Source organism: Chenopodium quinoa, unplaced genomic scaffold (assembly GCF_001683475.1).
Source record: "Chenopodium quinoa cultivar QQ74 unplaced genomic scaffold, ASM168347v1, whole genome shotgun sequence".
NCBI classification, from domain to species: domain Eukaryota; kingdom Viridiplantae; phylum Streptophyta; class Magnoliopsida; order Caryophyllales; family Amaranthaceae; genus Chenopodium; species Chenopodium quinoa.
Window position 1 is genome coordinate 3,867,993 of NW_018743946.1, and position 72,089 is coordinate 3,940,081.

Genomic DNA, 72,089 nt, shown 5'->3' on the forward strand with positions numbered 1-72,089 from the left:
AAGGGAAGGGTCCCATGAAGTCAATGCCCCACACATCAAAGATCTCAAGTTCAAGTATGGGTTTTTGAGGCATTTCATTCTTCTTAGAAATGTTTCCACTCCGTTGGCAAGCATCGCAAGTCTTCACAAATGCCCACGCGTCCCTAAAGATATGGGGCCACCATAGCCCACATTGAAAAACCTTTTGGGCTGTCTTATTAGCCCCCATGTGACCTCCGCAAGGGTCGAAGTGGCACATTTTCAGCACACTATGAACTTCTTCCTCCGGAACGCACCTTCTTAGGAGACCATCTACACCTCTCTTGAACAAAATTGGATCATCCCATATGTAATGCCTTGCATCTCTCCTAATCTTCTTCCGTTGGTTCTTGGAGTAATCGGGGGGAAACTCCTCACAAGCCAAGTAGTTTACCAAATCCGCAAACCATGGTAGAATCTTCTCCTTGAGGAGGTATAAAACATCATCCTTCAACTCATCACAAATGGGCAGCCCATCATCTTCTTGTTGCTCCCTCTCCATGCGCGAAAGGTGATCCGCAACCACATTCTCGGCTCCCTTCTTGTCCCGGATCTCCACATGAAATTGTTGTAAAGAGAGGACCCATCGGAGGAGGCGTGGTTCGGATTCCTTCTTCGAAATTAGGTACTTGATGGCAGCATGGTCGGTATAAACAATCGTTTTGGAACCAATGAGGTAGTCCCAAAATTTCTCAAATGCATGAACAATGGCTAGGAACTCTTTCTCTGTAGTGGTGTAGTTCCTTTGTGCTTCATTTAAGGTCTTGGACATGTAATAGATCACGTGAACCCTCTTCTCAACTCGTTGCCCAAGAACACCTCCAATATCCGTATCACTAGCATCGCACATCAACTCAAAAGGTAGATCCCACCGTGGTCCTTGCACAATCGGTGCCGAAATCAAAGCTTTCTTAAGTGTGTTAAAAGCTTGTAGGCACTCTTTGTCGAACTTGAAGTCGACTTCCTTTTGCAATAAGGCAGTCAAAGGCTTGGCTATAAGAGAGAAATCTTTTATGAATCGCCGGTAGAACCCCGCATGCCCTAGGAATTGTCTTACCCCTTTTGCATTGACCGGTGGTGGTAGCTTTGCTATAACTTCAACCTTTGCTTTGTCCACCTCTATGCCTGCATTTGAGATCTTGTGACCGAGGACAATACCTTCTTCAACCATGAAGTGACACTTCTCCCAGTTCAGGACTAAATTCACTCTCTCACACCGTTGTAGGCACTTCCCCAAGTTCACTAGGCAATCATCAAAGGAGGCTCCTCCAACAGAAAAATCGTCCATGAAAACCTCCATCTCGGCCTCCAACATGTCCCCAAAAATGCTCATCATACACCGTTGAAAGGTGCCCGGTGCATTGCAAAGTCCAAAAGGCATTCTCCTGTAGGCAAAAGTACCATATGGACAAGTAAAAGTCGTCTTCTCTTGGTCATCCGGGTTTATAGGTATTTGGAAAAACCCCGAATAACCGTCAAGAAAGCAATAATACTTGTGCCTAGCTAGTCTTTCGAGCATTTGATCAATAAAAGGGAGGGGAAAATGGTCCTTTTTGGTAGATGCGTTTAGACGTCTATAGTCTATGCACATCCGCCAACCGGTCACCGTTCTAGTTGAGATGAGCTCACCATTCTCATTCTCAACTACAGTCATTCCCCCCTTCTTAGGGACAACATGCACAGGGGAAACCCATTTAGAGCTTGAAATGGGGAAGATGATACCTGCATCAAGAAGTTTGGTGATCTCTTTCTTCACCACCTCCCCCATTTGAGGATTGAGTTTCCTCTGCCTCTCAATAGAAGGCCTCGCACCATCCTCGAGAGTTATGTGATGCATACATATAGCGGGGCTAATACCCTTGAGGTTATCAATGGTATAGCCTATGGCACTTTGATGCTCTCTCAATACATCACACAACTTCCGAGTTTGATCCGCATCTAAAGAAGAATTCACAATGACAGGATAAGTTGAATCAGGGCCAAGAAATTCGTACCTTAGATGTGATGGTAGAGGTTTCAATTCTACCTTAGGGGCCTCGTTTACCTCTTTTGTGGTGGCCTTAGCAAGTGCATACATGGGTGTAATTTCCTTGAAACCGTTATCACCATCATCTTCCTCTAGCATTTGCTCCTCTATGTACCTGCTCTCATCGGTATCACTTGGCTCAAGATCATGGTTAGTAGAAAGCAATAGTGTATGCATACTAGAGACAATCGAATCAATAGTGTCAATCATCATGCTGTTTTCGGAAGTAGACAAAGGATATTGCATGCTTTTGTTCAGATCAAATTCAAGGACCTCCTCTCCTACCTTTAAAGAAATCTTGGCACTCTTCACATCAATAAGAGCACCAGAGGTAGCTAGGAAAGGTCGCCCAAGAATAATAGGTATATGATTATCTTCATCCATTTCCAAAACTACAAAATCCACAGGTATCACAAATTTCCCAACTCGTAGGGGAACATCTTCTACCTTACCCTTAGGAAATTTGATCGAACGATCAGCTAACTGTAGGGTAATGTTGGTAGGAAGAAGTTCTCCTACCCCTAATCTTTGATATACAGAATATGGCATAAGACTAACACTAGCCCCAAGATCACATAATGCATTATCAATTTTCATTTTATTAATAGCACAAGGGATTGAGAAATTACCTGGGTCTCCCAATTTGGGAGGCATCTTGTTCATGATGATTGCACTACAATTCGCGGTGAGGTTAACAGTTTCCACCCCATCACAATTCCTCCTGCCACTCAAAATATCTTTCAAAAACCTAGCATAGTTAGGCATTTGTTTTATAGCGTCGGTGAATGGTATGGAAAGGTGAATTTGCTTCAAAGTATCTAAAAACTTACCGAATTGAACATCCAACTTATGTCTCACAAACTTATGGGGGTAAGGAAGTTTTTGCAATAGATTGGGTTCTTTGACTTGTGTTACTTCCTTTTCATTTAAGACCTCTACAGTTTTATCATTCTCTCCGGTCCTCTCCTCCTCACTCTCTATAACAGTATCAGTGGTAGGTGTAGTCACAGATTGACTCCTAGGGGGTACTACTTCATCGCTCCCCCTCAATGTCTTTCCACTCCTAGTGGTGATAGCATTTACAGAGTTTTTAGGGTCAATACCTTGAGGTGGGAGTTTTGACACTCCAACCCCATCCTTTATAGCACTAGCCAACTGAGAAATCTGGGTTTCAAGCATTTTATTATGTGTCATCACTTCATTAAACTTTTTGTCACTGGTGGCCATGAAAGTGTTGAACATTTTGGTCTGTGCTTCCATCATCTCCTCCAAACTAGTCCTTTGCGATGGTCCTTGAGCATTGTAGTTGTCATTAGAGGCTCGGGAGCCACGCGCATTAGACTGTTGGGGATTTTGATTTTGGAAGTTGTTCCTGTTACCATTGTTATTCCAATTTCCCCTGTTATTGGCATTCATGTTCTGATTGTATTGCCCTTGATTACCTGCATTTTGTTGGTAATTATTCTGATTACCAAAATTACCATGTTGATTATAAGACCCTTGGGGATTTTGGTCCCTTTGGTTCCTGTTTCCCCACTGGTTTTGCTGTTGGTAGTCAGAATTATTACCCTGTTGATTATAATTGTTCCCTCTTTATTAGGTGGTAAATATCTGTTATTGTCATTCCTAGGTCTATTATCATAAGACAAGGCATTGACTTGTTCATTATCACACTCATTACCATCATTATAGTTGGATTGAAATTGGGAATCTACGTTACAGGCAGAGGTATCATGGTCATAAGACCCACAGTTTTCACAGAATATACATCCAGCAGGAATATTATTAGAGTTAGAGTGCATACCTGCTCCCTTAGAATAGGATGGAATATTTTGATGCGGTGGAGCGTTGAGCTTCTCTTTGATAATTGACATTTCCTTACCTAGATTTACAATTTGCGATGTCAAATTCCCGATTGCATTAAGATGGTCTACCGAATAGACCGCTCCTCCACTCTTGCTCGTGGCCTCTCGCTCTCCATCTTGCCAATCCATGTGGTGTCGTACCACATCTTCTATGATATCAATGACTTCTTCTTCGGTTTTGTTCATAATGGGGCCACCTGCTCCCGCATCCAAATTGGTCTTCCCTTGAGGACTCAATCCTCCATAGAAAATCTGTAAAACTTTATATGTTGGGATTCCGTGGTGTGGGCACTCTCTTTGATACTCCTTGTACCTTTCCCATGCTTCGTAGATTGACTCCCCACTCCTTTGCCGAAATCCCTAGATCAAAGCTCTAGCATCGGCCGTCTTCTTTTGGGAATAAAATCTTCCCAAGAATGCTGTCGTGACATCATCCCAAGTGTGTAGAGAGTTCGGCTTCACCTCCTTCTCTAACCATTCGAGAGCTCTCCCAATAAGTGAAAAGGGGAAAAGCTTCAATCTCACGAACTCTTGATTCACCTCATTAACCTTGATGGTATTGCAGTACTTCTCAAATTCGTTCAAATGAGCCAAAGGGCTCTCATGCTTGGCACCACTAAAATGCCTTCTCTCGATGAGGGTGATCATAGCCGGCCGGATCTCGAAATCATTGGCCTCAGTAGTGGGTGGAGCAATCCCACTTGAAGCTCTATACGCCCCAGGAGTTCCCAACTCCTTAAGGGGTCGTGGTGCTGGCCGATTGGGTTGGCGCGGTATGTCTTCCATTGGAACCTGTTGTGTGTTGTGTTCCTTTCCTTGAGAGTTTGATGACGTCAATCGAGATTTACGATTGCTCTTCAAAGTTTTTTTCGATTTCTGGATCGAAGGGTATTAATTCTCTCTGTTTAGACCTGCGCATACACACTAACCAAACCAATTAAATAGCAGGGCTACAAGTGTAGCCAAAAGGGAAAAATCTTTTTGTGCTTTTTTTATGATGAACTAGACTCAAGAAATCAAAAAGCAATTAACAAACACCGTTCCCCGGCAACGGCGCCATTTTGACAAGGGTTAAATCGGTCGCTACAATCTAACTCTCAATCAAACAATACTTATACGAACACCCTATAACCAAGTACAATGGAAAATAAAGGTTTGGTCCACGAGGAACGAGAGTAATTGCAAATCAATCTTAAACCTAAGCTAGTTCGAAATCAATGGAAAATGGTGTTCTAAAATACTACTAATAAGATGGAATAAATCAATAAACTAAGACACTAGGGAGAACGGGAATCCGCCTAAACATTGGTAACTAAGCAACAAGGAATCACAGAGACAAACGGGATATGCAAAGACTATAAGTCTGATCAATATCATGTGATAGGAAGACAACGGGCAATACTAAGCTTGGATTTCTCATGCACTTAACATTACTCGATACATAATCAAACCACATTCAATAATGAAATACTCAATTCACAATCTCTTGTTCAAATCAAGAATATCATGCAATCAAATTCAAGATTCTAGGTTAGCTACTCCTATTATAATGAATTAACATGCAATCGCATATAATCAATTTAATCACAATCCGTTAATCAAAATCAACCCTCAATTACATAGATTACCTAGGCCGGGTTTCATCCCGAAACCCTAGCTAGGAGACTACTCACACATATTCATAATCAAAGCAATAATGAATTCCAAAAGCATAATAGATATAAACATGAATTCTGATTAAGGAATAATAAAGCTTGATTAATAAACAAGAATGAATAATACCAATTGTATTGATGCGAATCAATGGAAAAGTTCAGAACTTTGACATCCGTCGTCAATGAATAATACAAAGAATCTTCGCAAATCTTGCTTCAAATCAATCCAAGAAAACTAAAATCTCTAGAAATATCTCTAAGAAAACTAATGAATCTCTAATACTAAGAACGTTCTCCAATAAATCTCTACAAAGGCTCTCAAAACTATCTCTAAAAAACTGTCTCTGGAATCCTCTTAAAGTCGGGCCTTATATACGTCTTCTAATTCGGAGAAGTCAAGCGCGCAGTTAACCCTGGATCAGCACGGCCGTGCTGAATTTGGCACGGCCGTGCTAGCTTGTCAGTAGGTAAACCGGATTTCTTCTTCAATTTGGCACGACCGTGCTATATATGGCACAGCCGTGCAGCTTCCTGGCACGACCGTGCTAAAAATGACACGGCCGTGCTGAATATGCTCTAGCACGGGGCTCATACTGAAGCTGACACGGGCATGGGAAACATCTGGCACGGCCGTGCTAATGGCCTGCACGGCCGTGCTGCTGCGTGGATACTGACACGGCCGTGCTATTGGCTTGCACGGCCGTGCTGCCTTGCCTGGGGTTGCTTGCTTATAGGCCAGCACGGGTGTGCCTATGGTAACACGGCCGAGCTGCCTGTGCCATGTAATCAATGCACGGCACTTGAACTTCCTTAACTCCTCGGACTTCGGTCAAGGCTAGCTCGGTTACGCATCAAGGGCTCAGGATCCGATTAAACTCGGTTGATATTACCTGAAAACACATAAAAAACAAACCGAAAACCCGTGAAGCACGTAATATGGGGAACGTAAGCATAACAAGGTAATAATCGGCCAAAACGGCCCCAAATACATCCAAAATCATCCTAAAATATGCTCTAAAGCGCGCCCTAAAGTGTGCTTGTCAGCAGACACGGATTATAACGTCTGGGAACTGGCTCACAGTTACGCCGAGTATGTTGTGTACCTGAGAGATAGAGGTGAGCCAGAGCCTGAGTCCTTTGATGCCTGGATCAACTCCAACAATGATCCCCCCGCGCCTGAGCTACCTGGTTCGGGTGTAGCAGAAGAGATTCCCTCAGATGATGAGGAAGAGGACCAGGAGGCACCGTTTGTAGGCCAGAAGTGATTTTTCAGCGGCAGTATGCCAATCTTTGTTTTTATTTTTTCTTTATTTCTGCGGCAGTATGCCAAAACTTACTTTTCCGGCCTGCTTGCCGAGTATTTTTGTATTTACCGGCTGTGAAGCCGGGTTAATTAACAATTTCTCTTTTCTCCCGGATGGGGTCCGGTTAACATTTGATCCACTACAACCATTTTGTTGGGTGGACTTTTATGGAATGCACCGACTGAGTCGGTTTTAATCATTCTGCGTTTTCGTTTGAATTTCAATTTTTGTATTTTTTGCCTAACATATCAAAAGCATGCGACGATTTTTTACCGAGCTTATCAAAAGCCTGACTGTCCTTACCCCTGGACGGCTGTGTGGTTGGTTTCAAATGGAGTTGGTTGATTGACTTGGGAACGTCTGATGCTGCAATGAGCATGATACGTTTGTAAGTCAATCAATCACAGTAGTGATTGCCCCAAACCAAGTGCACAGCCGTACACCAACATGCATTCCAATTACTAACCAGACGAAGTTTGTCTGTCTTGGTAGAGATTACATAGACATTGCACAACTCTTTTGCCCCAATTGGGATAGAAAGTGCAGCTTTGGGATAAATAGACTGTAGAACTTCATCCGGTGACCAACTGATGCCTAAGGGCATCCGGTAATCGGTAACTTGGTCGTTCTTTACAGATCATTCTGGTCAAACGGCTATGAGTTGACCAATGTGGTCGTTCAATTTTTGTCGTCTGCATAGGTACGTAGAACCGACAGAGTCTGTTCTCCGCGACGATTACACCCGGAGGGGTGTCATCGGACGCCTGTCCAGATTGGGACAGGTGGTTTTATAAAATAAGCAACCATCCGGCCATTTAAGCCTTTGGTCTTGTTTGAGACCGGTTGTATAGCTACTAAGAGTTTTTGTGCTTAGTTTTTAATCGGATTGTTACGACATTAAATTTACACTAAGTGTCAAACTTAGTTATTTTAAACAAATAAGCTCGTCTGGGTATTACCCAGACGGACAGACAATTATCAATTCATACCAGGTATCAAACCTAGTCAAATCAACAAAGGATCCATCTGAGTATTACCTAGGCGGAGAAACGAAAATGATTTTGCAAACAGTCTGAATTCTCATTAATTGACTCACTGTTTACAAAAAATTGGTTCTCAGAAGTAGTATTTTTTCAAATTGTCTACATTCCAAGTTCTAGGCAGGCGCCTGCCGTCTGGAGTTTCCAGGCGGTAGGTGCCGCCTCTTACTTCTTCATAGATCCTGTAGGGGCCTTCCCAATTTGGAGTTAGCTTTCCCAGCTCATTGGTCCTACCGGTTGCCTCCATTTTTTGTAACACTAAGTCGTCAACTTTCAAGGGACGCTTATGTACTTTCTTGTTGTAGGCTCTGGTCATTCTCAGACAGTAAATCTCATGATGCAAGGCGGCATTGCCCCTGCGTTCTGGGAGTGAATCCAATGCCAGGCGCATTGCTTCCCAGTTTGCCTCTTCTTCATATAGCATGACTCTGAGAGTCGGCTCGTAATGTTCGATGGGCAAGATGGCTTCAGCACCGTAAACCATGAGAAATGGGGTTTCACCGGTTGCCCCATTTCCTGTTGTCCGGATGGCCCATAGGACATGGATTAACTCCTCTGCCCACAAGCCGCCGGCTCTTTCAATTTTCTTCTTAATGCCGTCTGAGATGAGTTTGTTGAAGGCTTTAACTTGACCGTTTGCTTGGGGCCGGCCGACAGATGTAAAACAGCTCGAGATCCCCTGATCTCCCAACCAAGTTTTTAGCTGAGGCGTCTCAAACTGAGGACCATTATCAAACACCATAGACATAGGTACCCCATACCGGGTGTTAATGTTTTTCCAGATGAAGGAAATTACGTCTGAGGTCTTGATGTTTTTAATCGCCTCAGCCTCCACCCACTTGGTGAAATAATCCACAGCCACCAAGATGTAGCGCTTTCCGCCTGGAGCTGGCGTGTAAGGACCTAGAATGTCCATGCCCCATTTTGCAAACGGGATAGGGATGTGGATGGCCGTCAGATCAATAGCCGAACGGTGAATAAGTCTACCAAATTTTTGGCACTTGTCACATTTCTTTACCAACTCCTTGGCGTCTGCCTCAAGAGTAGGCCAAAAATATGTCATCTGGCTCTGACGGTTAGGGACCTGCCGCCTATGTGGGAGGCGCAGAATCCCGAGTGTAGGTCTTCGAGAACTTCCTTCCCCTTTTCTGGGGTGACACACTTCAACAGGGGCTTAAGAAACCCCGCCTTGAAGAGTTCTCCATTTTTCAACTCGAAGCTTGCAGCTCGCTACTTCAGGACGGCTGCCTCCTATGGCGAATCAGGAAGTGTATCGTCTGAAAGATAGGCCCGGATGCCATCCATCCAGGTAGAGCTTCGGTCCAGAATTCCAATGGGATCTTCATAGATGCTTCTCTTTTCAAGACTTCCCAAAAGACTGACCGAGGCGTATCATGGCAGGAGAAAGATGCCAGTATTGACAACGCATCCGCCTGGTTATTTTCCGACCTAGGCACTTGATTCAGACGAAATTCCTCAAGTGCCCCAGCCTATTCTTTGACTGCCTGAAGATATTTGATCATGGCCGGATGAGTTGCTTCATATTTTCCCTCATACTGGCTAACGACCAATTGTTAATCAGAGTAGGCGTCAATTTTCATGGCCCCTGCCGCCTTACACATACGGATGCCGGCTAGCAGGGCTTCATATTCTGCCTCATTATTAGAGGCCTGAAACTTGAAGCGTAGTGCATACTCAAATCTGTCTCCTTCAGGAGACTCGTAGATTACGCCTGCACCACAGCCGTTCTTTGTAAAGCTCCCGTCTACATACACTTTCCAAACCTGATCAAGATTATCCGGAGCCACCGGACGGGTCATTTCAACAATGAAGTCGGCAAACGCCTGACCTTTCACTGCCTTTCTTGGTTCGTAAGTGATTTCAAGACTTTGCATTTCAATATCCCATTTCAACATTCTCCCGGATGACTCCAAGGTAGACATTGGCCGCTTGAGTGGCTGGTCGGTGTAAATCACCACTTGATGTACCAAAAAGTAAGGCTTCAACTTTTTGAATGCCATATACAAAGCAAGGCCAAATTTTTCAACCATGGGGTACCGGAGTTCAGCCTTTTTGAGAACATGGCTAATGAAGTAAACCGGGAGCTGCACGATGTCTCGCTCAGTAAGGAGAACGACAATGAGGGCATGATCTGAGACGGCTAAATACATGTACAACGTCTCCCTAGGCAAAGGACTGACCAACCTAGGTAGAGAATGTAAATGCTCTTTCAACTTCTGGAATGCCGCCTCAGCATCATCCCCCCATTCAAACCTGGTCTTCTTCCTGATTGCTTGGAAGAAGTAAAGGCATTTGTCGCTTGACCGACTGAGGAATCTCCCCAAGGCGTCCATGCAACCGGTGAGTCTCTGAACTTCCTTGACAGAACGGGGTGACTTCATATCAATCACCGCCTGTATCTTTTCGGGGTTAGCCTCTATCCCCCTTTGATAAATCAAGAATCCGAGAAACTTCCCAGACTCAACCCCAAAGACGCATTTCTTTGGATTTAACATGACCTTATGCCGCCTGAGGGTGGTGAATGTTTCTCGGAGATCAGCATAGTGATCCATCTGTAGCTTGGATTTGACTATCATGTCATCAATGTACGCCTCCACATTCCTCCCAATTTGATTAATGAAGACCGTATTAATCATCCGTTGGAAAGTGGAAAGTGCATTTTTCAAGCCAAACGACATCACGGTATAACTGAATAACCCCTGATCAGTGACGAAGGCCGTCTTCTCTTGATCCTTTTTCCAGAGGGGTATCTGATGGAAGCCGGAGTAGGCATCCATAAAGCTCTTCAAGGCGTGACCGGCTGTAGAGTCGACCAGACTGTCGATCTTTGTAAGCCCGGTAACTGTCCATTGGACACGCCTTGTTGAGGTCTGTGTAATCAACACACATGCGCCAGGTCCCATTCGGTTTCTTAACAAGGACCACATTGGCCACCCAGTCGGGAAAGTTACAAGATTGAATGAACCTGACGTCTAGCAGCTTTTTGACTTCGGCAGCTGCCGCCTGACTTCTTTCCTCGCCGTGGTTTCTTTTCTTTTGCCGGATGGGCTTCTTTTTGGGGTCCACGGCGAGTTTGTGGACAGCGAGATCCGGGCTGACGCCTGGCATCTCTTCCACTTCAAAGGCAAAAATGTCTTTGAATTCTTTCAGCAGAAGGTGCAAGCTTGCACCCAAGGTAGCATGAGCAACCGTCCCAACCTTTACAGTACACTCTGGACGGCTGTCATCCAGAGCGAGATCAATGTTTTCACAAGCCGGTTGGGGACGGAGCTCGTCTGACCGTTCACCGGTCAGTGATTGCTATTTTTTCTCTTTCTTCACCTCCACCAGTAGAGGTGCCTTTCTTTTCTTCCCGGCTGCTGGTGGGACAGGTGCTGGGTCGGCATCCTTGACATTGTCAAGGTCTATTGGTTCCTGGTCGCCTGGGGCCACAGTATCTTTGACAGCTGAGAGATAGCACTCCCGGGCCGTCTTTTGATCCCCATTCAAGGAACCAACAGAGCCGTCATCCCTCTCATACTTGATGAGCATGAGAGACGGGATGATTACCGCCTTGGCTTCGTTGAGAGTTGGCCGACCAAGGATAATGTTGTAGGCGGTCAACTCCTCAACGACTAAGAATCTGACGACAATATGTCATCCCTGGCCTTTCTCTCCCAGCCGGATGGGTAAGTCAATTCTCCCGGCTGGGTAGACCATTCCGCCCCCAAAACCAACCAGGGGGTGGTTGACCGGATGCATGTTGCTGACATTGCATTTCAGCTTTTGCAGGCACCAGAGGCTGATGATGTCTGATAAGCTGCCGGTGTCTATAAGGATTCTTCCAACCAGCTGGTTGGCAACCTTACATTCAATGACGACCGGGTCATCATGCGGACGGCGGACGCTGCCCCTGTCCTTATCAGTGATCAAAACGTCTTGGAAGGGGGTGCTTGTAGACGCCTGCTCATCATCATCCTTGTCCATCTTTCGAAGATGGCTCTTGGTGCCCCGGATGGTAAGGCCACCACAGGAAAACCCGCATGCTATTGTGTAGACCGGCTCCTTGTCGGTATCCGAGCTACTAGCAGGCTGGGGGGTAGTCTTAGAGGACTGACCCTTATTCTTCTTCTTTGCCCCAACTGGGGACCTATAAATGTAGGACTTCAGCATTCCCTTGTCAGCCAGACGGTCCAACGCCCGTTGAAGACTGAAGCAGTCGTTGGTGTCATGGACAACCTCCTCATGGAACTGGCAGAATTTATTTTTGTTCCGTGACTGAACATAACTCTTCATTGGTTTCGGCTTTTCAATGGACAGCCGGTCCTTAATTTCCATGAGGATGGAATTGCAGTCCTTGTTAAACTCGTACTTAGGGACGTGCGGTTTAAACTCCTTCTTTTTCTTCTGGGACGGCTGGTCAGAGTCATTAACCGCCCAGATTTCTTTTCTTTTCTTTCTCTCTTCTTTATTTTTGGCCGGCTGAGCAGACCGGATGACTTTCTGCTTGTCGGACTTGGAGTCCGACTGGTTACCAGATGAGCAGAGGTCAGTAGCTTGAATGTAGTTTTCCGCCTCCCTCAGGGCCGCCTGTAAGGTGAAAGCCCCTTTTCTGACTAGGTCGAACTTAAAGGTCGACCCGTCTCTCAGACCCTTGAAGAAGTCTGTAAAAGCTACCTCATCAGACAGTTCTTGAATCTGAATTTTGATCAGATTGAACCGCCTGACATATGAACGCAACCCTTCTCTCTCCCCCTGCTTAACAGTGTTCAAATCAAGGCTTGTTTTCTTAGCAGAGATGTTCATTGAGAAGTTGGAAGCAAACAGGAAGGCGAGCTTCCTGAAATTGTCAATGGACCCGGCTGGCAAGTTGCCAAACCATTGTAGGGCAATGCCCTTCAATGTAGCCGGGAAGCATCGACACCAGGTGGCGTCATCCAACCCCTGTAGGTACATGAGGTTGGTGTATGCCATAAGGTGATCTTCCGGGTTGGTGGTACCATCATAGGTACATACTAATACATTCTTAACCTTGGCTGGCTGTGCCGCCTCGGTTATCTCCTGGGTGAACGCAGAAGGTTGTTCACCCAGGCGTAGCAGACGGAGCTGCCAATCTAGTGGCTGGACATTTTGATATGTTGCCTGACCCCCGAAGAGGGTCGGCTGCATGAAGTGAGGGGGATACTGACCGTAAACCTGAGTAGGTACATACGGCACAGTTCCAATCATCTGGGGCCAGAATGGACGGTATTACCACCCGTCTGGATCTCATGTAGGGAGAGAGCATTCTCTACAGAAGTATTGTTGAACCTGTCAGGGAAGTTCAACGTTGAAGCCGACTCAGACAGCTGTTGATTTCTCTTCCGGTTGATTATTTCCTGGGCATCAAGAGATGACTTTTTACTTCCCACCGGCTGTTGAGTCCGGCGGGTATTATTGTTATTCCTCTTAGGAAGAAGAATCTTGGACCAATCAATGGTCCCGGCTGCCTTCTCCTTTGGATGGGGAGTTGGCTGCCGATCTTTGACTGACTTCCCCTTTTCCAGAGGAGCCTTCTTGGCCGACTGACCTGTACTTGGGCCAGCCCGGCTCTGGGTGATCAACTCTTTAATTTCACCCTTGAAACTTGTCATGAACCTCATGAGTTCGTCTCGGGTGACCGGTGCTGATCCTGTGGCCGTATGGGTTTCCCCTTCCGGCTGCTCAGGTGGTCGACTTGCACCCGCCTGGGAGGCACCCCGCTCCAGAGTCTCTCTGGGCCGGATGCGCTTGATTCTGAGAGAGCCGTCATCGGCTGTAAAGGTTTCGACCTGGGGATCTTCATCCTCCTGGTCTGTAAAGACTTCTTGGTCTTCGCCCAGACGGTTAAGGGGTACAGACTCTTGAACCATCTTCGAGGTACTCTCCCCACAGACGGCGCCAAATGTTTTGGGTGTTTTTGTCCCTCGGGAGAGTTACAACACGAAAACTAATCCGGCGGGAGCTGTACCTGCAAAAACAAACGGAGACACCGGTTGGGTGGTGCTCCGCCTCCGACGCACAAGTTAGAAACTTGTAGAATGAGAAAACGATGCGGAAATTTAGGTGGGTATCTGCTCGGATTCCAAGCTCAGATGTCTCTATCACAGGGACTGTTTGTAATAAATGGTAAAAACCTCCTCTCAAAAAGAGGGACATCTCCCTATTCATAAGGTCTTTGGGATTTGTGCCCCTGATTAGGTCACTGAGCCCTAATCATTGGTGGGCTGCGCTGCTTTGCAGCTTTCTCGGGATTTGGGCCTGAAGGCCGCCTTTTTCCCCCTAATTTCTGGAGTGACACGTGTCAAACAGAGATTGGTCCACTTTGGGCCAACCTGAAGCTGACACGTGTCGTCCTCTGGTTGGACCACGTGGCGGGGTAAAATTACCCTAAACACTTTTCATCTCCTAAATTAAAATAAAGTAATAGTAAAAAAAAAAGTTGAGCTAATTAGTTCACGTTTTATATATATATATATATATATATATATATATATATATATATATATTTCACGTTATATCTATTTCACGTTATATCTATATATATAGTGTGGATTTCTAAAGAAATGGGCATATGAAAACGAAAATTGGATATAGTTTAGGGGAAAAAAAAAAAAAAAAAACTTGAAAAGTTTCTGAAACAATTCCTCCATTTTTCCTTCAACCCCATCAACAATGGTGGAAGAAACCCACCTCTCAGCAGCTCGGCTCCACCACCATACGACCTCATAATCCTCAAAACAATCCCTCGCATTCCTCAACTCTTGTTGTTCCCCTCTCAATTAGGTCGAAACCCCACAAAACTCGCTCAATCTCTTGGACAATTGTGAGGAGCCTGAGTTTGATTCGGTTGATAAGGGTTGTTTGGTGGTTTCTGCTTGTGGGTTTAATTCGGTTACGGATGAATTGGGGTTGTTGTTTAATTCTCACCAATGGGTTTCGCCTTTGGCGCCGAATACTATTTAGGCTTACTTGAGCTTGGAGAGTAAAGGATTTTGGGTAATTTTGCTGTTCTTGATGTTGCAAATGCTGATTCTTTAGACAGCTTCGGTCTCGGCTCGCCCTCAGGTTGATTTTTTTATTTTATTTTATTCTATTTTTCGTATGATTTAATTATAATATGGGAGTTTTGTTGCTCTTGTTATTTGATTATATGAGTATAAGAATTGACTAATTTAGCATGTTTATAGGACGAGGAAGCGAATGTGGTTCAATTTTGTTGTTATTTAATGCCATTATTGATTACTTTTCCGCTCTCTTTTAATCGCAACGGGGGATGCATATTATTTGTGGGAAGGGACCCATGTGTTGAAGAGAGATTGAGATAATCATTGGCCAAATAAAGTATTGTTAACTTTCCATAAAGAAGTGCGTTGTGATTAAAAAAAATGGGAGGAAGTATTTGCTTTTGTAGGGATGTGATTTTTTTTATTGGATTTTGACATAATGTATTGTATGCTCCTGCCTTTTGTACCACATGATTATTGTTGGGTATGATCAACAAATGTATAGGAATGTAGGTTGTCTTGTTGTATCTGGACAATATGAAAGTGTTTTATGTGAATCCTTTAGGCTGTGCTTTCATGGGATAAACTTTTCTAGTTTTTTGAATGTGTTTCCTAATTTGGTGTTTTGGGCATCGTCGATCTTAGTTTATGGTTGATTCTTCAATTGAGTCAATTTTTTGACAGTAGTATGGCTTGAACAGATTAATTATGTGGATTGAGTGACTGATATATTTATCCAACAAGAGCAGCTAGCGCTGCAATTTATTATGGTTCTTAAAAACTACTTGGGGAAGTTTAGATCCTATTCTGTCAATCTATGCTAAGATTATCGAATGAGCGGGGTTTGTGATGGCATAGATTATTTTAAAGTTTATTTCTTGCACGCTTATTCATTAACACCTGGCCTTGATTATGTCTATTGAGTAAGATGTGTCTAGAGGCGTAAACAAGAGTTTTATTGCAGTGGTTGGTGAAATGAAGTTTGAATTTCTTAGCCCTGATAACGTGCACAATTAATTAGGGAAACTATGATATCTTGTTGGACAATAGTGGCTGTTAAGGTACTGAGTTGTTGACTGTAGGCTTGCTTTGGTTACTTTAGGAGTACGTAGTAGTGTTAACATTAATATTGGGGACATGGAGAGGTTGTTAGAAGTATAATTTAGTGGGTCATGTATCTACCATAAATAAGGGAAATAGTGTAAGTTTTCAATATTAAAAAAGGGTAAGGAATATATATTTAATTTGAAAACACCTTGATTTAAGTATTAAGAAATGCCTTGTTTTACGTGCTTCATTTGTGAGCCGCAATTAATGGTTTTGGGTATCATTTTGGCTCTTATTGCCAACATTTGTGTCGAAATTGGTAAAAAAAAATATTGAATTGCATATAAGAAAAATGCTTCTAAGTGAGGTGTAACAAAATTGCAAAAAAAAAAAAAAAGTAGTTCAATTTGCGTGCAAGAAAATGCCAATGTTTGTGAGATGCAAACGTGTAGTAGTTGGTGGGGGCAGGTATTCTTTCCATATGTCATAGACTCATAGCATCATACAAATTAAACAAATCACTTAAAGAAAATAAAAACTAACTAATCACAAAACAATCCCTCCATTTTTTCCTTCAAAGTTCAAGTTCAAACCCATAAAAAATGGCGGCAGAAACCCACCTCTCAACCCCACCACCATACGACATCATCATCCTCGGTGCGTCAGGCTTCACTGGCAAATACGTCCTCAAAGAATCCCTCAAATTCCTCAACTCTTCTTCTTCTTCTTCCCCTCTCAAATCCCTCGCAATCGCAAGTCGAAACCCCACAAAACTAGCTCAATCTCTTTCATGGGCATCCCACCCAAACCCACCTCCCAACATCACAATCCTCACTGCACATACTTTGAACTTCGATTCGCTCCTTCACATCGCTTCCTTAACTAAACTCATCCTAAATTGTGTAGGACCCTTCCGCCTTCATGGCGATCCAGTGGTTCGAGCTTGCCTCGAGACTCGCACCGATTACTTGGACATTTGTGGGGAACCTGAGTTTATGGAGAAGATGGAGGTTCAATATCATGATCAGGCGTTTGATAAGGGTTGTTTGGTGGTTTCTGCTTGTGGGTTTGATTCGGTTCCGGCTGAATTGGGGTTGTTGTTTAATTCTCGCCAATGGGTTTCACCTTCGGCGCCGAATACTGTTGAGGCTTACTTGAGCTTGGAGAGTGATAAAAGGATTGTGGGTAATTTTGCTACTTATGAGTCTGCTGTTCTTGGTGTTGCTAATGCTGATTCTCTTAGACTGTTGAGGCGGTCTCGTCCCAAGAAGGCTCGTCCTCAGGTTGATTTATTTTGGTGTTTTTCGTATGATTTAATTATAATTTGGGAGTTTTATTGCTTGATTTGATTATAGTAGTATAAGAATTGACTAAACTAGCATGATTATAGAACGAGGAAGCAAATGTGATTACTTGATGCAATTATTGATTACATTCCCCACTCTCTTTTAATTGCAATGTGGGAATGCACATTTTGTGAGAAAGGACTGGGAGATAAAAAGGGACTTGTGTGATGAGGTATGAATACTTAGCAATTCGAAAACAAAAACCCTTTCGAAGAGCTTCAACAGTCCAACTGTTATCATTTTTATTCATGCTTACCTCCTTTAAGCGTACCATCTGAGAAGAAGTACATATTCTCTGATTTTGCAAGCTACTACAGACATATTACAGCTTGTGCTAGATAGTTAAATACTCCATACAGTTTTCTGTCATTATTTGTTGTTATGGAATTATGGAGTACCAATATTGCCTATATGTGTCATACTGAGTAGTGTTAATGTTACATTTCCGTTCTTTACTATGGGTCACATTTCTAATTTAGTGCTTCTGCTTCTCAAAATTGAGACAACAGTAGTTTGAACACATAGAACTTCAAATTACGAACTAGAATTATGTTACGTAGTCTAGCTTAATTACCCCCACTCACATGTGGTCGATTATTGAGAAGAGGCAGTATTAGATCTAAAATGAGCTGATTTTCCCGATTGAGAAAGATGTATAACATAAATTTAATTATTTTCAAATTCTCCTATAAACCAAGACTTGAAAACCTTATCCCTTCCCCTCTTCTTTCAAGTATCTCCATAATTGCTACCGTGAGAGATAGACACTTACCATTATTAGCATTACCCAACCTCGTGGTCTAAGTTCAATGGGTCTGGGTCTGGGTCTGGGTCTGGGTCTATTTTTTCTGTATGTTTTTCCTAATTTAGTTGTTTGGGCTCCATTGAATTCTTATTTGGAAGAAACTTTTCTGTATGTTTTTCCTGATTTAGTTGTTTGGGCTCCATTGATTTCTTAGTTGGGAGAAACTTTTCTGTATGTTTTTCCTAGTTTAGTTGTTTGAGCTCCATTGATTTCTCAGTTTAATTTCGTGAATTGAGTTGCTGATATATTTATCCAACATGGGCAGCTAGTGCTGCAATTTGTTAACTACTTTTGCAAGTTTACGTCTTTTTTTTTCAATCTGCAAATATTATCCGGGTTGAAGGGGTTGTGGTGGAAAGGGTTGTTTTTGAAGTTTTATTTCATATACTTGATGTTGCGTATTGCTTTCTTGGGTAGAATGTTTGTGGAGGAGCAAGAAGGTTTGTACTCCGTAGTGGATTATTACGTGGAAAGATCTTTGAATTTCTTAGCCCTTGTCACAAGCTAAGTCATTTTATAGGTATATATGTGCACAAAGAAATTATGGTTTTCTGTCAGACAATATACAAAGTAATTCATATAGTTTTTGTTAGGGTGCTGAGTTGTTGACATGCTCTGGTTACTTCAAGAGTACATAACAGTTAATTGCTGCTCTTATTAGTATATGGGACATGAGATATATAGAGATAATCCAATTAAGTGAAGATATTCCTTAAGTCTGTTTTTGCATGGCAATTGAAATATTAGTATATTGTAAATTTGGTGTTAGCAGGAGGTCAAAGAACTGACTGAATGAGTCTAATTATATGTTGCATAAAATAAAAGTATATAATCCTTATAAATACTTTAGTAGTATTCATTAGTTTTGTAGTTTCTGGTACATGCTTCAGTCTTACTTCAAATTAAGAGTGTATCTGGTGTAAACCCTGGAGCTTTTTGAAATTGAAATGAAATTAATTCTCTCTACTCGTAAAGCACTGTTCAGACGTGAACCTTGTAAAGCATATATTTTGTACTCATTTGACTATTTCTAATTTTAATGATGGGGAACAATAGTTTTTGGTTTTGCTCTCTTATCCTTGCTTTCATGTGCCTTTTGTTGAGAACATTTTTGTAAAAGGGAAAATGTTTACTTTATTTAATCTGAAAGGGGAGGAGGAATTGATGGTTGGTGGGCGGTTGAATTACTCTTTCTGTTTCAGAGTTTCTACAAGACTAAGAGCTAACTCATTCTTATTCTCGCAGATTACAGGTCCTCCTCCTAGAGGATCGACAATTGAACAACAAAAAGAGGTTGGCCTTTGGGCTGTGAGGCTACCTTCAGCAGATTCTGCCGTTGTACAAAGAACCCTTGCCATACTGACTCAAAATCCCAGTGGACTTCGTGGGGTGAATGAGAGTGCTGATAAAATAGCTGAGAGAGAGACATTTTGGTCAACTGTGAAGCCAGCGCATTTCGGGGTGAAGATTGGCACCAAATCATTGCTAGGCATCTCGAAATTTATCACTGTGGGTGTGTTCATTGGGCTCTTGGGTAAATTTTCCTTTGGAAGGTGGCTGCTTCTAAAATTTCCCTCAGTTTTCAGTCTTGGGGGGTTCAGGAAGCAGGGCCCCACTGAAGCCGAGGTTAGTAATGCAAGCTTCAAAATGTGGTTTGTTGGTCACGGCTTTAGTGACAGCAGTACTGCATCCCTGGAAAACAAAAAACCTGACACTGAAATAATCACTACAGTTATGGGACCAGAGATTGGTTACGTAACCACCCCAATTATTTTGGTTCAGTGTGCTCTTATTACCCTTAATCAGAGACAAAATCTGCCAAAAGGAGGCGTTCTTACCCCTGGAATTGTTTTTGGACCAACTGATCTTCAAGAACGGCTTCAACAGAATGGAATATCATTTAATCTGATATCCAAACGTGCTTTGTCTTTGTAAGTGGTACTCATTTCCTTCCCACTTTAATTTTTAGATTTCATATCTGCTTTTAAATAAGATGTTGTGTGAAAGTAGATAATAGCTCATAACTGTAACAGAACACATTGAACTTTCGAGATTCAGAATTAATGCTTTCTATATTCAGAACACAGTGAACTTTTACTTGAAATATTGGAAACTTGTGACGATAAAATTGTGGAACATGTTAACATAATAGGATAGTTTAGAGAAAAATCTGTTTTAAGAAGATTTCGTTATTGTTGGGACTATCCTTAATTAATAGATAGGCCATATAGTTGAGACCTTTTTTATAATTTTTTTTTATTTTTTATTATTTTCTGATCACTGCCTTTGTCTCAAGTAGTCCAGCTTAAGAAGAAAGAAATACAACTGCAAGACAATTTATTAGGAAGGACCCTCCACCCATATAACACTTAAAAACTCAAGCATAACATAATACTAGATAAGCAGTTGTTAAAGGAACTTATAAACACACAGCCTACTGGCTTTTATCTCCAATAATAGTCTCAAACATTTTTCTTGAGCTTCCATTCTTTTCCCAAGCTTTCGTAGCTTCATCCCCAACTTTTGTTGCACTGCTCCTTAGCTTCTCACTCGTCATAATCTCTTGTATTTTCACTGCAATCTCTTCCCCTTTCACCAATCTTACTCCACTCCAACCCCAGCTTCTTTCCCATATTCCTAATCCTGCCTTCTCCACAACTCCAGCATTGACCCTTTGATCACCATGTAGGGGCCAAGCAAGCAAAGGTACTCCTCTTTGAGCAGCTTCCATGACCGAGTTCCATCCACAGTGAGTTAAGAACCCTCCTATGGCCGGATGTGCAAGGATCTCCTCTTGATTCACCCATTTTCTTAAAATTAACCCTCTTTCCTTAGTGTTCTCAAAAAATGTTTCACTTAGCAAGTCTCTGAGCTCTTCTTTATCTTCTTTGTCAACTACTGTTGTCTTGATCACCCATAAAAATCTCAACCCACTCCTCTCAAGCCCATCCCCTATTTCTCTTATCTGGTCTTTGCTCATTGCTGTTCTGCTTCCAAAGGAGACATACACAACAGATTTTGATGGTTGGTTGTCCAGCCATGGTATGTTATTGCCTGTACAAATTACGGGTGTACAATAATATTTCAATTAGCTATTCATATTATAATCTTGATCACCCTATTTACTAATATATAGTGGTAAATGTCATGATTTTAATTGTTATTAGTTTAATCTCAATGTATATTATTAAATTATCAAACTTTAATATTTTTAATACTATATAATAATCTTTCAAAAAAAAAAAAAAAAAAACTATATAATAAAAGATGTAGAAGGCCAAAATAAGTTTATAAACAATGTAAAGTTAAAATGATGCATCTATGACAAACAGAAATAGCATTAAATTTTTTTTCCCCGTGGGTATATATTACTAGTATTTGACAACAACCGGTAAGTACTTATTCTCACAATGTGGGGGGGGGGGGGCATTTTATTTTTAGAATAAGTCCATAATACGGACTTTTAAATATATAGTACATTTTTTTTTTCATTTCTTTGTTTTGAAATTTAGAACAAGTCTGTAATGCTTAAAAAAATCATTTATTTAAATTAAATAACACAACTATTACTAATGCATGGGTGAAATTTGCAATTAATAAGTCAACAAATGTGCTCTAATCCTCTCAAAGAATATTTAATAGTACTTCTTATGTCAAATTGATAGGGTTTTTTTTTTTTTTTTTTTTTTTTTTTTTTTTGATACTTATGTATCTAAATCAACAATTTATATATCAAATTATCAATGTGATTAGGTGGTTCATTTATTTATTTATCATAAGTCAACAAAATATGGCTAATCAGAGTTCAATCATGTATTGAATAATATAATAAATGTTTTTGATAGAAAATTCTTCAGCAAAATTTTACTTACCATTTATTGACCCATTTGGAATGAATGCTCCAACTGGGAAAACTGACGGTAGACTTGGAAGAACCTTGCCATTTTGAAGGGCTGAGATTGATTCAGGTTCAAATAAGTCAAAGCTGTTGGGTACAATACCCTTAGCATCTTGAAGATACCTACAACTTGTCTCTATGAGTCGAGTGAACATATGGTCTGTATTAGAAAATATAGGTGGAATGTCGTCTCCTGCTAGTGGAGCTAAACCCGGTATCACAACATCATCACCCCTTGTTACTCGAAGATGAGTAAGACTAGTCATGAAAGAGAAGAACCTAGCAGAAGAGGTAATGACATTTTAGTTTGGGATGCCGAGGTCATAGATTGGCTTGTTGATACCTGATGCGAACATCAGGTCAGAGAATAAAGCTGAGGGTGGAGGAGAGAGTGTGGAGATGTGGCGAACGAGGAGGTGTGCAGAACGGGAGACTGCATCATATTGGAGGAAAAAAGGGTCTTGGACGTTGGAGTTTGAAGATGGTTCACAAGGAAGGATGTGGAATTCTGAGGCGGTAATGTGAGGGTGTGTGGATAAGAAGGTGTTGATTTGGTTGGCTTCAGCAAATGATAGAGTGGGGCGGATGATGACAAGGGTGACACTACATGAGTTAGAGGTTAACATGGATGCTAGTCGTAGAAACGGTGTTAAGTGTCCGATGCCTGCGCTTGGGCATACGGCTACATGTGCCGGTCGAGTGGGTGTCAAATCCATTGGGGTTGAGAAGCTGTGGCTTTGGTAGGATTTTTTTCAAGCAGATTACTCTGTTTGCCTTAGCTTAATATACTTGGGATGAGTAGGTAGTGAATTCAACGTTAGACTTGGAAGAAGTTTGCCTTAGTTTATTACTTAAAGAGTTAGGTGGTGTGGCAAATTTGCTGGGTATTGAGGCGGACGTGCATGTATTTAAGTATGGTGGATTGTTTTTTTTTATAAAGTACAGTACAAATCTTGGACCTATGACTTCTGAAATTAATGTATTGTCAGCAAATTATAGGAAATGGAGTGCTTTATTGAAGAATTCTTGGACTCTAATTGTTAGAGTCATTTGGGGATAATTGTACATTCACTTTTACCGCACTTGAAAAAAAAATAACGTCATAATACATGCTGGTATTTCATTGTACTGTAGATAGTATCTCCATGATACCAACCACCTTATTCAGTGATACCAACGAACGTAAAAATGTTTTGTTGATATCAATATGATTTGTAGTTGGTATCATGTGAAATACCAACATGTGCTCTTAGAGTCATTAACAATTAGAGTCCAAGAATTCCTCCACCTTATTATTGTTAATATCTTGTCAGTAGGCTTGTAGGTAAGAATTCCTCAGTTTTTAAAATATTATACTCCATACTATGAACATTGAAGAATTATATTGGAAAATTCTAAATGTCGCCTTCAAGATTGGAAAATTTTATGTGGTGGAAAAAAACTTTGGCCATAATTTCTGGTGACTCAAGATTTGATTAATTTTATGTAGTGTCCTTATTTCATTAAATGTGATCAACCAATGGAGACCAATGTGTCTGAGTTGACTTTTGAATTTGATCCTTATTATGCATATAATCGTCTATTTGGAATAATTATGCTCCAATTATGCTGAATTTATTATTGTGTGTATGTTAATTAGGGTCCAAAATTCTAAATTAGGAATCTAAATTTAATTAAGTTAAATTCCTTCTAAATTTAATTAAGTTAAACTCTAATTTTCCCCTAAAAATTTACGAGTAGGAAAGTTAAATTCAAATTTCACCACCAAATTTCTTGAGCTTCAAATAAATTTGATGTCCATTGATGTCCCTTTCACTATAAGGATTTGATTGCTACATGATATAATTTTTAAAATTGTCATTTGTCAATTTTTGAAGGGACAACATTTACTTTTTAGATTTTTGTTAATAATGTTTTATTTGACTTCATGTATTTATTGATTTGACTTCATGCCATTTCCCTTATTGTAATTGACACCGGAATCATGATAAACTTATTGATCAGTGTTTATAATTTTTTTGGTGGCAAGGATACATAGGCCTCAAAATGAAATTTTAGCCTCCAATCTTTGAAGAAATTGGCACCAATGATCCAAGCAACGGAATTGTATTCATTTTCGGAGGCTCCGTTTAGTTTGGTTGAAAACATGCATGATGGGAGTAATTACATTCATTTCAACAAATGTATTGGTCAAAATAATACATTAAAAACAAATAACAGAGGATAACATCATTACTCTCCCTTTTTTTTAAGTTCTCGTTTTATTTATACTACAAGCTAAGAGACGCACACAATACGTGCGTGTGCAATATAAGTAAAATACCAAGCTTGATTTTGTTTTTCCACTATATTATCTCCTTAATTCTAATTAAAAAAATATTAGTGAATTTAAAAATTGTTAATAAAATATGATAAAAAAAAAATATGATGATGATACGTAAGGAAAATATATAATTTGATTTTCCTCAAAAAAAAAGTTAAAAAAAGAAAAGATGGTAGAATTTTTATTTTTAAGTTTTTTTTTTTTTTTTTTTTTTTTTTTTTTTTTTTTTTTTTTTTTTAAAAAAAAAAAAGAAGCTAAAAGGTGTATTTTGGAAAAGTGAAATTTATCACCCAAAACCCCCCTTTCACTTTATATATAGGATATTTGCCAATAAACATCTTAGATAATTATTTTGAGTTATGTAAAAATTATTTAAATTTGATAATTTTAGCATGAGACAAATTTAACAAGACTCCATGTAATTATTTTATTTCTTATGTATTGGGACTAATTAAAAATGTTTCACACATCATAAAATCATAAATAGTTACAAGAACATCAAAAGCAATGGGAGCGAGTTTTATTTTATTTTTTTATTGAGCTCAAATTCCAAATTTACTAATCCAACACCATAATAAGAAAAAAACCTCGATTTGTGTGAACATACAAAACGAGGCATTTCTGATCATTTTTTGTCAATTTTGACCTCAAATTGGTCTCGTAGAACTAAAGTGTCCCCCTAAACCTATGAAAAACATCTTTTGCGCACAAAATTCGGAGGAATTTTTTTTAAACCGTTAGATTTAACAGTTTTCTTGACGTTTGGTGGTAAAAAACAATTTTTAGAAAATTTTTTTGGTGGTAAAATGAAAGTTTTAGAAGTTTTGGTGGTAAAAAAACAATTTTTTGATTTTTTTTGGTGGTAAAAGTCAAAATTTCCTAAAAATATAAATTATTTCAAGATATGAGAGGAAATCAATAGCCTATTTAGACTAAATTTACAAATTCTTTCAAGATAAGAATCGAATCAATAGCCTCTTTAGACTAAAATTATAAATTCAATAAAGATAGGGATCAAATCAATAGCCTCTTTTAGGTGTGAAACAATTTATTGAACAATGGTGATCAAATTAACAACTTTCTCTTTCATATAAACTCTTTTCTTCAAACCATAAAACTCTATGTATGGCTGTAAGCTTTGTTTTCATTAATGTGTATTAAGTTGTCGTTTAGAAAAATATTTTCCATTCAAACTTTAACTATGTAATAGTGATCCAATCCAAACTTGACTCAACCAAGTAGTGATTTGATTTGTATTTTTTTCAACTTGAGTTTGACTTGATCATGAGATTGACCCAACTTGAAGTTTATCACACATTATAACTTTCAGCCCAAAATTTATCCCGCATCTAAAAGGCATTAAATTCAAAATAAAACTTCTATCAAATGTTTCAAAGCAAAATTCAACTTAAATCAAACCCATCCAATGGTAAAACATCCTAACATGACTTGAACCAAATTTGCCTCAACCTGAATGCGATCCCGAAATAAGGACAACTTGACCCAACATAACTCGATCTAAACATGTAATAATGATCCAAAAGTGATAATTGTATTAAGAATTGACCATATTAGTAATAAAAAAAGACCCTTAGCAATAAATTGGTAAAAAAAAAAAAAAAACTCAAGCGACAATTTGATTAAAAAAAAAAAAACCTAACCCTAAGCGACAATTTGGTAAAAAAAAAAAAAAAAAAAAAACTAACCCTAAGCGACAATTTGGTAAATAATATAAACTCAGGCAACAATTAACCCAAAAAATACAAAATTTTCCGATAAATTACTCGCGAATGCTTAACTTAGTTTGTTTTTCGTGATTTTTTTTACCAATCCTTTTTATGAAAATAACAATTTCAATAAAAAAAAATATTAGTATAAATTTTCATTTAAGTTTCATACCCTTATTAACGATTTTTTTTTAAAAAAAGGGGTTGGAAATAAATTTGATATCGAAATCTAGCAAAATATAAAGGGGGTGACATATTAATTCAAAATTTTGAATAGGAAAAATAAATTTTAAAACAAAAAAACAAATTATATTAGGATTTTTAAAGAGTTTGTCGGAAAAAATTAGATTTTTTTGGTCTTAATGTCGCCAAATTTATTGTTTTTATCAAATTTTCGCATATGATTAACTTTTTTTACCAAATTGTTGCCGGAGTATTTTTACCAAATTGTCGTTATGGGTCTTCTTTATGAGAAAATATATGTGGCATATTAACAGGTTTCGTTTATATGAGGGTTAAGGTGTCCTTTCCGCCTACTTAGAAAGGGTAAAGTTGTCAAGATGCACGAAGTCCATCTAACAGAGTAGCAACAAACTACCGACCGACATCTCCGTCAAGTCTCCACAACTCACCATTAACAAGATCTCAAATCTCAAACAATGATTAACACCTACCAATTAGGGTTGATTATGCCCTTATTTAATGTAATTTTCTTAGGGTTTTTCGTTAAATTCGGCGGCTTAACACCTACCAATTAGGGTTGAGCATGGCTTAGCAATTTAAGATCTTGCCATCAGCGAAGCTGGGAAGATGGTGTTGCTAGGTTGAGCATGGTTGAGCACTTAACACTGACGAAGGAGAAGAGGAAAAAGAAGACAACAGAATAAAAAAAATAAAAAATTAATTTCACCTCTTATATTTACAAAATTGCCATCATATTAACGTAGCATGTTAATATGACATATTAGCTGGGGGGAAGCACTTTTTTTATTTACCAATGTGGTCAATTGGTCATTGTGTTAGTATCCCAATTGACAAATCTTTTTGCGAGTTGTGAATTCGAATCTAAAAGTGGCAACTCGAGGCCTTCGGGTACTACTGTCAAATATTCTGAATTGAGTTTAAGAAAACTAAATCCTCAAACTTCATTAAAGTACAATCTAATGTCACCTTAATCTTTGACAACCCACCCTTGTACAGCATATCTGCATATATGCCATTTCTTTCAATATGACAAAATTCTGGCACCTTAACTCTGTAATCCCCCGTATTTTTAAATATTTTATAAATGAAATTTTATTTTATTTATAATATTTATTTGTACTTTTCCAGAATTTAATTACAAAAGTTTCAAATTATTAATATTGGTCAAAAATTATTTTAGCACAAACTATTTTATGAACCTATGTTCTACAATTCATGATCATACAAACAAAGCCTAGTCTATTTCATTTACCTAATTGGCCCAATAATTTTAAGAGGCCCAATCTTCTTACTTACCCTACGACATTCTCTCCTATAAATACCCCATTAATCCCCAAAAATTTCCCACACAAAAAAAGGTTAGTCTTATTTTCTCTCTCTTTTGTTTTATTAATTTGTATAATTATAATTATTGATTTATGGATTTTGATTTTTTTTTTGAAAGAATATGGATTTTGATTTTATTGTTTGAAAGTAATTTAATTAGTATCAAGTGTTATTTTGATTATTAAACTTTATAATTTCAGATTTTATAAGTGTCATAATTTTCAGATTTTGTAAATTTTATAACCTAGGGTTTTTAATTATTGAAAATCATGATTTTAGGGTTTTTATGAACAATTGATTTAGGGCTTTTATAGTAATGATGTATTGAATTATAACTAATGATTAGTTTAACTTAATTCCAGATTATTTTGAACATGTAAATTCGGGTTTTAATTTTTTGATTTTCGTTCGTTAATATTAATCCCGTTTAAATCCCGGTCAGGATCTGAAATCATCCGATTTTTACAAAAAAGTATTGTTTTTCATGTGGATACGACGTTTTAAGATAGAATCACTACCTTTGGTTGTGTGTACCACCCTATCGTGGCCAAATTCAGCCTCTAAATATGATTTTCGGGCAATTTTTTTATTTTAACTAAGTTTTTTTATACTTAAAATATTATCCTTGAGTTTGATTAATAAAATTAATTATGTTTAAAGTTAATTAAGCATAAATATATATTTTTATTGAAGTTTTAAGTGTTGAAAATAGTTTCTAAGTACTACTTTTGATGTTTTATAAAGAGGGTTTAATCACCCATTAAAAAGGGAGATTATTATTAGGGGTTTTAATATAATTTTCAGATTTTTATTAGACTTTGAACTTGCTGTAATTTCATGTATAAGAGTGTATTTTAAGGTTTTTATGAAGAAAATTTATTGAACTATATATAAGCCTTTAATTTTAACTAAAGGGAAGGTTTAAAGTGTTGTTTGATTTGGATTTTGAAGGTTTTAAAGTAAGTTAGTATTGCTGTAAATTTGATTGATTGGGTATTGATTGAGATGTTATTATTTGGTTTAGGAAAGGAGTTTATTGAAGGTGATTTCTAGTTAGTAAAGTGACATACCAATTCGTTTGCTCAAGGTACGTACAAGTTACGAAACCTTTCTTTTAGGTGCATGTTTAAGGACAAATCGAGAACTTAGTTTCATGTGTAGGGATGACTGAGTTAAATTGTTTGGTTATACATTGTGAATTTCGTATGGCGTGCGCTATTTTATAATGCAAGTATTATTTGTGCTCTAACTATGCAAGGTGCGCTTAAAGGCAAAGGTATGTGATTGGTGTAAAGATTAAATTATTACTCATTCATGATTATGCAAACAGGACGAGTAAAGGAGAAATTCAAGTCTTGTAAGACGAGGTTAAGGTTTTGGGGTGCCTTATGCACTCAAGGTGTTTATACACCGAGGTAGTAAAGGAATAATTAATAAATGTTGTTTGTCACTAATAAATCAAGAATTTAAATTGAGAATTTGCCATGTTTGTTTGAATTGTGTTTGGAATGTTTGTATTGTAATGTATATGAGTCGTCACCAAGTCTAAACCTGTAAATCACGTAAAGTGCAAAATGGATGAGCAATAAAACTCTGGAATGGTGCACATCTGGAGTAATGACAATCAGGGGTTGGGGTACATGGTGTATTAGCTGTGTACTTTTATCGAGGCCGTCTGATCTACGAGTCTCCTATTTCAAATATTATTTTTCTAAAACTAGGAGTTAGGTGAGATCTCATACTAACTACGGTCACGGAGTCGCGCCCGTGGTCGTTTGATGTTTATTAATGTTCCCGAAAAGAGGCATGGGGTTTTTCTTTTATTGATGTTCCAAATGGAGCATGGGTTGGACAACCTTGTCTATTGTGTAATCCAATGAAATAAATAAATGAGTTAGTTAATATCAACTAGTGAAGTCTTAATAAATTTGATAGTTGAGTCATGTGTTGAGTCTATAATTTAATGATGCATGATGATTGATTATTAGTAGCATGTTAGGGATTTCTTAATTTATTTTGCAGCTTGTATGTACTCAGCTTTGCTGATTGCGTGCTTTATGTGTCTCTCTTTGGTCATGGCCTTCGCCTTTCAATGACCCTGTGATGATCCAATTTTTACACTTGTAATATTGGGGAGCAGATTAACCACAGGTTCTTACATACGCAGCATTCGCATCAGAGTTGTGGGATTTTGACTAGAGAGTTGGTTATTATTCGCAGTTTATTTCTTTTCATAAGTTTGAATTTATTTAAACTCTGGTTTTATTTATTTACTACTTTTGTGGGGTTTTGAACAAGGGCCTTAATGGTTCCAAGTTGTATGATTTAATTTGGTTTTGGTTATTGGTTTTGAAACTTATTTATAACTGAATTAGTTTTTCCGCTGCTATTTTCTGATAAAGCCTTAACGTTTGAACACGTGGCGGTAGCACGCCAGTAATTCTCTTGAATATTGTTCAGGGTCCTCACAGATTTAAAGAGAGAATTATTGGGGTGTTACAAACTCTGATTAAAATATTAGCTAACAAAAACATATTAGATGAGCTAAATGACAGTAAATTGGGGTAATTAACATAAGCTAAGGCTTAATTTCCATGATAAAGTACATAAAATCCATAATTCATACAGCAGATTAGTATTAATATATATGAAGTACTTCGTATGATAGTATACCTGACAATGTTGTGTATAAAAAACATTGTGCAATTGTAGTTTTTATTAATTGATGTCTTTCAAAAGGTAAACTACAATTTACATAGTTCATAATAATCAGTTGCAAGTTTGCAACTCTTGAATTACTAAACATAGCTCCCAACAAATATGTATATCGTTCAATGACCTTTCAATCCACGGAATTGGAGCAGTTCAATCACTTTAAATAAGCTAGTACATTCACTGATTCACATATGTTCGTGCCAACCATCAGCTCATGAGGCAACCTTCTTCGGATCTATCCAATCTTTTCAGTCCTATTCTGTTTCACTTATCAGATACAACTTCTGACCGTTATCAATCATTTCTATATCAAGTAATTTACCTCCATCTTCTGATAAAACACAAGAATCAGTTGGGATGTTTAACTTTTCAGATGCTGCCTTTACCAGCTCATCTATTGTCCGTGGAATCCATAGAACGATCCCTGGTGTTCTGTTCTCTTTGGCATCAAATGGATGGTATGGAAACACTGTACATTTCTTATGGAGTTTCTTATCTGCAAGGAAGTAATATGATTAAATTTACAAGCTATGTAGTCCTATTCCTACACATCAATTTGACAATAAAACTGCTTTCCCATTAATTACTTTCAAAAGATTAGGAAAATGATTTCTAATCCTTTTGCAAATGCATTAAATTTATTAGACTTCTGGGAAATGCACTAAGCCACTAACTTTAACATCTAGTTCTTGTTCTTTTTAAGAAACTTGCATCCAAGCTTGTTCGAAAGCTTGCAAGACCTTCCCTCGTAGAGGCTAATACAAAGCCTGTGAATGAAATCCAGAAATGTGCACCTATGTGTAGGAGAGTATTGAGGTAGGGACTTAAGGTATATTTGGTATAATTGGAGTAAAAGGAATAGAATGCTATCGAATCAGAGAGGGAAAGGGTATGTTAACCATCAGTTCTTTTTTTTTTTTTTTTTTTTTTTTTTCTACTTTCAGATAACTACAGTTCCATTTTCCTCTGGCTTTATTTTCAACACTGGCAGCCACAATCGAAGCTCCTGTTTAAGCTATCCATTGTAGAAAACTGTAGGTCCATAATGATACGGTACGTTTTTATTCAGCTTTCGTAAGACCTAGGCCAAGGTGGCTTTTAAATCTCAAACAACACTTGTTTTCACTTCTCTTTTAAATCTTACAGGAGGAGGGAATTGGGAATCATAAAGTGGATATATGATACAATACTCAAAACAATATTAAACAGTACCAGGAATTTCTTCATCGTGGTCACCAAATTCAGACTGTTGAGTAGATTTTGCAGATTCCAGTAGCTTTATCAAACTGTTATGTCCACACATCTTGGATTCATCCAGTGGTGTGTAGCCCCATCTGCAGATTTCAGATTTCATAATTCAGAAATATGAAAAAAGTATGCTTTAAAGGCTTTGTGCATCTTCCTGTATCGTTGTAGACGTTACAATCATTCAGAGTTTAGACATCCGTCAAAGGAAGCAAAAAGATGTATATATTGCATTATAGCAGAAACTGTCATTTATTCGAGCACCAGCTACAAAACGTGAGGTCAAGGCGTCCAGCAATAACCATGAAAGCTTCATTGCAATTGATAGCTTTAGACTACATGCTAATTTAAGTATGAAATTTGTTAACAATGTTAGTGAAATAATATTACCTGTCTTTCAATAAAACAAGAGCTCCAGCCTCTACCAGAAACTTTGCCATCAAATATAACCCATGAGAACAAGCAACATGAAGTGGAGTTCTACGATCATAATCTCTAGAGTTTGGATCAACTCCATTGTTCACAAGTCTTTTCAGAAATTCCAGATTTTCGCTTAGAACAACTGTACAGAGAAAAGTACCAACATCTTTTAAATCAATTCTAGCTCCTTCTCTGTATAATAACTCAGCAACTCGGTCATGTCCATTTTTCACAGCGTCTAGTAAGGGTGTATTTCCAAAATCATCTGTGGATAGAATAAATTTATCAGTGATTCCGCAAAATAATACTCCCTCCGTTCCCTAATGTTTTTTAGGTTTGGAATTATGCACGGTTATTAAGAAATTGTGTAAAGTTGAGGTATGTTGGAATATTTTAATGATTGAAACTACAATTTTATTGAAAAATACAATGTTGAGCATGTGGGGTGAAAAAATTAGAGGAGAGAGGAGAGAGAAAGTAATAATAAGTGTTGAAAAACTATTAAAATAGTACAAAAAGTACAATAACACGTGAAAATGTAAGGACTTTTGAGTATAAAAAGTGTAAAACAAGGGTAATTTTGTCCAAAATTTATGACCAAAATAGGAAAGATACTAAATGTAAAGAATAAAAAGAAACGCCCTAAATGAAAACGTAAAAAACATTTAGGAATGGAGGGAGTAGTAAATAACACACACAGAAAAAAAAAAAAAAAGAGTGAAAAAAGCAAAGAAGTTGAATGCAAAAGCCACCTGACTGGTTGACATCAGCGCCTTCTTGAATAAGAAAAAGAATAATGTTTTCATGTCCTTGAGATGCTGCAATATGCTGTAGCCAAAAGAGGTTTCTAGGTTATGTACACAGTTTGCAACAGGCAAGAAGAAATATAACTCTATACAATCTTCTGCTATCATTATAACCTATAGAAATCATGAGGTATAGATTACAAGCTACAAACATATTTTGTTAACATGCAATCACTTTTGTGTCCTGCATTCCTTGACAGAGACCAAGACCAGAAGTTATTTCCTATCCAAAAAATTAAAGACTACAATGACAACCTTGCTAAGGATACATAACATAGATTCATGCCGAACAGCCGAAGTTGTCACTGCTGCAAACTTTATACAGGGATATCTATTACTTATAAACTTGTTGAACATGATAAGGTTATGACAGTAGTAATGTAGTATGCATTATTAGAAAAGCAAGTATACAAGGGACTACCAGATCACAATCCAAAAAGATGGAATAAGAGTAAAAGCAAGAAAGGGTAACGAATAGTTGATGAAACAACATACCAGAGGAGATCTTTTATTGTAATCTGTCTTCTTTGGATCAGCTCCAGCACCTATCAAATTCTTTAGCTGATAAAGATCACCACGGTATGCAGCATTATTTACTTTGAGAGCAAGTTCCGATTCATGTTGTTCTATGTGAGATGCGATATCTGATTCAATTTCCTTGAAGTTGAACTTTCCATCATTGCCCTATCAAATCAATGAACAATGGCAGATATATTACTTGTGCAGTTAGATACAAAGTAAAGATTGTATTGAGCTTTACTAGTTAAGCAACATCTAAAGAACATAAAAAAGGGAGAGCAAAATTGATCTTTAAAAGACAAAATATGCTTGGCATTATGGACTCAGTCCTCCAATTACCTCAAGGAGATTGTCAAAGATTTTTTTCCCATCATAGAAGTATATGTCAATAATATTACTCAATGATTGCTTGTCTATCCGCAGAAGCCTGCAGAGATCAATAACTCGGACTGTACAAGTCTGAGGGATGTTGCCAAAAATGGAAATTTGTCCAAAAGTGCTATTAAGTTCAAGATGTGAAATCGTCTTTTCTGACCCATCTTGCTCAATGACTACCTCCTCCTGCAGAAGAGCAACAGATATAACTATGTGAATTCTTGCAACCACTATCCGAAAACTTGTATCCATTCAGGAGAAGTAATGTAAAGAGATTATTAAAGAAAAGAGCTAGCATGATGGTACATTAGTTCAAGTCTGAACTGCATCAAAAGATGAACTCTGTCATTTCCATCAAATGCCACTTGTGAAGCTAGCTAGTACAATATTAACCATGTCTATAGTTTTGCATCTGATGTCAAATTGGAATAGCGAACTTTATCATGTGTAAAGTATTAGATTACGAAAAGTTACAATTCCTGGTATTACAAAAATAAATCTATTGGGATAAAAGAAGCATGTACACATACCAGCTTTCCATGACAGACAATATATAATTGATCTACTACATTTCCCTGCTCCAATATCACTTCACCAGGAAGGAAAAATTCTTCATGAACTCTGGTCACCTGCAAGACCAAAAGCATAGGTTAACATATAATCCAACTATCACAATGTAGAGATGTCGTACCATTGTGTCTAATTGTCTATCTCTATATAGCAACAGGAATCACATTTTCATTCTTATTGTGGGTTATAACCTTCTCAAAATCTTAACGCCTAACCATCGTCACCAAATCGAAAAATCAATTTTGAGTTTGTACTGAAAATGTGATTTGGTTATGAACAGAACGAAAATCTCAAGGCCTAGCCTTCATCACCAAATCGCAGAATCTCCTCATTAAACTAAGAGAAACATGTCTAAACATACAAGAACATATGTAGACCACCATTAATCTGTATGGCTGAACCTATGTGTTAAAGGAAATGATTTGGTGATGAACAGACCGAAAATCTTAAGGCCTAACTTTCATCACCAAATTGCAGAATCTCCTCATTAAACTATGAGAAACATGTCAAAACACACAAGATCATAGGTAGACAACCATTGATCTGTATGGCTGCACCCAGAAACTAGTGGTCATTTTAGTATGACAGCATAATTTGTGCTTTAATTTCAAGAATCTGTTACAGCAGTAAGATGCAGAAAATTAGAATCTGTCGAAAAATAGATAGAAAGTTAGGAGCTTACAATCTGATTCATGAATGCTATAGAACATCCTTTAAAAATTGCAGCATTTTCTATGTACTTCATGTACAATGTTTGGGAAATCTGCATAAACAATAGAGTATATATTTAGCTCATCCTAGTAAGGATATTACAGGAACAAAAGCAACCCAATTTCTCAGATACAGATATTAGCAGTTTTTTAATGCTGGTTCTTGACATTACCTTTGCTCGAAGAGAAATGGGAATGTCATTCAAAACAGAAGCCTCAGTATAGCTACTTTCGTATTGCAGACGCAGATGAGATTTAATCTGATTACGAAGGTCCCTGTCAAGCCTATTTCTGTACATATATTTCATTACTTCTGCCATTTTATCCCTAAATCGTTCTGTTTGAGAGCCTTTAACTATCAATGCAGTCATATTACCGATCAGATAAGCACCCAGAATCATGTCAAACGAGACATAAATCATAATGAATATCATTTCCCGCATATTGACAGCATGTATATCCCCATATCCTGTAAAATAACAACATTATTAATGAATTAATGACTTTCTAGAATCAATCATGAACACATATCTGAGTAGTTTTGCTGTAACATCTTTTTGTGAGTAGGTTCATACTACATTACTACACAGTACTCTCATTAAGTTTACACTAAAAACACTCTTTATTATGACTCCATGACCTGCCATTATCAATCAAAACTGTTGCCAAAGCTTTTTAGCATTATAAATGTAAATCAACTGACTTATCATAATAAATCATTACTCTCTTCACCTCAAAATAAATGATATTATTGGATCCTTGGATTAAAAAATGCCACTCATTTGCTTAGTAATTATTCTATAATCTCTAGTCAGCATTTCTGATAGCACACCAGATGATCAATTGTATGAGTAACGCTATCTAGCTAAGGCATACAAAATTTCTTACAGTATCCACGGCATAGTAATATTTGTATCACATTTTCATCATATATACAAATATACATATATTTATATGTTGAAATCAAACTGATATACTTAACATGTGAGAAAGAAACAGAACAACTCACCGACAGTAGCCATGGTGACAATGGAGAAGTATAGAGAGGTTGTATACCTCTTCCAAATATCGATTTCCCTAAAGTGGGAATAACTATAGTCTCCTAACGTCAAGCTACCAATCCATGTGTAGCCTTCTTGGCTTTCAGGAATTGTAGTGGCTAAATAGTAAAAGATGCAAGCTGCTGTATGTGTGCAATAGAGCTCAACAGTAAGAAGCTTTATAATCCTTGTAATAAGGTACTTGATCCTTATATCCTTCTCCATTTTCTGGAGGAAGAAAGTAATCTTGCGTACCCGGCACAACCTGATCCACAGCATGTATCTCACTATTTCTTTTTTGTGAGATGCCTGCAAATATACAATGGAGTATATTAATATAAATTATACATTTATACTATGGTTTTGATATACGTATTTAACAGCTTATGTACTGCAATAGTAAATTTTAAATACAAAGTACAAGAAGGCAAGAAGAAATGAAGTTTTGTGGCACACAGAGTCCCCACAGTAAATTGAGCTCTGAAGGAGATCAACTTTGAGGTGATCGAGCTATACGATTGAAAAAACTGTATTGAGTAATACCTTGTAAATAAGATCCCATGGGAAACAAGCTAACAAATCGAGGATAAATGTTGATTTCAAGTACCTGTAAGTAGGAAACGAAATTTGTACAAATTAAATCAGTAACAACTTTCTTGTTTGTGTGACTGAAAACTGGTAGGGAAAACAAAAACAAGAAAGAATATAGCACCTGAATGCAATAGAACGGCGTTTATGGACCATATGATAAGTCTGTTTATCTCTGTATCCAACAAAGAATCTAAGAACAATGTCGACGAGGAAAGCTACTTGTCCAACAATGTCCAAGACAAAGAGGTTCTCTGGTAGTCCGCAAAAGAATCCAAACTCCATGGGTGTAAAGAAAGAAGAGTAAACTGCCCATAATAGTATAAACTTGTCCCATGCTTTGTACCACCTGCATTTGCCATTATGGTGCGTTTTCCTGGTTCAGTTTACCCTTTTTTTGTCTAACAAATCATGTAGAACGACACTAGTGTGCGTGTTTGAGCACCATCACAACATTTTGCTGCTTGGATTTACAATGATAAATTAATATTCAATCAGAATTTTATCTCACAAAATTATAATATTTGTGTTTTTTATTTAGTTTTATAATATTTCTATCAAATGATCTGCAACATAATGAATGTCCAACAGGCAAACTGTATTTTATGAAGTCTGTTTTTTCTTTGTATTCTAGAGGCAAAATTGGCCTCAATACTATGAACTATTGAGTTTTCCAGCCATTATTCTTGTGGTGTTTTGTCTACTACGCAAACTACTGGTCGCACTCAAGCCATAATTAGTGTTGAAACAAATTTTACCTATCCTAAAACCAATAGACAATACTATAGCTTCAAATCTTCAATCACTCGGATTATATATTGAAAGTTTTTTAATTTATCTTTCAATTTGGGGCCTTTATACTATAAAGAGGCGAGGTCTAAAAATGAAATAATAACTTCTCAAGTTTTCATAGAGTAATTAACAACCCTGTGTAATTGGCTAATGGCTTTGCTCCGTTCTTCAGTCGGACCTTTGTCCTTTGCTCATCTTGTCTAATGGCTTTGCTCCGTTGGATGCTCTGGATAGACCCTTTCGTTAACAAGCCGCCTGGCTTGCTCACGAAAATTTTTCTGAATTTCTCGAAGAAAAATGGAATCCTACTGCCCCTCTTATTCCCCTGCTCTCGTCCGTTTCTAAAGAGTTGCAAGATTGGAATAAGGAGGTGTTCCATAACATTTTTAGGGAAAAGAGAACTTTGATGGCTAGAATTAAAGGAATCCAATCCTCTCTCTCAACCAATAAACAAGCAAGTCTGATTAAATTGGAGGCCAAACTTCGTAGAGACCTCGATGATGTTCTTCAACAGGAGGAGTTATTGTGGTATCAAAAGGCAAGAATCGACTGGATTGAGCATGGAGACCGCAACACAACATTTTTTCACCTAATTACTGTTATTCGAAGGTGGAAAAACCGGATTGTGGCAATGGCAATGAAAAATGCGGATGGAGTCTGGGAGCATGACAAAGCTGTGGTTAAAAATCTGGTGGTGAATTATTTTTCCTCTTTATTTAAAGATGATGGTGGTCCTGCTGTTTCAAACATTCCAACAGGGGTCTGTAATCCTATTTCGGCTGATGAGTGGAACAAGTTGAACCGTCCTTATACAGCTTCTGACATTGATTATGTAGTTCAAAACATGGGCGCATTGAAGGCCCCAGGGCCAGATGGATTCCAGGCCCTATTTTATCAAAAAAATTGGAGTGTTGTAGCCCCAAATGTTTATGCCATGGCTCTCTCAGTATTAGATGGTAAAGGCATCCCTGACTCGGTTAATGAAACGTTCATTGTTTTGCTTCCGAAAGTGGAATGTCCTGAGTCTCCTTCTCAATTTCGACCCATTGGATTATGCAATGTAACCTACAAGATAATCACTAAAGCAATTGTCAACCGATTGAAACCCTTGCTGCCGAAAATTATCTCAAGTGCTCAATCAAGTTTTGTACCAGGACGTCAAATAACAGACAATATTGTTATAGTTCAAGAGGTTATTCACACAATGAAGCGGAAGCAAAGTGGCAAAGGGTACATGACGATCAAGATTGACTTTGAAAAGGCGTATGATCGCCTTTAATGGTCCTTCATTCGTGACACTCTTGTAGAGATGAATCTGCCAATTCGAATGATTGAGGTTATTATGGAATGTGTGACATCTTCCTCCTTGCGTGTGTTATGGAACGGGGAAAAAACTGAGGCCTTTAACCCTTCACGTGGCATTAGACAAGGTGACCCATTGTCACCATATCTATTTGTGCTGTGTATCCAACGGCTTAACCAAGTAATTGAGGAAGCAATAGTTGCAAATCGTTGGAAACCCATATATGCAAGTCGTGGGGGACCAATGCTTTCAAATCTACTGTTTGCGGATGACTTAATTATTTTTGCCGAAGCTTCAATTCAGCAAGCAGAGGTGGTCAAAGAGTGTTTGGACAGGTTCTGTTGTGCATCTGGACAGAGAGTTAGCTTGCCTAAATCTCGGGTGTACTACTCCAAGAACGTGGGGCTGGAAGACCAGTTGCAGATTAATGATGCTCTGGGAATGGAATCGACAGAAGATCTGGGTTTATACCTTGGTATACCCACTTTAACAAGTCGAGTAACTCGTGAAACATATGCTCACCTTTGTGAGAAAATTGATCGTAGACTCTCAGGTTGGAAAACCAAATATCTGTCGCTTGCGGGAAGGATTACCTTGGCAAAATCAACACTCACAACCATGGCTAATTACTCGATGCAAACAGCCAAAATTCCTCGTATTACTTGTGATGAAATTGATAAAAAAGCCCGAAGATTTATTTGGGGAGGAAGTGAAGAGAAAAGTCGAATACACCTCTTATCTTGGGATACTCTATAGTTACCTAAGGAGAAAGGAGGGATTTGTATTCGTTCAGCTAGGCAATCCAATTCTGCGTTCCTAGCTAAACTTGGGTGGAGGGTTCTGTCCGAGCCAAATTCTCTATGGTCAAGGGTACTTCGATTCAAGTATTGCAAGGGTCGGTGTGATATAGATATGTTTGCACCTACCTCTAACATGTCGAATGTTTGGAGGGGATAACTGAAAATGCTAAGTGGCTATCAAAAGGCTCGTCAGTGGCAATTGGTAATGGTCGTAGAATGCTTTTTTGGGATCATTGTTGGGCCACTACCCAACCATTGAGAGAATTGTGTTCTACACCTATTCCAGACAATGTTGATGGTGCGACAGTTGAAGAAATGTGGATTGCTGGTGCTGATTGGAATTGGGATTTATTTGCTAATCTTCTGCCTGCTAACACCCTAAAGCAAATTGCTGCTCATAAGGTGATTGAAGACCCTGAAGCAGAGGACACTCGTTTCTGGAGGGGTTCCAAAACTGGTGAATTTTCTGTAAAGCAGGCAATTAAAATCATTAAAGATGAGGAACATATCCAGAAAGATGCGAAATGGGATTTAGCTTGGTCTGCACAAGTCCAGCAGAGAGTAAGGGTGTTCTTATGGCTCATACTACATGACAGGGTGCTATGTAATGCTAATAGACTCAAAAGACACCTAACTGGTGATCCAAGATGCAAAAGGTGTAATTTAGAGACTGATGAAACATTATTGCACATGCTGCGAGATTGTGATTCTGCAAAAGAAGTATGGCAGGCAGTGGGGGGTACTGCTAATTATCCTTCATTCTTCACAGGGGACTTGCAAAATTGGATGATTAAAAATCTGAAAGCTGAGGGCCTGATCTACTCAGATATATGGCCAACTTATTTCGCCCTTACTATTTGGTGGATGTGGAAATGGCGCAACAGTGCAATGTTTAACCGTGACAAAGATATTCCTCCAAATAAGGGTGAGTTTATTTGAGCTAAAGTGGAAGAGACCTAGAAAGCTATGATGGGAGTTAATGCAGATGCTTTATCTCGCACTAACAGCCCTGTGAAGAAACATCAAGTGCTGGTTCGTTGGCTTACTCCTCCAGCTGGTTGGGTGGTTTTAAACTCTGATGGTGCTGCTCGTGGATCCCCTGGTCCAGCTGGGGGTGGTGGTGTGCTCAGAGATTGCCATGGCAACTTTATTCGAGGGTTTACAGCAAGCTTTGGGATCTGTAATGCCTACAGGGCAGAATTGATGGCTGTGGAGTTAGGACTCAATATGGCGGTGGAGTTAGGCATCTCAAAGTTGGAAGTCCAAATGGATAACAAGGCTTGCATAGAGGCTCTAATAAGCGATCACCTCCATGGAGGAGAAGGAGTGCATATGCTTCGAAGATGTCGTACTATCATTAGTTCTTTTGGTTGTAATTTTCGTATTTTTCATTGTTTTCGTGAGGGGAATAAGGTGGCTGATAGACTAGCTAACCTAGGTGTTGTGCAAGAGCAGGAGCCCCTTTATTTCGATGATCCTCCTATCGAAATAAAGGAGCTGCTCAAGGAGGACATCCTTGGCGTCACTACCCCTCGTTTTGTTGCTTAGTTTTTTTTTCAGTTTTTATTTGGGCTCTTTGCCCCCCTCTGCACCAAAAAAAAAAAAAAAAAAAAAAGGTATGTATTTGTTTATGTATTCTGTGCATGAGTAAGAAATTTGAATCTGATTAATACTCCATAGCTTCTTTATTACTCGTATAATTTTTTTCTGCCTTAATTTAACAATCACTTTTATTTTCCAAATTCTTTCTCTTCTCTCACACCAATAGACCTTGCAATTTCAATAAACTATTAATCTTTTTTTTAACAATTTGTTAATACTCCAACCATTGTAGTAATTTTTTTTACTTAAATTCAATTAAATCATCCAAAAATAAGGCTTTGTTCATTCACCTTGTTTGTGCTGAATTGAAATTATTTTTATTGAATTTAAATTATTTTTACACTTGAAGCTATATATAAGCATTAAATTTACACTTGAAAATCGTAAAAAGTTAAGAAATCATCAAAATATAAACACTAATTACACTGATTTACGCGTGTTTTTGTCATAAATTCCTAATTTTATATAATTTCCAAGTATGTATTTAATGCTTATATATAGCCCTTAGAGCTACATATAGCATTGCCCTTAAATTATTTATACTGAACTTATTTTAATTTTACTGAGCTTAAATAATTAGAGAAGGTATTGGATGCGGCCATTTGCAAAAATATTTGTGAAATTTTAACTTTCACATATAAATTTTACTTTCCCATGTAATTAAATTACCTTCTCTCTCTACTTTTTTGCATACGCAATGTAAATTTACTTTTTCAATCTACTTTTTCTACGTCTTACTTATGTTTATTAATTCCGTGATTTTCTACCAAAACTGACTATCAAAGGGAGACGAAGGAAGTATATTTCTTCTTTACAGTTACTGATTTTACTAAATTGAAATTATTTTTACTAAATTGAACTTATTTATACTTAACGAACTTATTTTTAATAAACTAAAATTATTTTTACTAAAATATTATTTATTTGATGTGAGGAGAACAAGTTCTGAGTGTATGTCAAACGGTAACACGCAAAAATAAAGTAGCGACCAATGAGATTACGCGGCCATTATTGGACATGCCACATGCGTTTGGACGGATGTGATAAAACGACTTGAATCATTTGGAATAGATTTACCAATAAATTATTGATCACCAAATAAAATTACTCCGATATACTCCCTCCGTTTTTAAATAATTGCTCCATTTTTTCATGCGCGGAGTTTTAGGAGAAATTGAAGAAAACAATAAAATATGGAGGTAGTGAGGTAAGTGGAAGAATAAAAAATTGTAAAAAGCAAAAGTAGTGGAGAGAAGTGAAGGAGAGAAAACATAAAATTAATAAAATATGATTAATGGTGGGTTCACTAGGCTAGAGAATTTGATTAAATATTGTAAAAGTTTACCGAATAAGTAAATGGATCAAGTATTTAAAAAGGCCGGAAAAGGAAAGTGGAGCAATTATTTAAAAACGGAGGGAGTAATATAATACTTCCTCTGTTTTTTTTAAGTTGTAACACTTCAATTTTAGATATTAAAATTGTACAAATCGAGACAAATATAACATGATCCTACATGATTATACTTTTATTTATGTATAAATCATCAAAGTGAAACACATGAATAGAGTAAAAGTCAAAATGTTGCAAGTTTGCAACTATAAAAACGGAGGAAGTAGTTGTTTTTTTTTTTTATAAAAAAAAATCATAATACTTTCTCCATTTTTAAATACTTGCTCCATTTCTCCGTATGCGCAGTTTTAGGATAAATTGGAGAAAATAATAAAATATAAAGATAGTAGAGTAGGTGGAAGAATAAAAAATTGTAAAAAGCAAAACTAGTGAAGAGAATTGGATAACATAGAATATGAAATTAATAAAATATGATTTAGGTTGGGGTCCACTAGGTGAGAGAAATGAATTAAATATTGAAAAAGTTTTCCGAATAAGAAAATGAATCAAATATTTAAAAACGATCGATAAAAAAAAATAGAGCAAATATTTAAAAACGGAGGGAGTAATTACCGAATAGCGGTATATGAGTATATACAAATCTAGGTAGACCACCTGGCGTATAGTGAGAACTCAAATAATTTAATGTTCAATGGAACAAATCGCACACTATGAGCTGGGAGATATAGAGACGCCTTCAATCTGATTTCTGAACCCATAAGTCGGCCGCACCCATTCCAAAATGTTACGTCCCCATAGATTGGCCCAACTTGATAATGACCTGGCTTACTCCCGCTATTAGGGATGACAATCTAGTCCGGATCTGACCCTATTCTGTCCCGATTCGAGGTAAAATATCCGCTTCGAGTCTGAGAAAAAAGTAATCCGATTTCGACTCTGTTAAAATAATCCGACTCCGAGTCGGAGGAGGGTCGGAGTCGGATCCTACAAAAAATCCGAGAAAAAAATCCAACTCCGACAAATGTCCGATTTTAACGGATTATCCGACTCCGACTATAATAGATAGTGGATTTTTGTTGGGTCATGGTGGCATTGGGTGTGGGTTGTAAAGGCCCAAATAGCCTAACATCTCAAAGTATATTGAATAATGAAAAAAAAACTCGGAGTCGGAGTCGGAGTCGGATAATCCGGTAAAGTTGGACATTTGTCGGAGTCGGATGTCGGATTCGGATGTCGGATTTAACCTCCGACTTCATGTGGGATCGGAGTCGGATTTAGCATAATCCGCTCCGAGCCCGACCCGTTGCCATCCCTACCCGCTATGTTCTTTTGAAGGTTTTTTTTTAGTGTCTTTTTCGGAATAGAGGCAAATTTGATTAAACTAATATCGAGTATTTAGTAAGAAGGTTTGGTAATAATTACCATGATTACCTTTTATTTGTTATCTCTAAAAAATTTAGGGTAATAAATATCATAATTCTCATCAAATACAAACAAAGTACGGAATAGTATTTGTCAAAAAAAAAAAATAATAAAAAAAAAAACCAAAGATTGTAAAATTTAATTAATTTCTTTTCATGTTCAAACCAAACAAATGAAAAGATATACAAATGTTTCCTTAGTTCAGCTCGATTTACTATTTTATTTTAATTTAATTATATTTGGTGTAGTTTAGCTAAGCTGGATTAGCTAACAATATTAGCGGGGATTTTTGTTTAACTTGTGAGGTACACAAATGGCACAACTAGTGGTGGATACAAACCCAAATCAATTATTTTAGAAATTTTGATACAGCTGGTTGAAGGGATGAGTATGTTTTCAGATAGTTTGAAAAAATAGGATTGACTACTAATTTTGTAGCCAAATCTTTCAATCACATTTTTTTTAAGTGCTTGATCTATGTCATCCATCTAACTGATTGGATTAGGTATAATTTCTCTTAGTGTAAAAATAATTATAACTTCACATTGATTTGTTTCTTAATCTTTTGCGGGGGAGTTTGACTATAGCATGTATAAGTCTACAGTCAATTTTCTTTTTACTCAACAAAGAGTTATTAATTTAAATGATTAAAAGATGGGAGTAATTTATAGCCATAATGAGGAGTTGAGCATAATACTTGGCATTGAACTCTCCTCTCCTCTCCTCTCCTCTCCTCCTTTCTTTTAGGGTTTTTCCAAAATCTTGGCCATTTAGGCCGGAAATAGTCTAATTTCTTCGGAAATTAGACCATTTCCGACCCTTTTCCCTTAATTTTATTTAATTTTGCATTTTAGGTTTCAATAAATCTACAAAAACAGTGTAGATATTTGTCCGTCTCCCTATGGTGGAGTGTCTCCCTATAGTGGAGTCGTTAGTTTTTGTTAGTTTAGTTGTTTATTTACGTTTAAGGTTTGTTTGTGTGCTAGGGTTCATCAAAAAGGTAATAATCTTTGGCCCTATTGTCAGTTCTTTGGTAAAGATTTGTTCGGGATCGCAACGGTTGTCAAGTTTTCAAATACGTTCAGGCGAATCAGATGAGAATCATCCTTACGGCTACAACAAATCATTAGACTGTCTCTCCGAAAAGGCTGTATATTCCAGCGATGTGTGCGAGAGATGTACCACAGTGCAAGATCTTTTCAACGATCGTAGCTTTGATAAAGGAAACCTTAATTTGATTCAATTTTATGTATTTGTTAATTCATTTGTAGATGTCGGATGACTTTTTATTAATGAATTGATTTTCTTAAAAAAAAAAAATACTTGGCATGGAATGTTGGAATCATTTATTTATTTTGCTCAAAGTGATCATAATTTTTTGGTTTACAAAAATAATCACCTTTTTTATTTTATTTTTTTCCTTTTACTCAAAATGATTATACTCCATAATTTTTCTTGATTCAATCACTTCGATAATATTTTACGGTTTAATAATTATAATGATATCAATTTTTATTTACTGAGTTTTTAAAAAGACGTAATTAAAAGATTTGAATGAAATTGTCTTGTACACTCATAGAGTTATAGACAAATTACAAATTTGTCTTTCAACTATAAACATTTACATGACTTAACTTAACGTCTGCTATTATTTTTATTTATTTCCAAATATGGTTTTACGAAATTTATGTCACCTTAATTGACTCAAAACCCGTCAAACAATAAACACCCTAAAATCTCGTTTAAACAATACATCTAATCCCAATCCACTCCATATCATTAATTTTGTACTCGTAGTTTAATTCTAACCAATAATTCATTTCTCTCAATCATTCCTCTGTTTTTACTAATGCCACCAAAATTTTTTTTGTCAAAAAATAGATAAAAATGGAGAATGTAGTTAGAAGTTGGTACCTGTTTTTTTCAGGATGAATAGCAAGACCATGATAAAGATCTTTAAGACCATCAAACAATCCCTCCCGACAAAACTCAGTCGAGCCTTGATTCAACTCATTAACAAGCATATCAAATTGTTTTCCCCTCGACGATTTTAGCCTTTCCCTCGGCCTCTCAACCATGTAATCCTCCTCGTGATTCGATGATCCGGTTCTATGCACCCCTTCTTCATCATCATCGTCTCTACTCCACGACATTGTTTTCGCCGATATAAGCCGTACCATTTTCTTCGGCGTCATCTTAATCAACTCTAATAAAAAAATTAGTCAATGTAATATGAGTATAAATTAGCTAGATCGGGAAAAATAAAGATAACAAAATGATATCTATATTGCTCGAATTACTTGTATAATAAATAAGATGAAATTAACGAACCTTGAATATGATCGCAATTGAAGTTGATTCAAGAATATCACGGGAAACGCGATCGACTACGAACTTTACAAATGTCTTCTCAATCTCTTTTTTTCACAAGTTCACGGATGAACAACTTGTTTATTTGTTGTTGTACTGGTAATACACGAACAAGTGAGAAAGGAGAAAGAGGTTGAAGAAAAGCGGCTTCGATGATTAATTTCTTGTCTCTTCTTTATATATTTGAATAATTTTATTGTGTCGAGTTTTGACAATGAAAATGATTTGAAAAAGAGAGGAATGAGGGCAGGGGAGGTGTGGTGATTAATGACTATGGCGGGTAAAATTTATATGGTTTATAGCAATTTGGAAATATATATCCAAACTTTTAAAATGTTTTCCCGTTTGTTTCTTAATAGCTGTGTCATTTTAAATAAACGCATTTGTTACTGAAGTTATTAATACATTTAATTATGATTTGATGAAAATGATAAATGGATAAAATTTTGAAAACATATTATAAAATTACCTCAACAACAATAAGTAACATTCTGTTGAGCAAATTTTTGTAATTGATTTACCGCAAGGCCTAGTCGCCTTGGCGGAACTTGATATGGTTTGATTATTTGTCAATTACTACCGCAAGTTAATAATACTTTGTAAATTACTACCGCAAATTAAAAAAGTTGTGAATTACTACCGCAAAATTTTTTAAAATGTTGCGATTACTACCAAACCTCCATTAAACCCAACTATGACGTCATTATATCACTTTAACCCATGGTTAAAGCCCTTAACCATGACGTCATTATATCCCTAATCCATTTTCTCTTTTGGGGGGCTGGTTAAAGCCCTTAACCATGGTCAAACACGAGTTATAGGGATATAATGACGTCATAGTTGGGTTTAATGGGGGTTTGGTAGTAATCGCAATATCTTAAAGTTTGCGGTAGTAATTTACAACTTTTTTAATTTGCGGTAGTAATTTAAAAAATGGTATTAACTTGCTGTAGTAATTGACAAATTATCCTAATACTAATTCTGCTCTCTTGAGCTTCTTTCAAAAAAAAAATAAAAATAAAAAAAATAACATGGTAAAAGTTACTTTGGAATGATGTAAAAAATATCAATGATGCACCTATTCAAAAATCTACGAAGTAATTGTTTTGAATCAATCAAACTATCCCTTGTGTTTAAAATTAAAATATTTGGCTTTTGATCATTTTTTTTTAGTTTGCTAACATTATATTGCTTGTTGTTTTATACAGTGTACGAAATATTAAGTGAAAATTGGTCATTCATTTATTTTAATTTATGTATTAGTATTTAGTTTATATTAGTTCAGCTAATTTAAAATAAGATTGTATTAATTAGCACAATAGAAGTAAGTTCAAACAATTTTTATTTTTTTAATTTCGCACTAATAGGACAATTGTTGACAAAATAGGTTTTTATTAAAAAAAAAATTAACAATAAGTATAGAAAAAATGAATTTCTATAATTTAAGATATACGGAGTATGTAGACAAATAAGATTAAATAAAACATAGACTAATTTTATTTTGTGCGAGTATTATAAATTTATTGCATTATTTTTGCATATTATTGTTATAGAATATAATATTGAATTTTATTTATATTCCAATTTTCTTTCCCTAAAAAAAAATAAAACAAAAAATAAAAAAAAAAACAAAAAAAATGTATTCCAATTTTTCTATAATGTTAATTTATTAACTTATTGGAGCTTAATACATTAGGGTATGTTCTCATTGACTTAACTGAGCTGAGCTGAACTGAACTGAACTGAATTGAACTGAACTTAATAGAGCTGAACTGAACTGAACTTATTAGAGCTGAACTGAAATGAATATTTTATAAGATAAGGAAATTAGGAGCTGAACTGAACTGAATTGAACTTATTAGAGCTGAACTAAACAGAACTTATTAGAGCTAAACTAAACTGAACTGAACTTGTTTCGGGGTTTTCTGATGTCCTGCGGGAGAGTTACAATTCCGAGACTGGAACCGGACGCCTGTACCTGCAAAACAAACGGATGCTCCGGATGATTGGAGATCCGCCTCCGACGGTCAAGTTAGTACTTGATTAAGGAGTAATTAATGCGGAAATTAAAGTGATTGGGTCTCTCTAGGTGAGAGTGTTTAATGTGTGTAATCTGCGTAACCTCCCTTAATGAGGATTAAGCGGGGTATTTATAACCTCGGGAAACGTGCCAATCCTAGGTTTAGGTTAACCTTGGGCTGATTGAACTTCCCTCGGAAGTTGGGCCTAGGTGGCCGACTTCTCCATTAGGCATGGAGTATGCCACGTGTCATGACATAATAGGTCCAGGGTGAACGAATAAGCGTGTGCCACGTGGCAAGCCCTGAGAGGTCCAACTGGGGGACACTTGGCAGGACCTGATTGGCCCACGTGGCGCATTCCGATTGGTGGGAGCAAAATCCCCTAATCATTTGCCCCTCACAGGTGGCACGTGACTGGTCACGTGTTACTTGTGACAGGTGTCGCCCTGTAACAGGCGACGGCCTGCTACAGGTGTCACTCGGCGAAAGGCCGAGAGATTCTCCCGCCCAAATTTTGAATTCCGGAAGTGACCCTTCGCCTTCTCACTTCGCCTATATAAGGGAGTGTTGCTTTCGGTCATTTTCACACTTGAGAACTTTGTGAGAGAACATTCGGACCCCTGAACTTGCTCTGACATTTTGGACCCATTCTGCCTACCGCCTGCTCTCACAAGCCGACTGCAAAGGATTTTCAGAACTTCATCAATCGTCACTCGTTCAGGTAACCGTCGGTTCTCTTACTCTTAATTTTCTCTTTACTTTATTCTTTTTTGAAATGGCACCACGGAAGCACACGACACGACCTAGGTTAGCGATCAGCCGGTCACCGGGGACGGCTGAATCTAGGACTAGGAGTGCTGCCTGCCCTTTTCTGGACCCATCTTTGCCCTTTATACAAAGTCCGACTGTATCTGTGTCTATGCAGAACATGATGGCCAGAACAAAAAAGACAGCTAGGATCTCGAACTCAGACGGCTCCTCCCACCGGGTGCCGATTAGTGAAACATCTGACCAGGCGCCAGATGTGGAAGTGAAACAAAGGGGCTTGAAAGCCGGCAGTTCTGAGGGAGGAGTCAAAGTGACCCCTTCCCATTTTACAGTTGACAATTCTTCATTCTCTCCTGCTCCTTTTAAAGAAGAGGAGGCGGGCCCCTCTAGGAGAGGGGAGGAGTCGTTCTCTTCGGACTCGTTAGAGGACGAATCCGAGTCTAGCTCTTCTGGCCATGCTTCTCTGGACACAGAAGAGAAAAACAGTCGCCTACAAGAGGCGAGGCTTTCTCACGCAGTTGAGAAGGGGGACAATTGGGCGGAGCCATCCGCCTCTCACCGGGAGCAAAATACCCCCTACTACTGCACGGTACCTCGAGGCCGGATCACGGCCATGCAAGAAAAAGTGGGGAGCTTTATCGCAAACCACACAATGGGCCCCGACTTTTTAGTGTTCGTGCCGGATCCAGAAGACACAGTCGTCTGGCCGGCTGGTACTAGTTATGATGGCGCCTGCTTTGGCTGCTACGAGGCGGCCATCAAGGCTGGGTTGCGCTTCCCACTACATCCGGCTGTTCAGCGGATCTTGGATGGGTATGAGTTGGGGTTATGGCAGTTAGCCCCGAACTCCTGGGTCAACGTACTCGGCTATGTGGCCGGGTGCGAACTGCACGGGGTGGAGCCAAACTTCGAGGCTTTCGCCCACATGAACTACCTCAGCCGGACCCCTAAGGCAGGCGGTATCGGCTGGTATCAATTGACGAGCCACAGGGGCTACCTCATGACAAGAGGTAAAGCAAACAAATGGAAGGACTGGCGGAGCACCTTCCTTATCATTAAGAGTTCAGACACAGAGCTGAACAAGCGCTTCAACAGGTGGAACAGGAATCCGCCCCTTCTTGCAGGCGGCCGCAGCATGCCGCCTGTTCCCCCCAAGGCTAAGAAAGAGATCCTAGATAAAGGACTCTTCAAAGTAGAGTCGAAGGTGAACTCTACTTCAGGGGTACGAGAGCAAGTACCCCTGCACTGCGTCCCGAGCTTCAAATGGCTCTACGACGAGTACTTTTTGGCCGCCTGTGGCCTCAGCAGTCGGTGCTCAAGAGGTAGCCGGCCTGTCGAATACTCTGTTGTTCCATGCATTTCTGTTATGACTTTTATTAACTTTGCTATTTGTTTTTGCAGCGGACGCATGAGCAAAATTACCGCCTCCAAGACTGCGGCGGCCATGTTGCGGGCCTCCATCATGCAACAGTCTTCAACCGACTCCCCCAACAAGGGGGCACCCTTGGTGGGCTTCGAACCTTTCACTCTCTTTTTGGAGTTGTGTTTATGCATATACTGACTCTTTCCTTCTTTTTTAGACGGGCGCTCCAAGAGCTTCTTCTTCCCAACAGCCGGACTCCAAGGCCCGGAGGACGACTGTTGCGAGCTCTCCTGGTTCTGCCAGGAAACATGCGGCGGCTGAGAAACAGCCGACCACTCCTTCCAAAACTCCAATTGGGCCGCCTAGAAGTATGAAGTTGTCCTTGTAAATTTTAGACTTGTTCCCTTCTTTACTAGGTCTAATCCGTTTGTCTATGCTTAATGCAGCCGACCCTCAGGAGCCTGACTTGGTCGAGGTGCCAAGTCTATGATCAAGGCCGTTCCTCCAGCTGAAAGGGAGGCGGTCAGGGGTGTCGGCACCCTTGACCTAGACGGGATTGCAGGAGTCCTTGCTGAGGTATACTTAACATATTTTTGAGTATTTGAATTCCAGGACGCCTTTCTTTTTTTTTTTTTTTTTTTTTTTTTTTGGAAACTGACGCCTGTTCCCCTTTTTACTTAGGCCCTGCTCCGAGTAAACGGCCTCCGTAAGCCGCTTGACAGGAAGAACAAAGAGGTAAAGGCTGTAAAAGCTATGGCCGCCTCTGACTGTGATAAGGCAATGTTTCAAATTGCCCAAAATGAGGTTCTGACAATTGATATTCTTTATTATCACGCGCAGGCTACCGCCGCTATCCGGGCTCAGTTAGAGGCGACCCAGAAGAGGAATAGCGAGTTGGAGGCGACCATCAACAATCTCAAGGCCGAGCTGAGACCTCTTCGCCAAAAGATGTCCTCATACGACACCTTGGAGAAATCCTTGGCGGCTGTTAAGGAACGCCTGGTGACCCAGGAGAAGAGTCTTACTCAAGAGCTCTCGGAAAAGGCCGAGCAAGAAAAGAAAGAGCTGGTCCGGGAGATGATGGAAGACTCTGCTCAAATCCAGCGCATGACTTGGGGCCGCCTTTTCCCCAATGCCGACTTTGCCTCCTGGGAAAAAACGTACCGCCAGTGTTCTGATAGATATAATCAAGAGATCCTGGCAGCTGCTGAGGAAGAGGCGTTGGAGGAGGAGGAGCAGCCGGTAGTGGCGCTTGTGCCGCTTGGGGGTAATGCATCGAAGAAGGATGCAGCTGAAGCCGAGTCCAGCAAAAAGAGTGCTGACCAGGCGGCAGCTGCTAATATTGAAGATCTGCCCCCTTCTTAAGCTTTATGTCTTCTTTCCACGGCCTGCGTGCCATTTGTTTGTATTTACCCGGCCAGGGGGCCGGGGCTCTGAATATTTGGCCGGTCTTTAATGACCGGCTTCCTTTTAATGAATATTTTTGTTTTGCTTCAAATTTGTTTAAGTATTGAATATTCTGATATCCAATTGCACACTATACCGACTGTTTTACATGGCCGATAGTTGCAGACAGGTACAGATAGTTAGTCACGCCGCCTATGCCCCTGGACGACTGGTTGTCTGTTTCCAGGCTAGGCGATCAGTCGGCCATTTATCCAATCGGTATTCGACCCATTTTAAAGACTGGATCCCCTTTAGGCAGGCGGCCCTGTCATTTAAAAAATTAACCAAGTAGGAAAGTGGTTTCCTACCTGTCATGTTTTTAGGCTAGAGACTTTAGGCAATCTAGGCTGACTGTTCCCCGCCACATTTAATCTAGTGTGAACAGGTGCTGTATGAACACCTTTTTAGTTTCATACTAAATTTTTAAGGAGTGACCAAGTAAACATGATTGTTACCTAATCGCCGAGTGATTGAGTAGTAGAGGTTTCAAGCGGTGGGTACTGGTTGCTCCCCTTTATTCGCCAATGCTTGTTGGCTATTAACTCATAAGATACCGATTGTTCTTATCCCAAGTAGTCCAGTCGGCTGGTTGACACGGATGGTTACTGCGAACACTTGTTTGACCTGATTAGTCAGTTAAGTGAGAGGTATCCTTGTCCGGGAAACAGCTACGTGGTTGTCTTGTTTAGACAGTTGTATAGGTGTTGTGTAATGATTTTATAGAACAATGTTCCACCCAAAAGGGAGCTGCTCTCTGCGACGAATTTCATCCGGATGGATGCCGTCGGATGCCTGCTATAACGTTGGGACAAGTCGAATTGAATTTTTATATTTTGATCAGTTGGCTTGACGCTTGGTCTGATCATTTTAGCCATGAGCCTTTGATAGTTCTTGGTGAATTGTATTATAGGAGAGTAGCCAGTTGAGTGAAACAAGCGGCGTGCCCCTCTTAAGTAAGAATAAAAATTAAACATGGAGAGTAGCCGACTGTTTGTCAGTAGGCATGCCCCTCTTAGGTAAAAATGAAAACTAAATATGGAGAGTAGCCGACTGTTTGTTAGTAGGCGTGCCCCTCTTAGTACAAAATTGAATGAAACAGCAAACTTTATTAAGTAGCCCTTGACTGTTTACATCATTCAAAAGAAATATTTCTTAAGATTATCTACATTCCAAGTTCGAGGCAGCGGTTGGCCGTCTGGTGTTTCCAAACGGTAGGTACCGTCCCTGACCTCTTCACAGATTCGGTAGGGTCCTTCCCAGTTGGGAGTTAGTTTGCCAGACTCATTAGCCCTACCAACTGCTTCCATTTTTCTAAGTACAAAGTCCCCCACTTTGAGTGGACGCCTGTGTACTTTTTTGTTGTATGATCTAGTCATTCTCAGGCGGTAAATTTCATGGCGCAAGACAGCATTGCCCCTCCTTTCAGGGAGTGAGTCTAATGCCAGGCCCATGGCTTCCCAGTTTGCCTCTTCGTCATATAGCATTACTCGAAGAGTCGGCTCGTAGTGTGATGAGTGACATTTATGTTACCCTTAGGGGTAGTGTATTGGTCTCTTTTCTCCTGTTTTTCTTAGGTTTTCTACCTCTTTTCTCCTCTTATGGCTTCCTTTTCTTTTATGGATGAAAAGTATGTTTATTTGCGCTTGTTTTGATAATCTTAATGCATAATTTTATCATCCCCATGCTCTCGTGATCTTTGCTATCTTTTGCAGGTTCCATGACGGTCCTAAGCACGGTAGGAGGCCCCTTGGCCAAGTATGGAGGCATGGACAAAGACAAGAGGAGCAAAAGGGAAGAAGAGGAAGCAAGAAGAGGAAGTTCAAGAGGAGGTGTGACCACACCTCTAAGAGGTTCGGTCGAACCTAGGTGTGGTCAAACTTTTGAAAAGTTCGACCGAACCTCCAAGGCAGTTTCAACCAAGTTTTCAGCATGTTTACAGGAGGGGTCGAACCAGGAAAGTTCGACCAAACAAGGATCAGGGAGGTTCGACCGAACCTACCCTGAGTTCGGCCGAACCTACCCTGAGTCCGACCGAACCTACACAGAGTTCGGTCGGACCTTTTCCCGTTTCAGCTGACTTTTTGCGGAGCTTCCTAAGCAATTTTGTAAAGGGTATAAATAGATTTTTTTACTCATTAAAGAAAGAAGAGATTTTTCAGTTTAGAATAGTTTTAGGTTAGTTCTAGGTTTTGAGAGAGAGAAACTCTCAAATTTTGGAGAGAGAAAGTGAGGAGCACAATGGTTTTCATGGATTTTGGATAATCAAAGAAGGAATTTGATGATTTGAAGATCTCCATTTTATATCAATGAGCATTTCTTACTCTCTTCTCTCTTTATGCTTTATTAATTGCTTTGTTAATCATGTTTGAGTAGATTTCCTTCTACTAGGTGTTGAGTGAAGCTTTGTTATGGTTAATTGAGTTATTTGAGATAAATTTGATGATAATTGTGTGATTAAATTGATTGAATTGATGTTGGCATGTTGTTTGTTTTAGATTGGATTGATCTCCCATGATAGCACACTTAATTGCATGTTAGTTCTAGTTTGACAAGGGATTGTGAATTAGAATTGATATATTTGATTGCATTTTGGGTAATTTTCTTCTATGCACCTAGTCAATGAGGGATCTAGGCTAGGAATTTGAGAGATTACTTTTGAGTGTAGTTAATTCTCATTATAATTTTTTCTTTGCATGATTGATTATCAAATGGATTCTTATTAGCTTATTAATTGTTCTAAGTGGATCTTTTCCCCTAGTAGACTTTATCATACCTTGTTCTTTATATGTGTTTTAGTGTAGTTGTAGTGTCCACTATCCATAAACCGATTTCGGCGTAGCTTAAGCATTAGATCGAGAACAATCCAACATTACCGTTCCTTGTGGTTCGACTCCGAACTTACCACTAGACTTGTTTAGGGGTTAGTTTTAGGATTTATAAATTTATTTGATTGAGTGTGGAATGTGCGACCGTTCTAACGCCCGTCATAGTGTTCTATTGGAAGAACAGCTTCCGCACCATAAGTTAGGAGGAATGGAGTTTCTCCAGTCGCCGCTTTTTCAGTCGTCCTAATGGCCCAGAGAACATGTGGTAATTCATCCGCCCATAGGCCGCCTGCTCGTTCAATCTTTTTCTTGAGACCGTCTGAGATGATTTTATTAAAGGCTTCTACCTGGCCGTTTGCTTGTGGACCGCCGACAGATGCAAAGTAGTGTGCAATTCCTTGGTCACCCAACCAGCTTTTGAGAACAGGCGTCTCAAATTGGGGACCATTATCAAAAACCATAGACATGGGAACCCCGAACCGAGTGATGACATTTTTCCAAATGAATGAAATTACATCCTTCGTCTTGATTCCCTTTACAGCCTCCGCCTCTACCCATTTAGTGAAGTAGTCGACTACAACAAGTATGTACCTCCTTCCGCCTGTAGCAGGCGTATATGGACCCAGAATATCCATGCCCCACTTAGCAAACGGTAGTGGGCTATGAATGGTAGTGAGGTCAGTAGCCGGACGGTGAATTAGCTTGCCAAACCTTTGGCACTTGTCACATTTTTTCACCATCTCCATTGCATCTGCTTCTAAAGTAGGCCAAAAGTAGCCCTGCCGCCTTGCCCGTTGAGAAAGCGTCCTACCGCCTATATGGGAAGCACAGTAACCGGAGTGAAGATCGTCTAGTATCTCTCGCCCCTTTTCTGGAGTAACACACTTCAAGAAGGGTTGAAGGTACCCCCTTTTGTGAAGTTCTCCCTTTATCATTTCAAAACTGGTTGCTCGTTTTTTCAGTGCTGCCGCCTGTTGATGATCATCCGGCAGGGTACCGTTTGTCAGATATGCCCTGATTGGATCCATCCAGGTTGAGCTTCTGTCTAGGATTCCAATAGGGTCTTCCTCGATGCTTCTCTTCTCCATTACTTCCCAAAAAACAGTTCGAGGAGTATCACAAGAAGCGGATGATGCTAATTTTGAAAGTGCATCCGCCTGGTTGTTTTCTGATCTCGGCACTTGAGTCAGACGATAATCTTCAAGGGATCCGACCGCCTGTCGTACCGCCTGTAAATACTTGATCATGGCCGGATGAATTGCTTCGTATTCGCCATTATTGACTCACTATCAATTGTGAATCAGAACAGGCGTCTATCTTTCGTGCCCCTGCCGCCTTGCACATGCGGATTCCAGCTAGTAAAGCTTCATATTCTGCCTCATTGTTTGAGGCCTGGAAACTGAAACGTAGAGCATACTCGTACCTGTCGCCCTCTGGCGACTGACATATGACGCCTGCTCCACAACCATTTGATGTAGAGCTTCCATCCACATATACCTTCCAGACTTGGTCTGGATCTCGAGAATCAGGGGGACGAGTCATCTCAACAATAAAGTCAGCAAAGGCTTGCCCCTTCACTGCTTTTCTAGGCTCGAAAGTAACTTCGAGGCTCTGTATTTCTATGGCCCATTTGATCATTCGGCCTGACGACTCCATGGTGGTCAGTGGCCGCTTAATAGGTTGATCTGTATACACGATGACTGCATGTGCCAAAAAGTAGGGCTTCAATTTTTTAACAGCCATGAAGAGTGCAAGACCAAATTTCTCCACTAAGGGATACCTCAACTCGGCATTTTTCAGTACATGACTGACAAAGTAGACCGGGAGCTGACAGCCGTCTCTTTCAGCAAGAAGAACAGCGCTTAACGCATGATCAGAGACAGCCAGGTACATGTAAAGTACTTCTTTGGGTAAAGGGCTGACCAGCCTCGACAAAGAATGCAAGTGAACTTTCAATTTCTGGAAGGCCGCCTCAGCATCTGGCCCCCATTCAAACCTTGCCTTCTTCTTAATTGCCTGGAAAAAGTATAGGCATTTGTCGCCTGATCGGCTTAGAAATCTTCCCAAGGCCGCCAGACAACCTGTTAACTTCTGAACCTCTTGGATGGTACGAGGCGACTGCATGTCGATGACCGCCTGCACCTTCTCAGGGTTCGCCTCTATTCCTCTCTGATTGATAAGGAATCCGAGAAATTTCCCAGACTCAACTCCAAAGACACATTTCTTGGGATTGAGCATGACATGGTGCCGCCTGAGTGTGGCGAAAGTTTCTCGGAGGTCCGACAGATGATCTTTTTGAAGTTTAGACTTGACAATCATATCATCAATATATGCCTCGACATTTCTCCCAATCTGATCAAAGAACACAGTGTTTATCATTCGCTGGAAAGTGGCCGGGGCATTCTTAAGACCAAACGGCATGACCGTGTAACAGTATTACCCTTGATCAGTGACGAAGGTCGTCTTCTCCTGATCTTTCTTCCATAAAGGAATTTGATGGAAACTAGATTAGGCGTCCATAAAACTCATCAAAGCATGGCCGGCTGTTGAGTCGACCAGGTTATCAATTTTAGGCAGGGGATAACTGTCTTTGGGGCACGCCTTGTTTAAGTCAGTGTAGTCTACACACATTCGCCAGGTGCCATTCGGCTTTTTAACAAGCACCACATTTGCAACCCAGTCTGGGAAGAAACATTGCCGGATGAACCCTGCATCAAGTAATTTTTTAACTTCGGCGGCTGCCGCCTGACTTCTTTCTTCGCCATGGTTCCGCTTCTTCTGCCTTACCGGCTTCTTTTTCGGATCCACGGCCAGTTTATGTACCTCCAGATCAGGACTGATGCCTGGCATTTCATGGACTTCGAATGCAAAGATGTCCTTGTATTATTTCAATAGTTTGTGAAAGTCGTCACCCAGGACCCTTAGAGCTGTCGTCCCAACTTTGACTGTTCTGTCAGGACGCGAGTCATCTAAGATCAGGTCCGTATTCTCACCAGCTGGCTGAGGGCGGAATTCATCCGACCGCTCCTCTGCCAATGATTGCTATTTTCTGTCTTTTCTTGCGGCCCCCGTCTGGGATGCCTTTCTCTTCTTGCCGCCTGCTTCTTGAGCAGGCGCACTCTCCTTGACATTGTCAAGGTCTATTTTTCCACCACTCGACCCAGCGGTCATAACGGTGGGCTTGACATCCGAGAGATAGCACTCTCGGGCCATCCTCTGATCTCCCCTTAGGGACCCGACTGTTCCATTATCCCTCTCAAACTTGAGCAACATAAGAGATGGGATTATAACAGCCTTGGAATTATTCAGGGTTGGTCGTCCCAGAATCATGTTGTAGACCGAGAGTTCTTCTACTACCAGGAACCGGACTACCATGTGTCGTCCTTCCCCTTTTTCACCCAGGCGGATGGGTAAATCCACTCGTCCCACTAGGTGGACTCCTCCTCCTCCAAACCCTACTAAAGGGTGGGATGCCGGATGTATGCAATCAGTCTGATATTTTAGTTTCGACAGAAATTTGCTACTGATGAGATCTGAGGAGCTTCCGGTATCTATGAGGATTCAGCCAACTCTCTGGTTGGCCACATTACATTCAATAACGATAGGGTCGTCATGCGACCCTCTTACCCCTCCTAGATCTTCTTCAGTGATGACAATCTCAGGAAATGAATATTTGGAGGGTCGTTCTTGGTGAACGGAATTTACATCTAGCCGTCTGATATTGTCTTTGTTGCCCCTAATAGTTGGGCCGCCTCCTGAGAAGCCGCCTGCAATGGTGTAGACGACTGCATCGTCTGTATCGGAGCTGTCGGCCTGTTGATTCTTTTTGGTCGACTGCTTTTTCGAGGAAGTGTTCCCCGTAGATTTCTTGACATAAGTGTCAAGATAACCTTGCTCAGCCAGACGGTCCAGATACCCCATGAGACTGATGCATTCATTGGTGTGATGACCAACATCTTCATGATAATCACAGAATTTTTCTTGGTTCCGATTGTTTGCAGAACCCTTCATGGGGACCGGCTTCTCAATTGAGATCCGTCCCTTGATTTCCTTTAGGATAAATTGGCTATCCTTGTTAAACGCATACTTTGGGGAGTATGGTTTGAATTCTTTTTTCTTCTTCTGGGCCGGCTGTTTAGAGGAATGAGCCGCCCAGACCTCTTTTCTCTTCTCATCTTTGTTTGACGATTGTTTCTGTCGTCCTTCTCTTTTGTCGGACCTTTTCTCGTCTGAATGTTTTACCGTACTACAAAGATCAGTCGCCTGTATATAGGCTTCCGCTTCAATCAAGGCCTCTTGAAGAGTCGCCACCCTCTTTCGGACCAAATCAAATTTGAAGGTCGACCCGTCTTTGAGACCTCTGAAAAAGTCAGTATAGGCTACTTCATTCGGTAACCCTTGAATCTGTATTCTCATCAGGTTAAATCGCCTGATGTAAGAACGAAGCCCCTCCTTCTCGCCCTGCTGAATCGTTCCTAAATCAAGGGTCGTCTTCTTCACAGGGATGTTCATGGCGAAGTTGGAGGTGAATAAGTAAGCAAGCGTCCTGAAGTTATTTACACAACCAGTCGGCAGGTTGTCGAACCATTGTTGTGCGATTCCTTTGAGAGTCGCTGGGAAACACTTGCACCAAGTGGGATCATCTAACTCTTGAAGGTACATTAGGTTGGTGAATGCCATCAGATGGTCTTCTGGGTTAGTAGTGCCATCATAGGCGCCTACTAATACATTTTTCACTTTGGCCGGCTGAGCGGCTTCAGTAATTTCCTTGGAGAAGGCCGACGGCTGTTCGCCAAGTCTAAGCAACCGTAGTTGCCAGTCTATAGGTTGGACATTTTTTGCTGCATGTCCACCAAACGGAGGTGGCTGCAAAAAATATTGTTGTTGCGGTACAAACGATAAGTTTGGTACCGCCTGGTCGCTATGAAAGCCGGACTGACGGGAGGTGCCGCCTGACTGACTCTCATGATACGACTGAGTATGCCTCATCGAGGTATTTCGCAGACTGTCTTGGAAGTTTGAAGTAGAGGCCGACTCTGACAATCGGTCACTCTTCTTCTACTCTAGCAGTAGCCGAGCATCTGTGTATGTTTTCCTCGACCCGTCCGCCTGAATATGACGAACAGGTTTCCTCTTTCCTGGAGTAGGAAAACGGTATTTTGTGAAATCAAGGGCAGGCGGCTCCCACTTCCTAGATTTAGGATGAGGGGTCGCCTCTCGCCCTTGAACTGGCTTCCTCTTCCGTGAAGTGGAGGGTTTCTTAGCCGACTGCTCCTTGTCCAGAGCAGGCGGCTTCTTGTTGATCAACTCTTGAATTTCTCCCTTGAAGTCCCTCATGAAGGTCATGAGTTCATTCCTTGTGATGGGAGCAGACCCATCAGTCGGCTGCTGCCGAACAGGCGGTGCGCCTGCTGGCTCACTTCCAGTTTGAAGATGTTCCCGTTCCCTCCTTTCGATATGACGGGTACGTCGGGCCCTTAGGGTCCCGTCGGAAGCTGTGTGAGCTTTAACTTCAAATTGATTCTCAGTATCGTGGTCCGACTGAACTAGAGGGTCGTCCAGGGGACGTCTCTCTTCAGGAGCCGGTATAAACGTGGATGCCATCTCAGAAGTACTCTCCCCACAGACGGCGCCAAAATGTTTCGGGGTTTTCTGATGTCCCGCGGGAGAGTTACAATTCCGAGACTGGAACCGGACGTCTGTACCTGCAAAACAAACGGATGCTCCGGATGATTGGAAATCCGCCTCCGACGGTCAAGTTAGTACTTGATTAAGGAGTAATTAATGCGGAAATTAAAGTGATTGGGTCTCTCTAGGTGAGAGTGTTTAATGTGTGTAATCTGCGTAACCTCCCTTAATGAGGATTAAGCGGGGTATTTATAACCTCGGGAAACGTGCCAATCCTAGGTTTAGGTTAACCTTGGGCCGATTGGGCTTCCCTCGGAAGTTGGGCCTAGGTGGCCGACTTCTCCATTAGGCATGGAGTATGCCACGTGTCATGACATAATAGGTCCAGGGTGAACGAATAAGCGTGTGCCACGTGGCAAGCCCTGAGAGGTCCAACTAGGGGACACTTGGCAGGACCTGATTGGCCCACGTGGCGCATTCCTATTGGTGGGAGCAAAATCCCCTAATCAGAACTGAATTGAACTTAATAGAGCTGAATTGAACTGAAGTGAAAATAATCGTATCAGAACAGACCCTAAGTACTATGATATAGAGATTGATTAAATTATATATACATGTAAGTGTTTTGAAAAGCATCCAAAATTCCAAATGACTAAGTGTGTTCTAGCTATATGAGTCCATTTGAACTGATTAATCTTTTGCTTCCAAAATAAAAACTCAATTACCCTTATCTAATTTACTACCTCCGTTAATAGTTATCAGCAACTTTAGAATATTTTATCTCTCACAAATAATACCCCAAAATTGCAGATAACTATTAACGGAGGTAGTATTTTTTTTTAACATATGATAATATGGAGAATAGATCATTGTCTTTCTAATAAGATTACCTTGTATAAGTTGTGTTTAGAAACACTTAAATCTTTTAGCCTTTGAAATGCATAGATTTGGAAGGTTGTTCACCAACTTTCCAAATAATTCCAAGTTTACTACTTTCTTCATTTGAAAAAAAAGGTAGTATTTGGGTTTAGGTGTGTTATTACATGAGATTGATAATAATTTAATTTATGACACAATTTCAAATCTTAATTTTCTTATATTTAAATTTGTTATTCATTTCATCATTTGCTACATATATTAATATTTTGTATTTAAAAGATAACCATAACATATATTTTGGGTGGTAAGACACATAGTTATAGAATTAGAGATTACGTGTTCAAATCTAGTATAAAATTTGTTTTACTTCGCATTATAAGAGAATTATCACGGGCAATGAGAAACAAATGGAATAGAGAGCCACGCATGCTAAAAAGTTGAGTGGATGATGTGGCGCATTGAGAGATCTACGTAGCATATAAATGTTCTTAGAAACGCTTTTTGATATATAGATTAGTGTAGATTTAGTAATTAAACTAGTCTTAATTTGACCTTTATATATTCCAACAATCCAACACTAAAAATGAAGGATTAAGCATGTCTTGTGCAAATTTGTCATGCTTTTCTAATGAAATTATGACTTAATCACGACTCATGGTCTAACACGTAGTTTTGTGATTATCTCATCAACGTGGTTACACTTTTTTGTGTGTAAATACCCTTATTATATAACCTCATACTTCGTACACCCCGTATTATTTTATACTCGAGAAGAAGGTTTACGTGAGACCGTTTCACGTGAGTCCGGTTATAATGCACATACTCATTTCTATCCACTGCCACTACCTAGCCACTTGTCGGCGGCTGGCGACCACACTCAATTTTATTTTATTTTTTTCTGATTGTATGCTTGGACTCACATGAGTCCGTTCTACACAAAACTTTTACTTTTGCGAGTGAAGATAAGATGCGTTATTTTATTGGAAAATTTGCAAATTGCATCTATTTAAATTTCGTATTTAGCAAATTGCAGCCATTTAAAAACAAAATTGCAATCAATTGCATCCCAAAAGTTCGTATAAATTGTAAATTGCAACCCGATTTAACTTTTTAATCAGTTTACAACTTACGTTATTTTTTTGCTAATTCCGAGCTCAATTCGGTTCCCTAAGGACTTCAATGACCCCTAAAACATTAATAGGAGATTTTTCGACATGTAAACCAATGAAAAAGTTGAATCGGACTGCAATTTACAATTTATACGAACCTTTAGGCTGTAATTTGCAAAAAAAAAATTAAATGGTTGCAATTTGCAAAATACGAATTTTAAATGGCTACAATTTACAAATTTTCCTATTTTATTTTAAGTTTATGTTCATTACTTTGAAGTAGATTTTTTATTTTTTTTTATTTTTTTTTTGAAACAAGTAGATTTTATTTTTTTTTTATTTTATTTTGATTTTTTTGGGTATTAATATACGGCCATCCGTCCACCCACATCCGGACAATGTCCAAGCATCTTTGACAACTAATTACGAAGTATTAATTATTCTTTACTATTTCCAGATGTTATAACCTGACAGAATGACCATAGTATATGATATTAATCAGAATTGATTAATCGGATATTCGGATTGATCAACAAATTAATTATTAATTGTTTCCTTATCAATCTTACGTTGATGTGTTTTTATGAGTTGTAATAGAAGCTTTTAGAAGTTTAAGTAAACATTGACCGTGTGGATTTTTAATTGCTGTAATCTCATCCATTTGCTTGAGTGATTGAGTAAATTTTGGGTTATTAACTTTATTGTCTTTATAATCGGTGTCTTGTAAACTTGTGATTAGATTTTGCAATCTAGCGGAAAAATACAAATTCTTAAATGGACCTAGTTCACACTAATTTATTATAGACCACCAGAAAGTATGGTTGTTTTATTAATAAAAAAAAGGGTCACTATAATTAAAAAAGGGTCACTATATTGAAATAAAAATCATTTTGGAAATATATAGGCCTAAGTGGTTATTTTTGTAATGAAATATTTTATATTGTGATCAATATGAATAATAAAGGCCACTATGTTAAAATTAGGGTAATAGCGTCGTATTTCAAGTTCACAATAATATTAAACGTTGTATTAGTTTTAATAAAGGTTACTAGGTTAAAAATAAGGTTACTATGTTAAAAATAATGGTCACTATGTTCAATATAAAGTCAGTTGCGTGTGTATAGACCTCGGGTCCACAATAATATTATTGTGGACCAGGTCCACGCAAGTCTTTTTGCCGGAAAAATTCCTATTTTTTTATTTAAAAGTGCAATATTTAGATTGTTAAATTTACTATTAATAAAAACTCATACGACATCTACGAAAATATATAATAGATTCATAACGTATATATTGAATCTATGGTCGTTGAGTAAATATCTATAATATCTTCCACTTTAAACTGTGAAATATATAAGTGAAAATTTTAAGGTATAGGCGGTGGTACCACGGTTGGTACAGACAAAAAACGAGAAATGAATATGTAGCTATTTTATAAAGAACATATAACTGTTTTGTAAAGAACAGGAGGGATCTGGTGAGAATAGGTCCATATGTGAGAATTCATACTTATATGAGAACTGATCTAAAATTTAGAACATGTGAGTAAAAACTTAGAACAAATGAGTTAAAATTTAGAACATGTGACTCAAGTTAAAATTTTGAACATATGAGTAATAATTTAGAACATCTTTGTGAGTAATGTTTAGAACATCTGATTTAAGAATTAGAACAAGTGATTAAAAATTTAAAAATTCTGCCGAATGAAATTTTAAACATATGAGTAAAATTTGGAACATCTAATTTAAGATTATGAACATGTGAATAAAATTTTAAAACAAATTGATATAGAATATATAAAGTGTGAGTAAAAAATTTAGAACATACGAGTAAAAAAATAGAACATACGCTTTCAAATATGAAACATATAGTTAAAAATCTTAGAGCACACGTTTTAAAATTTAGAACATATAAGTTAAAATTTTGGAAAAAGTTATTTGAAATTTATGATATCAAACTTGACTAATTTATGGTTTAGAATATATGAGTACTAAATTAGAACACCTAAAGAAAAGTTTAGAACATCTTATTTAAAATTTAAAACATACGAGTAAAAATTTAGAAAATAAAGTGTGTTCTCACAAAAGATTAACTCTAACATAAGAAAAATTCTCACATAAAAATACTCTTTATGTTCTAAATTTTTACTCGTATGCTCTAAATTTTAAATATGATGTTCTAAACTTTTCCCTAGGTGTTCTAAATCAAATCAGATGTTCTAAACCATAAATTAGTTAAGTTAGATGTTATAAATTTCAAATGACTTATTCCCAAATTTTAACTTTATATGTTCTAAATTTTAAAACGTGCGTGTGCTCTAAGATTTTTAGTTATATGTTCTAAATTCGAAAGCATATATTCCAATTTTTACTCACATGTTATGTATTTTTATTTATATGTTCAATATTTTTACTCCCATTTTCTATATTTTACTCCCTCTGTCCCAAATTACTTGCAACGGTTTGACTTTTTGCACTATTCACACATCCCCCTTTGACCATCTTTTTTAATTATTATATGAAAGTCAATGTAATCATGTATAGTTACTTAATATAAACTTTTTATAACTTATATAAATATATAATAAAATATATCAACGGTCAAACATGTGCATCGGCAAGCGTGTCCAGTCAAAATGTTGCAAGTAAACTCGGACAGAGGGAGTATACTGTAATACCCCGTATTTTTATACGTATTTTATTTAATGTATATACATTTTATACGTATTTTATTTAATATATATATTTTATAAGGGTATTTAAATAACTCTAGCATTTTAATTGTGATGTTTTAATTATTTATCCCATGTAAATTTGGAATATTTTACAAAAGGAAAAGTCATTTAATTAATTAATTAATAGAAGTTGGGGTTTTATTTTAGGAAATTATGATTTTTAACAAGTTTTAGTAGGGAAGGGATTAGGAAAAAATAAAGGAGGAAAGTTAGGGTAAAAGGGGAGATAGAGAAGGGGTATAAATTTCCCTCTTATGAGGCAAATCAACTTTGCCCAGAGTGGAGAAAACCCAAGGTAAACTTCTCTCTCTCTCCTCCTTATTTTTCTTTCTTTTTCTTTTCCCCTTCCCCTTATTTTTTTCGGCTGCCCCTTTTCCCCCCGCTGCCAGCCACCGGCAGTTGGTGGCCGCCGCTGCTAGCAGCGTAAGTCGCCGGCAGCAGGTGGCCACCGCCGCTGCCAGCAGCCGGCAGCCGGTGGCTGCCGTTTTCCTTCCCCCCTTTTACCTCTTTTTCGAGTATAAAAAATTTAAAAAAAAAACTTAGCTTTCTTATTTTAATTTAATCTATGCTTAGATCTAATTGTAATTTATGAGTTTTGGGATTTAATTTTGATGTTTGGTTATTGTAATTGTGTGAATTAATTTTCAGATTTGGTTTTTAATTAAAAAGCCCCAATTTTTGAAACCCTAGGTTCTTGTTTTATGATTTATTGAAAGATTATGATGTATTATAGGGTAGGCCTTTGTTTTAAGTGTTTTAAAACCAAATTACAGCAAGTTTTAAGTATAATAAAGTGCTGGAATTTTTGTAGAACACTTGATATTAGGTTTCTTGAAGAAATTTTAATTACCCATTAATTGGGACTTAATTTATGGTGTTTTAAATATAATTTTATCTTATTCTAATTAATTTATAAAGGGTTTTAAAATAGTGTATATTGCTGGAAATTTGTTTAGAGTGGATATTAATACTCTATTATGGATTTAATGTGTAGGAGACTTTGAAGTAAGCGATTTCTACTAGTCGTGACAGTTTTAATAACGTACTCAAGGTACGTACGCGTACTTATCATAATTTGGTGATGTAGAATCATGCTAGGTTTGTTTGTAATTGATTATAAGTAGAATCATGCTAAGGTTTATGTATGGAATTGTGAGTTTATGGTGTTTGTGATTGAATGGTGAAGCATGAATTATTTGTGATGGTTTATGGATTGGAAAATTGTATTTTTGGTATGTTGTGTTTGAACCACATTTTTATTAATGGCATGTTAGAAGACATGATTATTAAACTACATGTTTAATTATGTTTGGAATATTGAAAAGGAATTTTATTATGGTTCAAATAATTCTTATTGGTGCTTTAAGCATGAGGAAGGAGCTATATAAGTGTCTAGGTACACAAGGAATAAATTGTATGTTGGTGCCTTTGTGCACTTAAGGTGTTTTTAACACCGAGGGATAGGATTTTTGGCGCAATATGCGTTTAAGGTGTCTTTGACACTAAGGTAGAATTAAAAAGGGTTCAACATTAAATAATATGTGGTCACTAATTATTCAAGAATTAAATTGGTATGTTTGTTTGATTGAATAATTATTGTTGATTGATTTATTATGCTTTGAGAGTCCTCACCAAGTCTAATAATATGTAAATAACGTAAAGTGAAAGAGATTACGCACCAAAACTCTTGGAACGTATATACCTTGAGTATGAACAATGGGGGGGGGGGTTATGGGGTTTTATATTTAACCATAACTTCCAATGGAGTACAGGACGCTGTATATTCCTTTTTATTATTTATTATGCGCAGGAATTCCGCCACCTTTGTGTGGTTTGTCGCTGGCACGGTTAGCTCCCGTGCCAGTTAACCTCAAATTTATTTGGGGGAGGTTAATAGGTGGAAACCCGTTCGATGCGTAATCAATGCAAAATGAATTAATTAGGGTCTAGTCATTATATTGTGTTGATTGGTATTTGTGAACAGGTGCAATGAGGTAAGTGTGTGTTGATAGATGAAAGCATGTTAGTGTGGCTATTTTACGCTTATGCACTCAGCTTTGCTGATTATGTGTGTGTTTGTGTTTTTGGCCATGTCTTTACCTTGGCCCTATGATGACCCATTTTTAATGGAGAGTAGTGGAAGCAAGTAGAGATAAACTTTTCAGGTATTGAAGCATGATCATGATGGGGCATGAGTGAAGAGTGAATCCTATTAGTTTTCATTAGATTACAATGTGTTTTATGCTTTATTTATTTATGATATATTATGTGTGGACTAACATAAAGGTTTGATTTGGGAGGGGTTTTTGAATAAGGGCCTTTAATGGTTCCAAGTTGTAATTTGAATTTATTTTGACTTGTTCATTTGGTTTTGAACTTTATTTTCGTTTGGTTAACTTTGGGTTGACTTGTTTAATCGGTTTTAAATTTTGAGACTTCCGATGTGTATCTTTGATAATTGCCTTAGCCTTTTTCACGGTGGCGATAATATCTTAGTTATTCCTAAACCGTATTTTTAAAAGAGTATGAGTATTTAAAGAAAGGAATTTCTAGGGTGTTACATATACCAAGTGTTCTAAGTTTTTTATTCACATGTTCTAAATTTTAAATCAGATGTTCTAAATTTTAATTATATGTTCTAAATTGCATAAAGCAAATTTTTAAAATTTTTACTTTCATGTTCTAATTCTTGAATCAGATGTTCTAAATTATTGCTCACACATATGTTCAAAATTATTAGTCATATGTTCTAAATTTAAATTTGAGTCGCATGTTTTAAATTTTTACTCGCGTGTTCTAAATTATAGATTAGTTCTCATATAAGTATGAATTCTCACATATGAACCTATTCTTACGAGAGCCTCCCCCAATATATATATATAAAGAACATCTGCAATATTAATAAAGAACATGATAATATTATTCAATGAACATTATGTATATATACCCATCATAATTTATAGACAAAGTTCAAAGAACAATTCGCAATAAGCAACAAACATTATGGCCTTGTTTGGTAAATGGCTGTTGGCGGTTGGCTGGTTCACTTGGCTTGTTTGACCAGCTGGAATGTTTGGCTGTTTATAATGACTTTTTAAATTGGCTGTTTAAGTTGGCTGTTTATAAAAGTGTTTGGTAAATTAATTGGTGGTTGTTGGCCGTTTATTAGATAATTTGTAAGCCAAAAGCCAACAAAAAAGCTACTCAAAGCAGCTTTTTCATTTTGGCTTAAAAGCCAGCTTTTTCGCTGACTAAAAAGCCAATTACCAAACACATTTTTTGGCTGTTTGACCACCTTAAAAAGCCAAAAGCCAAAAGCTAACCAAAAAGCCATTAAAAAGCCAATTACCAAACATGGCCTATATCACAAATAAAAGTACAATATACTGACAATCAAAGAACATGGACATATGTTCTTTTACTCTTTTTTAGTGTACATATGTTTTTTTTTTCTTCAGGTATATATTCATTATAATTTAATACTCCCTTCGTTTTTAAATACTTGCTCCACTTTCCTTTTGCGGCCGTTTTTAAATACTTGCTCTATTTCTTTATTTGGAAAGTTTTTATAATATTTAATTCATTTTTCTGAACTAGTGGACCCAATTTTATTACTTTTAGATTCTTTCTCCTCTAATTCACCTTCTACCAACCCCACTATCTCCATATTTTAATACTTTGTCCAATTTCTCCTAAAACTCCGCACATGGCGAAATGGAGCAAGTATTCAAAAAACGGAGGGAGTAGTATGTAAATTATTTCACTATAGCTGTATATTCTTTACATTTGTATAATATGTTCTTTCCACAAAAAACGTCTGTACGATGCACGGTACAGGCACCTGTAGGAACCAGGCACTAAGCTTGTTGATTGGAGACAATCTTACAAGTTTTTGTAGATGTGAGAATGCTTTTCATCTTATTCATCCTGCAATATTCAAAAATTTGATAACTTTTGCAACCTTGCATACTTTTCAATTTTCACCAATTCACCCACAAAACAATTTTTTTTTTTTTTGTAATGGGCCTCTTTCTATGAGGTTGTAATTGGACATTTCTCTTTGCATAACAAAATTGAAGAGTCACTACAGTGGTTTTTATGGTCATGGAAACCACACAAAATCCATTGAATATGGCTTTAATCTTCGATATGTTAAGTCCAAGATCCGAAAGATCATCTTATTTCGAACATTTGAAATATTCCACTATGATGACACTGCACAAAGCGTTCTACATGCAATTGGTTTGAGCATTCTTGAATGGTATGAGTTTTACTTATATACATAAGGACTATGTCAATGTTTGGTAATTGGTTTTTTAATGGCTTTTTGGTTAGCTTTTGGCTTTTTTAAGTGGTCAAACAGCCAAAAAATGTGTTTGGTAATTGGCTTTTTAGCCAGCGAAAAAGCTGGCTTTTAAGCCAAAATGAAAAAGCTGCTTTGAGTAGCTTTTTTGTTGGCTTTTGGCTTGTTGGCCCAAAAATTATCTAATAAACAACCAACAATTAATTTACCAAACACTTTTATAAACAGCCAGATTAAACAACCAATTTCAAAAGCCATTATAAACAGCCAAATATTCCAGCTGGTCAAACAAGCCAAGTGAACTAGCCAGCAACCATTTTCCAAACAAGGCCTATATATAAGGTGATGATCGCTTGAATTTATCATGTTGATGGACTCGAGAGGACCTAAGCCTGGTTGTCCATGATATTGCCCTTGTCTTTTTGATGATAACACAAGATGAACTTTATGATAAGGTTCTAATGACTTAGGGCCTGTTCTCTTCAGATTATTTTCAGTTCAGTTCAGTTTAGTTCAATTCATGTCAGTTCTTAATTTCCTTCTCTTATAAAAATATTCAGTTCAGTTCAATTCAGCTCCAATAAGTTCACTTCAGTTCAGCTCAGTTTAGTCAATCAGTTAAGGCCCTTAGTGTTTTTATAATATGATTATTGAGAACAAGATAAATGTACTTGGTTGACACAAAGAAACATTCAAGGATTACGAAATCCTCGACTTAAAATGAATAAGTTATAGCCAAAATACTAAACCGAGTCATTTTGAGTTTTGTGCCTCATAATTTTAATCCAAATTTTGGATGGTTGGATGGCCCATTAAATTATCTTTCCAATAATATGTTATAAGCCCAATTCTGATTAGAAACGAAAAAAGATATGATTAAAATACTAAATTACAGTAGTAGAAAATTGTAACTTAGCACTGGTTCAAAATCGGCTTTCACCGGTTCAAAACCGGCTTTTCACAACGATTTTGAACTGATTTAGATTTGAGGGATGCCAATAAATAAAATTATTCCCATCAGTTCAAAAATCGATGGCAGTATTAGTTAATAGCACTGGTTAACCTATGCGCATTTGTTTGTTGTTATTAGCACCGATTAACCGGTGCCCATTATGCAATAAAAAATAAAAACAAATTGCATTTTTTTCACCTAAAAATATGTAGATACTTAAATATAATCATAATATACATAAATCACATATATATTCATCAATAAATTGTTAATTTACAATAAAAAAAAATACAACATCGTTCTTGAATCTTGCATCTCGTGTTTAAGTTCATGGAGATTGGAGAGTGATCTTGAAGCTGTTGTTCGGGATAGGAACAATAAATTAAAACACCAACAGTAAAACCCACAATAAATTAATATTCTAAAACCAAAAAAATTTAATACTCTGAATCAGATCTTGTAGAAAATCAAGTAATATAATCCTCAAAATCAAGATTAAAACAAAATTAATCTTGATATATAATCCTCAAAACTTAGAACATAGAACAACAACAAAAAAAAAAAAATTAAATCTACAATTTTAAACAACCCACCACCACCATTCACTGTCACTACAACAAGCCACAACCCACCACACCAAAACCTAACCGCATAAACCTCCAAGACCAAAATCCTTACCCACCTAACCCTAACCTACAACCCAAATGAACCCAGATCTACAACCCCAACCCTAACAAATTCGGCTGAACCAAGCAAACCGCCTCACCACCCACCTAAAATCACTGCCTCCGCAAATCACAACCCAAAAATTAACAAAAAAAGAAAAATGAAAAAAAAAATTAAAATGCCTACCCTACCTCCAAAACCCGAACTCCAACAGCCACCATAACCATATATTCAAAAAATTCTCATAAAACAACAAAATTTAATAAAAAAGAGACACATACCTTCATTCGACCGCACAAAACCTTGAAATTGGGTTTACGAGGCCAAATTCAACAATGAAAACTCTAGATCTAGAGTTTTCATGGTTGAATTTGACCCGAAAACCTTTGGTTTCATCACGAGGAAAAAGAAAGTACGAAAAAAGGCGGAAATTGTTGTTGATATTGATGTCGAATTGTCAGTGTTGTTGTTGATGTTTGTCTTGGTGGTATTGTTGTTGTAGCAATGGTAAGTAGCGGTGGTGGTGGTGGGAGATATAAGGTGGTTGAAAGAGAGGAAAGAAGATGAGGGCATTGAGGAGATATAAGGTGGTCTTGGTGGTGTTGTTGTTGTGGAGATGAAAGAGAAGAAGATCGAGAGAAAGAGCAGAGAACGAGAGAGAAGGAGAGAGAAGGAGAACGAGATAGAAGGAGAGGAGATAGGGGAGGGGAGAGAGGAGAGAGAAGAACAAGAGGCTAGGGTTAAGGGTTTATATATAAAATAGGGCGGTTTTTTAAGTAATCCCATCAGTTCAAACCAGTGTGTTGATGTTTAAAGGTTTTGATGATGAGGAACTTAAACTACAGTAAACTCATTTAATAAAGGTTTTTCAAGTGTTTGTTTAGTTTAGGTGAAATTAATCTTGGAGATGAAAGGAGTAACTGAAACTAAGAAGACTTGAATAAATTCTTTATTCAAGAAGGTTATTCGAAACAGAAGAAGTGTTCCCTCACAGGAACCGAGTTCCCTAACAGGAACGTTCCTTTACAGGAACTTGAAGATGGCTAGCTAAGATCTTTGGAGGAACTTAGTAAGCGTGGAGCCCAAGTAAACCTACCAGTACAGGAGTGCGGCGCAACAATGATTTAGTTAAAGATTTTATCTTCTAGATTCATTGTT

At 38.2% G+C, this 72,089-nt stretch overlaps 2 protein-coding genes and 1 pseudogene across 3 annotated transcripts; 1 reads left to right on the forward strand and 2 right to left on the reverse strand.

The window, feature by feature from the left end:
• Nucleotides 1-15,001: 15,001 nt before the first annotated feature.
• LOC110689017 (probable mitochondrial saccharopine dehydrogenase-like oxidoreductase At5g39410) lies at nucleotides 15,002-24,374 on the forward strand. Of its 2 annotated transcripts, none has more exons than XM_021865767.1 (3): nucleotides 15,002-17,263; nucleotides 19,377-20,062; nucleotides 24,059-24,374. In XM_021865767.1, exons 1-3 carry the CDS (start codon nucleotides 16,583-16,585, stop codon nucleotides 24,099-24,101), a joined length of 1,410 nt encoding a protein of 469 aa, XP_021721459.1. In that variant the 5' UTR covers nucleotides 15,002-16,582; the 3' UTR covers nucleotides 24,102-24,374. The 2 variants fall into 2 exon arrangements, with proteins under 2 accessions (XP_021721459.1, XP_021721460.1); XM_021865768.1 differs by having other exon boundaries at nucleotides 24,068-24,374.
• LOC110689018 lies at nucleotides 20,070-22,832 on the reverse strand (annotated as a pseudogene).
• A 5,792-nt stretch (nucleotides 24,375-30,166) lies between the features above and the next one.
• On the reverse strand, nucleotides 30,167-46,505 carry LOC110689019 (potassium channel SKOR-like). The gene is made up of 14 exons (XM_021865769.1): nucleotides 46,199-46,505; nucleotides 45,782-46,073; nucleotides 36,722-36,946; nucleotides 36,553-36,616; nucleotides 35,979-36,318; nucleotides 35,143-35,438; nucleotides 34,942-35,022; nucleotides 34,220-34,318; nucleotides 33,654-33,875; nucleotides 33,291-33,479; nucleotides 32,742-32,817; nucleotides 31,960-32,254; nucleotides 31,537-31,658; nucleotides 30,167-30,820 (listed from the first exon to the last, which is right to left on the reverse strand). Exons 2-14 carry the CDS (start codon nucleotides 46,060-46,062, stop codon nucleotides 30,579-30,581), a joined length of 2,532 nt encoding a protein of 843 aa, XP_021721461.1. The 5' UTR covers nucleotides 46,063-46,073; nucleotides 46,199-46,505; the 3' UTR covers nucleotides 30,167-30,578.
• Nucleotides 46,506-72,089: the final 25,584 nt, after the last annotated feature.

Bases quoted from the DNA above. Each gene is read 5' to 3' on its own strand.
- LOC110689019 (XM_021865769.1), bottom strand. From the start codon at position 46,062: ATGACGCCGAAGAAAATGGTACGGCTTATATCGGCGAAAACAATGTCG. The intron at 35,023-35,142 runs GTAATGTCAAGA...TTGTTTATGCAG, and splicing joins CCATTTCTCTTCGAGCAAAG to ATTTCCCAAACATTGTACAT. The intron at 31,659-31,959 runs GTAATATTATTT...TGAAATCTGCAG, and splicing joins CTTGTTTTATTGAAAGACAG to ATGGGGCTACACACCACTGG.
- LOC110689017 (XM_021865767.1), top strand. From the start codon at position 16,583: ATGGCGGCAGAAACCCACCTCTCAACCCCACCACCATACGACATCATC. The intron at 17,264-19,376 runs GTTGATTTATTT...TTATTCTCGCAG, and splicing joins CCAAGAAGGCTCGTCCTCAG to ATTACAGGTCCTCCTCCTAG. The intron at 20,063-24,058 runs GTAAGTGGTACT...TTTGGTGGCAAG, and splicing joins TCCAAACGTGCTTTGTCTTT to GATACATAGGCCTCAAAATG.